The 72,089-nt window shown below is 38.3% G+C and overlaps 1 pseudogene; it reads right to left on the reverse strand.

The window, feature by feature from the left end:
• Positions 1-1,937: 1,937 nt before the first annotated feature.
• LOC128497667 (uncharacterized) lies at positions 1,938-27,508 on the reverse strand (annotated as a pseudogene).
• Positions 27,509-72,089: the final 44,581 nt, after the last annotated feature.

Raw genomic sequence — 72,089 nt, forward strand, 5'->3', positions numbered from 1 at the left:
CATCTGAACCAAAAAGTCAGGAAGCTGAATTAATAAGAACAAAATGAAAATTTGTCCAAATGGATTTTGGACGTCATCCACATGTCTAATATTTATAAATAAAAATTCAGGGGAAAGCTCTAAATGTGGAAAAATCAATGTGAAAACAAGAAGAATGCCCCTGCTGCAGAGCATTTAGCTGTATAGAGTCTTTGAAGATATGTTTCTTGGTTGGTAGCAGACATATACTACTTGGTTGTGTGTGTCCCCGGGCCATAAGGTGCCTTCCCCTGAATGGGCATTACCCAGTTGGGAGACAATATGGAAGCCTGTTACATATATTAGGGGCCTATATTAAGGCAAAAGGCCATCTTCTACTTCTCCTCCCTCTGGAGTGCTCTGGAGCTCATCATCAGGTACAGCTGCGCCTCATTTGCCTTAGTGAAGCCCTGCCTTTATAAGACCTGCCCTGCCCTTCAGTCAGGGCCTTGGCATTGACCTTTTTTTTTTTATTCAGAAATGACATTCCAAAAAGGGAAGGTCCTGGACACTTAGTGGGCTCACCAAGGGCCGGCCCTGCCATGGAGCAGAGTGGCGCAATTGCCCCAGACGGCACTTCTGAAGATGCGGCACTTTGCCCCAAGCGCCTTTTTTTTTTTTTGAAGCGGGGGAGAGAGAGGGGTGCTGAGTGTTTTTCGCTTATCAAGTTTTCAGTACCCGCTCGGCGCCCCTCTCTCTCCTCTGCGAGCCCTCTAGCTCTGTCTCGGTGCCGGCTGTAATGCTGAGCGCCAGATTATGACGTAATTTCCAGCGCTCAGCAGTGCGCACCGCAGCAGAGCAGGGAGACTCTTGCCGCAGGACTGCTGGAAGGTAAGTGAAGTACAAAGGGGGGGGTAGGGTACATAATAGGGAGGGGGTAGATTGTGAGAAGTTAAGAAGGGAGAGGGGTAGATGAGAAGGGAGGGAGAGGGGGTAGATTATATTGAAATGAATAAAGAGTGAGATTGAGTGAGAGAATGCATGAATTAATGTGTGGATGAATTGTCTGAATGAGGAAGAGTATGAATTAATGTGCGGATGGATTGTCTGAATGAGGGAGCTAATTAATGAATTTGTGAGAATGCATTAATGAATATGTGTAAATTATTTGTGTGAGTGAGAGAATAAACGATTATGTGAATGAAAGTGTGAATTAGTGTGACTGTAAAAGCGTATCATAGAATAATAGAGTGTTTCTGTGACAAAGATGGCACAGGCCGGGGTGTTTGGTGACAAAGTTGACTCATGCTGGGTTGTTTGGGGACAAAGATGGCAGGTCCTATGTGTGTTATCTGGGTGCTTGTCAGGTTCTATGTGGGCAGTGTGGACGCCAGGGGTGGCTTTTTGGTGTGCAACCTGTGATCTGTGCCTGTAATTTAGGGGGTTTTACCTTTATTGCTGAGTTTTTATGCATATTCCAATTGATCTATACCTGCAAAGCTGGATTTGTGAGTTTATTTGATCTATACCATCAGTGCTGAGTTTACACGTGATTTCCAGTTGATCTATACCTGCAATGCTATGTTTCCATACATTATTATTGTGTACCTGCAAATACAGGATTTGTTTGTCTGATTCTATGCCTTCAGTGCTGAGTTCACATGTGAATTTCAGTTGAATTTCAGTTGATCTGTATTGGCAGCAAGGTCTAATAGTGTATGTGTATATATATATATATATATATATATATATATATATATATATATATATATATGTTACAGTGAAAGACCGAAATCTGTAGAATGTTGACATTCACCGGTGAATATCAACATTCACATAGTCGCTTGGTGTATGTCCGAAATATTTGCTAAATACCCTTATTTCTTACTTACACCGGCCAATGTCGACATTCACCAAGTACTAATGGTGAATGTCGGAGATTTATATTTTCTTCTCCGTATTTCAGTGGCGATAAAATATCACAAGGGTGACGTAACTTTTTCGCCTCTCTTTCCGAGAGGAGTGACCAAGAACTTAAAACAAACAGCACATTTTCAATAAGAAAAGAAAATATAATATTAATAATAAAAGGATTCAATTATGTGATTAGAAACTTATTTATTGCAACAACTTAAACTATTATGACATTTTGAATTACACAGAAGTCCCTTGCTTTTGCAACTGCATTTATTTGTGGAACACTTCCTTTTGCAATGACAGCGTGTATAGCCTTGCCCGCCGCTTCTCGAATTAGCTGCAGCTGCTTCTCTCAGCGAAATTTCTTGAGCCGAAATCTCATTTATGGAAAGTAACTTTTCTTTACAAATTACGAACTGGTTACGTGTGTAAAGCTGCTTGAGGGTACCATTTTTATTTGCCAGTTTATAGAAGTCGGAGTCTTCTATCCCAACAACAACCGCTAACACATTTCGGCTATCTGTACGACCACGGTCGACATCAGGCACTTGTATTCGTACACTATCGCCAATTTGAGCAGGAGGAAATTGTTTTTGTGAGGTGCGTAACATTTTGTTTGCTTGCAGTAGAAGATTCTCTTTCGCGGCCGCTCTTTTTATTGAAATTAACTCGTGTTTTCCAGTTAGAGCTTGATGTGGAAACGTAGTAGAATGCAGGTCCTCTTCAATATTTTTCCTTGAAATATGGTTTTCCGAATGACCACCGCACAAATTTTTTTCAGAAGTATCAACAGTTTCTTCATGCTGTTTTTCGGTTTCACAAGTATTGGCAATTTCTTCGAGTTGTTCTTCGGTTTCAATATTTGCGATTAGTTCGCTAGGCAAAAAAGACGATGCTATGCCTCTTTTAGCCTTAACGCCAAACATGGCTTCATAAGGACTTTGGCGTATTCCTTCGTGGTATGTAGTGTTCTTGGCAAATTGTACAAAGGGTAAACCATCTGACCATTTATTTGTATCGTTATCGTTCATCCATGCGGATAGCATATTCTGTATATCTTGATTGGCCCTTTCAACTGAGCCTTGTGTTTGACTGTGACGAGGCTTTCCATGGACTATCTTAACATCTTTCCACATAGCGCATAGTTCGGATATGACTTGATTACTGAATTATCTACCATTATCTGATTGCAATATTGCTGGAGCACCAAATGTTAAAAATATTGAAAGAACGTGATGCGCTACTTCTTCAGCTCTCTTAGTTTTCAAAGGTCGTAGCTGGACAAACTTAGTTAAATGATCTTGGTAAACCATTATGAATTTATATTCGCCATCGCTGTTTGACTGTAGATCTATCAGATCAACTTGACATCTTGAGTTTAACTCAGAACTGACCATTGGTTTCACAACAATACCTTTCTTAGGTGCACTGTGTTTCATTTGACACTGTTTGCATAAATTTAAATACAACATGACAACTTCATACGTAATATTTTTGTATTTAACTTGCAATTCTTTAAGCATACGTGTTCTTCCTCCGTGGCCTATTCTGGTGTGAGTTTCATATAGTATACTGAACAATTCCTCATTGGTAACATAATACTGGATATTCGTTTCTCCTTGTTTTAATGGTACAATTAACTTCTCTTCATCATTAATTTTTAAAACATCAAAACGTTTTAATCGTCTGTAATCCAAAGGTGTATTGCACTTAGTTTTAGCAGAAACCACTTCAGAAAGTATTTTAGAGTACTTTTCTTGAGAAAAATAAAAACAATTGTCTTCTCGTTTTCCCGCAATTAATGCATTTAACTTTTCAATAAAAAGATCACGATTCACTGCGGTATCCATTGATTATAAATAAGGGTGTCGTAAAAAATTTAGAAAACGTTACTCGCACCATCAAACGTTGCATACGGACTGACAGCAGAACAAAGGATTTGGCGGGAGACAGCCAGTCGCCTATTTGTCGGTTCCTTTCGAAACCTCGGCTCCTACGTTACTCGCACCATCAAACGTTGCATACGGACTGACAGCAGAACAAAGGATTTGGCGGGAGACAGCCAGTCGCCTATTTGTCGGTTCCTTTCGAAACCTCGGCTCCTCTCGGGGCCTCGGCTCCTCTCTTTTTGACCTCCACCAGAGCATATCTGTGATTGTCGACATACACCGGTGAGGGTCCGAATGTAATATAATGAAATGAAATATTCGATCTTTCACCGACGTATTTGGTATGTGTTGATATTCACCGGTGAAAGTCGACATTCACCAATTTCGGTCTTTGACGGTAACATATATATATATATATATATATATATATATATATATATATATATATATATATATATATATATATATATATATATAACTAACTCAATAAAAAAATATAATAATAAAATATTTTTTTCAAAGAGTGAGAGCACAACTCTTTGAAAAAAATATTTGATTATTATATTTTATTGAGTTGGGTTAATTCCACCTTTCTTTTCACCCAGTGGGACTTTTTGTGACTTTTTTTCCGGGGCAGGGGCAGCATTTCACACTCCGGCCCAGGCAGCACAATGTCATGGGCCGGCCCTGTATCTGTATAGTATAAGAATCAGTTTATATATTGTACTTGCTATTGTGCACATCTTAGAAGCTTATCCATAATATTTTTCCTCTTTCTAGCACATGGATTATAACAAGACATTTGATTGATCTTTCATTTCAAACCTTCGTTATTTCACCTAAAAGGTATTTGGACTATTTTAACATTGTACGTTTAAAAAATCTATGAGACATTTCTGTGAAAAGCAAAACATTGTTGAAACACACTTTTATCTTTAAATGTAAAATTTTCTGGCAGATTTAATCAGCGTATGTGTAAGTCAGTACATAAATTTGTTAATCGCCTACTAACTTATATGGTACTATAAAACTAGATTTTAATAACAAGATACGTTAACAAAACAAGTGGCCATCACCTCAATTTATTTATATTTATGTACATGGGTCCTGCCTCTCTCTTGTTGTCTGGCATGTCATTTCTAACAATTTAAATTTGTTTGTGACTGTGACTGTTTGGATTTCCCCATTTTTCCTTAACTTTGACTTTATTATACATAATACAACTCATAAAGTTGATTTATTAGTATCAGGACTTGATTTTGGAACAAAGGGTCGTCCAACTGGGAATGATAAGGTAGCCCTGGCAATTTTGGAGGATGTAGCCAGGCATATCCTGCTAGTGGCTGCACACTGCAGCACCCAATCTGCCCCTTGCATATATCCAAATAAAATAAAGTTTGGGAACCAATAATAAAAACAAAACATAAAATATGCTGCAGTTCAGTACGCAATGCATTTCACCCGTTCAGGGCTTCCACCTGTCGCGATGTGGATCCGCATTCCGCTTCCTATATACTGAGTTTCCATTTATCTTCCGTAATCGTCATACTATCGTGAGACAAGCTTGTTTCGTATGGTGGTATATGTCCCATCGCTATATACTGTGCCAGATAATTGACGGTGATAGACCCAAATTCCCATCACTATATACTGAGCCAGACACTGATCATGGTACAACATAACTCCCAATATCGCTTCAGATATTAATATCACTTTTTAATAATATGTACTGGGCCATTGGTGCAAGCTTTCCTAGTCTTTACACCAAGTAGAAGGAGGTAAAACATGTTCAAGAATGATACATAATTAAGGGGCAATTTAAATATATAAAAGGACCAGCTAGAACAAACACTCAGCATGAAGGTAGAGGCCTTGCGCTCCCACCACAGCAGCTGTGGCAGCACTGAGGCTACCACTTGGCACCCCTCTCTCTCCTACGCTCCCTGCTGCCAGGGCGCTGTGCACCACGTGCACCTGCGTCAGCGCGGCTCTGATAAAATGCAAATTTTTAGGATCAAGATCAATAAAAGAATAAGGAAATGGAAAAAAATGATGGGTAAGAGAAAATTAATTTTGTAACCCTTGGCTATCAGGCCACAATATACAAATCTTGTAAACGTGGTCCACGGCAATCCATCGACATGCTGTACATTATTTATTTTTTTCAGATTTCTATAATGTTTGGTGGATATGTAGCCATACTGCATATAACAGATCTTGATCATTAATTTATGTTCCAGTGAAGACTGCTCAGGGCCTTGACAACAGTAATATCCAAGGGCACAATGTAATCAGTCTTATAAAAACCTGTTGAGCTATGTGAGCTACTTTCTGTTGATCATTTTTAAGGTGGGAACATTGACGTCACATATGTATGAAAGAATGAAAATCAGGGAGCATAATGGGAACGTGCAGCACCAAAAAGAGATACAGTATATCAGCATACCTGGGAGATATCTAAAACAGCTGAGCCTGAGACTCTTGAATTATTAACCCTTTAATAACCCACCTTGAAGATTCTATATTGTGAATCGCCAGATGTATTAATCAAATGACTCTAATAATGATCCTCGTAGAAACCTTGACTTCTTATTATATAAAGACACACTTAATTAAGTAACCTGCATTCAACAGACTGGTAGCAAAAGCATCAGCTGGGAGTCTTATATATGAGTGCAGGAGTGTGGAATAGGAAGGAGTCAGCTCCAGACTGTGTGACCCTGAAAATTTGCCCAGTCACCCTGAGATTGGGGCAAAAACACTGAGACCAGGTATGCATATCAGTCTGGAAAGTAGGTTAATTTTAATGTCATTGAGCTTGCCAATCCATGAAAAGTATTTGTCACAGATTTCCTGCTTGGTTTCAGAGTATAGGGAAGAGGGGGTAAACAAACAAAACGTTAAAGTTAGAACATTTAATTGTAGGATATGTATGCACATGTATTTTATTTAGACTTGATTAATCCTAAAAGTTAGGTTTAATAAGATTTTGGACAGTTAGCCATTGTAACACTCACTGCCTCACTGAGAGACAAGGGTGAGCCTCTAGGTACTGTGATCAATAATAATCAAGCTCAATACTAAAGCACCTAAGTTCACATATGCTAGCCATGATCAAGATGTAAAAGACAATATAGAAATGTAAGCACATTCAAAGATCAATGAAAGTTAAGAACTGCTCGAAAATTATGTGTGTCATGATGCACAGAAACACATGTTCAGGAATGGACTGGCAAGCCTGGGAAGATCATGGAACTGCTTTACAAGAGAGCCCTGTATTGCCAGCATTCATCAGTAGGTGACCCAGCCCAGAAAGAAATGGAAAAAAATGCAGATTTTTTGGAAAGCTTTTTAATTCCAAATTCAGTAGGGAGATGGGTCTATAGCTACACAGGAGAACAAGATATTTCCATTATTTGGGTGTAATAGCGATGGTAGCTAATTGAAGTGAAACAAGAAATTCTGATTGCAGAATTTTGTAAAAACAATAGCAATTCAGTTTATCATTATAGTTCCCATTACGTTTGACTACATGCACCAAATTATTTTTATGAAAAGCTTTAGCTTATATGAAAATTAGTATTGATAAGTTCCCTTTTACGTAAATTTTTAAGTATTGTTCGTGTTATTTTATGCAGGTAACAGCTCACAGTAGATTTAACAAGTTCATTACCTGGATGCAAAATAAATGAGTATTACATCAATTAGTAAAACCTTTATTATCAGGCTAATAGTCAATTACTGTTGAAAGCACCTGGCAATTTCTTCTACCCCTTACCCTTGTCAAGCATAAAATACTAGATGAATGCAAATCCATTAAAATTGTTTTCTAGTTATTACGTGAAATGTTACTGCAGCACTCATTGGGGGGTATTAATAGACGTGCAAATCAACTACGCCTCCACTCAATGGTTGGTGCGGACCCCTAAACGGCTGGCTTAAATCAATCCAAGCGCACCCCTACATAGTGTTATAAAATCAAAGATTTATTTCTTCCTATTAAAAGGTCAGCAACAGGATTATACGGCACAGTGCATCATACGTCAGCAAACCATGATAACCTAACACCTTTCGTCTCTCCGACTTAAACCTAGGTAACAGACTTACGTCTGTACATATCTATAACTAAGCCATCTACCAACTAGTAGTTACTTAATTTATTATAAACATTGTGTATCACTTGATAAGCATAATCTCTGCATTACAACAAACTTACTCATTAAAAATCGCCCTGTTGGATGCCGACATAAAAACCATCATATAGCCAATCCTTAATTTCTCAAGATCTATAATATCAAGTAAACTCAATTCATAGAATACATAAATATCTCTTAATAGAGTTCCAATTAGTTAAAATATCCAAATTGACCCTGTTTTTCTGAATTCTATTTGAGGTACGGTTCGGATGGATGATTCCCCAAAATGCCAAATTCAACATATCATTTTAATAAATAAGAAACTTCACTTAAAACTTATTTATCAGTAAGTTATACATACACAAATTATGACCATTAATAAATTCTACCAATATCTACCAATGTCCACATTAACTCATACTTTGCTAAAACATATTACAAGTACAATTAGAATGGATTAACCCCCAATATCCCAGACCCAATATATTTTAATATTTTAAGTACCTTAACTTAAAACATATTAAACAGTAAGTTATGCATACAATAAATTCATGATCATTAATATGGTAATTCTACAAAATGCATTTTTTCAGTAACTTCCTATATTTTATTTTTTACATTGGGTCCATTTATTAAAATAAAATTCAAGCTATTTCATCTTAAAAATGGAAATACCTCAAATTGAATGGGTTGTGGTATTAATTAATTACAATAATTTCCTTTTATATAATTAACATGTTGTTTAATAATTCATTTTAACAATTTATTTTGTAGAATTACTTTGTGTTCTTTCCACCATAAGAACCAATGTCCCATCAAAAGAAACATTCCATTATTTGCTATGCTGATTATTTGTCCTAGAATTGTTTGTTATGAATAAACCTCATCAATTTATAAATTAATGTTTTATGTTTAATGTACACTGAGAGTTAATTCACTCACCTGCAGTAAGCTGTCAACTGTGCCATTTTTCCCAGAACAGTCTTGGGATTTGAGAGCTTGTCCCAATACTTTCAGTATCTGGGCATGTCCCGGAAAAGTCACCCTTGCAGGTGCTAGTTGGGGAGATCACAGTTGCTCTGTATCCAGGGCTGGCCAAAGACTTAACGCCGCCTGGGGCGAAGTTTAAAACGACGCCCCCCCCGCCGACGTCGGGGGGGGGGCATTTTAAACTTCGCCGTCGCCATAATCTACGATCCTCCCCCCCCCCGGTACTTACTTTTAAACAGTCCTGCGGCGAGTCTCCCTGCTCTGCCACGGTGCCGGCTTGTAATGCTGAGCGCCGGAAATTGACGTCACTTCCGGCGCTCTGCATTACAAGCCGGCACCGGGACCGAACAGGGAGACTCGCCGCAGAGGAGAGAGAGAGGGGCGCCGAGCGGGTAAGCGAAAACCACTCGGTGCCCCTCTCTCTCTCTCCTCCGCTTCAAAAAACAAAAAACAAAAAAAGCGCTTGGGGCGGCAAAGTGCCACCCCTTCTAAAGTGCCGCCTGGGGCAATTGCCCCAGTCTGCCCCATTATAGGGCCGGCCCTGTCTGTATCCCACTCTGTACAGCTTCTTCACTGCTCTGCTCTTTGCATGTCATTCTGCGCACCACCACCCTGTCTCATGCACTCAAACACTATCCTCAAACACACACACACTCAGTCTAACACCATACGCTAACACACATTCATGGTAGTGTTGGTGGGAACTAGCTGATTAAATCTGCACCACTATATCTAGGCGGAGCTAAATGAAGCTAATTATCTGGGTTGGGAAGAGTGGGTGGAGCTTTGGGGCAGTGGGTGTGGTAAATTTTCAAGTAATTGATAGCTGTGCTGCAAAGTATCCCTGGATTTTTTTTCTCCAAATATTGGCAATTATACAGCAAGGCTATTATTATTATTTCTTACACAGAGCACCAGCTGATCCCTTAGTGCTTTTACAATAAAGGGAAAATAGTACATTTAGGATAAATGTAAAATATGCACAATTAACAATAACATCAATGTAAGACATACTGGTTCACAAGAAAACAATGTTTAGGGGTAATGAGACAGAAGGTATATGTATGCTAAATAAGTGGGAAATGTTATTATGAATTGGTGTATTACATGGATAAGAAGCACTTGACTATTTTTGATGTTTTCATATTACTTAGCCAATGTTTTAAATTACTTTGGATTGCATCGCCACAGGATCTCTCCTGGTGTGTTAATTGACTAATTATCTCCAGATGTAGTTACATCTGCAGCCTCTGCAGGCCTTGGTTTCATATGATGTATTAATTCAAGCTTATATATATGATGAGGTCTTACATCATTTGTGCTCTGATTTTCAATCATTTTATTAGGTCAGTGATTCTTAGTTTAGCCATTAGGCTACCCCAAGTCGTTAAGTTTGATAAAAGATATTACGTTGTCAGAATATCAAGAACGTATTTAGGTTTTAGAAAAGTAGCATTTATTTCCGAAGGCCTAAATTATTATTTTTTTTTTACAAGGGTTTGTGATTTAGACAGTACAACATCGAGAAAGTAAATATATCCAAAATATGTGATTGTAGATTGCATGTAGATTTGCAGATAAAAACAAATTATAGATAAAGACATAAAGATTAAAAAAAAGCATAGGCCAGATATATTTTAAACTCCATATAAAATTCAGGGGATTTCAAGAGTAGGAGGCAATTAGTAACAGAAATTGACACATAATTTATACCCAGGCATGATTAGTTTGTTTTTTTATGGGTTTGCCACAAGACTATATGATGTATTTACTCTGAACTTTTTACTCTGTGTATCATTTAATCCGTTGGTTTTATTATAGATAGGTCCTCTGATTTTTCCGCATAAAATGTAACTGACATGTAACTGAGTTTAGTTAGATACTGCCTAAAGATGAGGTCGCCGACATTAACCCCTTCAGGACCAGCGTTTGAGTACTGCGTCTCCCCTTGAAGACCGCAGTTTATTTTTTTAATATTTTAATTCCGTGCTCGTGATTCGCTGCAAAGCGATCACGTGGACGGAATTGAGTGGGAGTGGCTGCTACGGATCGCTGGGGACACCCAGCGGTCAGTAGCAGCCGCCCTTCGCAATCCCAGCGTTCATAGCAACATCATCGATGGCGTACCTGGTACGTCCCGGTCTGACGGTGACTATGACCCGGAAGTACCAGGTCCGTCCCGGTCTTGAAGGGGTTAAATATGTATAGCCTTTGAACTCTAGAAACAACTTACTATTCATATATGTGTTAAGTAATTGAGATGTTTTACCATATGGTATGTTCTAAGAGTCTATAGTACAGTGTGGTTTTCTGTCTTATAATCTTTTTTATTTTTAGAGCATTAACAGACACCGCAGCACTTAGGGGTTATAGATAATAATTGCATACTTTAAAAAAAAAAAAAAAAAAAAAAAACTCGAGACAGACAACGTGGACAGCCCTGCATGCTAGAGTTTCTAATCCATCATAGACAGTAGTGTGCAGCTAGTATCTGGACTAATCTGTGTATTAATATGCATGAAGATAAGGATCGACTGCATAATCCTTATCCAGTTTATCTGAGTTCAACTTGAAAGTTTTGTATAGCTTTGGGAAGCCGGTGTATATTTTCATACAAATACGTAGAATCCTTCACATATGAACAGATTCACTAAGACATAAAATGTATCACTGTTTTCGGTATACCTATCCCCCCCCCCCAATCTATCCAAGCATTGCTGTTAAATTAAGTTTGATAGATTAACTCTATCTGCTGTATTCAATGCTTCCCCCAAAAAATTGGGTGCTCAAGTTGTAGATGAATTGTGGCAGATATGAACAAGTCACCATATTAACTTGAAATAATGAAAAACTAACTTGGCCATTCTCACTGGAGAAAATTGCCAGGGTTGAACTTAAGTAATGCGTAGTTAATTAGGTAACATGGGATTTTTCATCTGTCTACAACTTATTGTTTCATGGACAAATCCATCTAATTAGTGAATAAACTTAAAGAACCCGTATTATCGTATATTAGGCACCTATCTCTAATAGAGCATGGTGTCAATTATTGCAGTTTGATGATTCATTTTCAATTCAGATGCATTTGCTCAAGCTGTGATGTTCAAAAATAGTAGTCTGTTTGCCACCCTGGAGGCCTGTAGTTGTGCACCCCTACTGTTGACAGATCTAGATATAGATTGATAGAAAAAGTATGTATCAAACCTTCATTGACTAGATTGTAAGCTCGCAAGAGCAGGGCCCTCTTCTCCTCTTGTACCAGTTTGTTATTGTTTGTGACCTTAAATTTATCGTACTGAATCTGATTGTAAACCGCCACAGAATTTGCTGGTGCTATATAAATAAATGTAATGTATTAGGATTCCAAAATTGTAATGTTACAGATATGACTTCTTGAATCGCACACTCTTGTGTGTGGATTTTCATAAACCACTTGAATTTTTATTTCAAAGTATCCAAAAGAAAATTCTATCTTCACAACACGCATTTCAGTTTGCCTCCTTTGTTGTCTCATTCTTTATAAATAGAAGAGCAGTGACAGTATCTCATTAGAACGGCAACAAGAAATCATTGGAAATTGTGTTGTGATTGTCATCTCAATGATCCAGGAGAGGTTACATAATTTAGTATATATATTGTATACTGACAAATCTATTCCTCATTCTAACGTAGGTAGCCTTTGGGCATCACAAAGTAGAACTAGTAAAATAATGATTCAAAGACACTTCGCACAAAACATGCATAAGCTTCAACAAAAGTCCTATTTATAGTCCTTTTGTTTCTATACCTACTTCTTTCAGGATACTACATCACATCATGAAAAAATTGTGCATATGGATAGCCAAGTACAATATAAAAATGCATTGGGTTCAGTTAGCAGGAAAGTTGCAGGCCTCAGCTCACTGGCCATACTTTGCATGGTCACAGTTCAACCCAAGTGAGCTTGTCCTGTGAGAGAAGAGCTTTGGTGGTCCTGTAGGTTCCCTAAATACACTACACTTTATCACTCCCTTTGGTCATTGGCACACACCAGCTTTCATTTACTGCTGAAAACTTTACTGTGATGAATACTGGGGCAGCACCTTTAGCCCCCTCTTCCCTGGTCGGCATTCTCATGGCATTAAAAGGTGCTCTGTGTCTTAAAGATTAAAATGAGGAGAATTACCTAGAAAATAGTATCTTCTACTTACTTTTTCAAAATACTGTGTAACATTTTATACTCACAGACATTTTGTCAACTCTAAGTGAAATTTGTGAAATCTAAGCATCATCACAAAAGTAACATATTTCATTTCCAGGAATAGATATTTCTTCCAGAAATAGAATAATAAGCCGGGGCAGCATATGAGTAAATTAGTGTCTTCCTCGGTTCCAATATTGAAACTCTAATAGCCATGTTTGGGGCTTAAGGTGAACAAGCTCTTCATAACAAAAATCCTCTATCATCCAGACTTCAATAACTGATTTTGTTGAGCTGGAACAGACCTGTCAACCTTTTAACAAACAATTGCAACACACAAAGCAAAGCGTGAGGTATTTTTGCAGAAGTCTACATGTCGCCTTGTAGTTATTTTTGTAATAAGAGTTTATTTTAATATTTGTATAATGTAAAACACCTAAGTTTTTCTACTCTTTTGAAGTGTACTTAAAACACTTATAAAAATAGGCATATTATATTAGATAGTACCATTGTTTACCCCATAGAGATTTTTCTGGAGGACAAATGCAAATAAATAATTGTGGCCATTTGAATGCTCAGTGTAGGATATCCAACATAAATTGGCATGACTTCAGAACAAGAGGTGCCCACTCAGGGTTATTTTTTGTCAAAAAAGCTAGAAGCAAGATTGGAAGGAAAAAACTATTTTGTATTTAGAACATTATCTGTGTTAGTTTTGAGGATTAGTAAAAAGTTATGAACAAAGTTAATTATGTGACCATTGTTGGAAGCCAACCCATCAACCCCACTGTTGTGTTGATTATTCATACGATATAGGCAATTGATACATAATAGGTATGTGTTAAAATGTTTGGACCACAATTCCCAGAGGTTATATTTATTCAAAGAAAAATATTAATTTTTTCTTCAGTGTAATATATAACATTTGCCCACTTCTTTGATAGGTATTTTGTTAAGTTTAAAATAAAAACATCAGACCTAGATAAAAATGAAGAATTTTAGGATTCAGAACGTCACTTTGAAAGCAAAGCAACCAGGATATATTTCATCCAGATTTATCCGTAATTCTAACTGAACATGGCAGTGTACCATTTACCATAAAATAACACAGACTTTCATTTTGTCAATGTTCAGAAAACAACATATACTGGCTAAACAACTCATAGGAGAACTGACATTTAATCAGTTTGCAAGAGAAACAAGGCTCCAAAGTTATATTTTCAGTAAAACTATTAGGTCAGTTTTGACAACTGGGCCATGTTCGCAGAGCCAGGCATGTCAGTTTTATAGTGTAATATTTATGAATTAAGATACAGGCATGTGCAGGCATTTAATCTATCTGCAATCTTCCAGTGGTATATTCTCAAAGGACCACGTCCCCAGGGAAAGTGTAATTGTTTCTCGGTATTAAAGACAAAATATAGTTAAGGGCCAACTTAGGGGGAAACTCCCTGAACTACACTGGAACAATTTCATTACAAAGTGCTTTGTAAAGACAGTCGAGCAAATTTTGAAGTCCTGATGAGAGCCTTTTTTTTGAGGCACTGAAATTAAGTACCCAAAGACCAAAGATACTATCTATCTTAAACACACACGGCAGAAGGATAGCTTACCGGGCACAGACTCACCTTAGATACCCACAGCAGTTGTCCCTTGAGCTCTCTCAATGTCGACGCTATAACTTATCGGCCAGCAGATAAGAAGCGCTGAGTACATTGTTGGTGCTATATAAATAATAAAATAATAATAATAATAATAATAATAATAATAATAATAACAGTGCGTAGTGGGTAAGCATGCTCTTTTCTCTCCTGCTGTGAGCTTGGCACGTGGGGAAGTAGTTTATAGGGGAGGCTTCTCATTAAAGATAGCCCTGTTGACGATCTTTCCTTTTATCATTATTATGTGTTGCTCTAACAAAACACCTACATCTACATTTTGTGTATAGAGTGATTTGAGGTGTTGACCATAGGAAATAGGTGTTTCTTTTGTTGTCATCTATACAGAGACGTATTCTGGACTAGGAATAGGGCGGCAGACCTCCACCACACCACCTAGGGCAGATCGCCCTCTGGACCATTTACACTTTGGAGACCTGTGTCATGCCAATGCAGACCTCTATAGACTGTATACAGAGCACTTGTATATGATGTCACATCACTGAGCTCCATAGTGAGTATGGTGTCTGAGGATGGGGGTGGCCTGGGGAACTGTGCTTGGTCAGGCCTAGTGCAGCATTAGAGGTAAATATGTCTCCGCATATATAATGTCATCATGCCTGTTAAATGAAAGCTGCATTGCACATTGTACTTCAAAGAAATGTAAAGGTATACAGCATCCTCAAGTGGTGCTAATGAACACCGAAACTCCTGTGTTTGGTTATGATTGCAATGTGAAATATTTGAAGCCTTGGGTGTGATATCTCCCTTACTATATTCAGTTCTTACATATCCCTAGATGCTCAAAAATAATTGATGGGCCTGAGGCTGTCCCCTTAACTTGTTTAAAAACTTTATAGCGCTTCCTCCTGGTGGAATTAATTAATTGACCAATTTATGAATCCTTTTGATAATTGTCACGGACTGGGTCCAAGCTGGTGACTGGAAGGACCCAGCGCGCCCGATGGTTGATTGCAGGAGTCTCGATGCAGTAGCGGAGTCTGGGGCAGGGCCAGATGCAGGGTGACCACACTCGCCCAGGCGTTGAGCACCTAGGTTAGTGCAGCCAAACACCAGCGCCCTGATATGGCAGCAGATGAAGTCCAGAACAAAACGAATCCTGCAGGCACCCTGGAGCAGGCATGAAGCATATCACATGAGTAACGTGCAGGAAGCTGCAGGCTGGGAGAATGGAAGCTAAGCAAAGGGTTAATGTAGCAGACACATAACACAGCAAAGGAAAGGGAGACCAGGCAAGAAACATGATATGAGATATACACGAGAAGTGGCTAGAAACATGACGTGAATAGCGTAAAGTATAAACAGGCACAAGACAAGGAATAAACATAACCTGACAAGACATACATGGTACAGGGCACAACAAAGGACAGGGAAGAAGGCAAGGAACACAGGGGAAGGAGTGAGGAGCCGGAACCCTCGGACGCTTCTCCTATAAGCAAGGATAGGACATATTAACAGGGACATGGGGAGAGGAGAGAGGAACCGGAATCCTCAGATGTTTCAAGGAAGAAGGGCAAAGGTACATAAAAGACAGACAAACATGAATACAGCAACTAGCCTAGGACTACAAGATAACTATTGGAGATTTCGTCACATGATATGGCCATAGTATGCTTAGCCCACCACTACGCCAAAGTACTCCAATGACGGTGGGTCCTAACGCTAATCCCTGCAGACAAGATACAAAACAAACCACACATGAAAACCAAACACAGCACAGAGACATACCTTAGACTGCAGACTGCAGACTGAGACAAACAGAACACACAGGTGGGGCACACCTAATAAAGGAAGCAGAGCTAAAGCAAAGAGCCGGAGCAGAAGCAAGGAATGGAAAATAGAACAAAGCAAAAGGAAATCCAGGAATGGATCAAAGCAAAGCAGAGAAACTACAGCAGGACAGATATGCAGCTCCGCAGCCTGGGCAGACCGTGACAGTATCCCCCTCCGAAAAGAGCGGCCTCCGGACGCGAACAGAAACATCAATAGAAGGAGGGCCCGCCCTCAGACGGGAGAACGGAGGAAACAAGTCAACCCAGGAACCAGTATACAGAGTCCGAAAAACGTAGGAGTCCTTCGATGACCAGCACTGCCGCTAGTAGACAAATCTCCTCCAAAAACAGGAATCAGAATGACTGTACAGGATTGAGGAAGTAGTCTCTAGCTGACATTTAGGGCCAGACGAAGGCAAGGTAGATAAGCCACTTGACAAGGCAGACACGGCAGGTAACCCATTTGCTGGGCCGACACGACTGGTACAGGTTCAGGGTCAGGCACAGGCACGGGTTCAGGTTCAGACAACAGGTTGCCCACTTGCAGGGCACACGACAGGTTGCCCACTTGGAGAATACTCGACCAAGGTAGCCTGGATGCAGGCACTCATGCTGGGAGTCCATAGTGGGTCGCTGGCCGCAACTCAGGAAACCCTCTTTCAGGGTACACGGCGGGTTGCCCACTTGGAGAATACTCGACCAGGGTAGCCCGGATGCAGGCACTCATACTGGGAGTCCATAGTGGGTCGTTGGCCGCAACTCCGGAAACCCTCTTTCAGGGTACACGGCAGGTTGCCCACTTGGAGAATACTCGACCAAGGTAGCCCGGATGCAGGCACTCATACTGGGAGTCCATAGTGGGTCGCTGGCCGCAACTCCGGAACATGACAGGAAGCCCACCGGAAGGGGCAAGCTTGGCAGGAAGCCCTCTGGAAAGGGCACGCTCGGTAGGAAGCCCTCTGGAAAGGGCAAGCTTGGCAGGAAACCCTCTGGAAAGGGCACGCTCGGTAGGAAGCCCTCTGGAAAGGGCAAGCTTGGCAGGAAACCCTCTGGAAAGGGCACGCTCGGTAGGAAGCCCTACGGAAAGGGCTTACACATCAGGAAACCCTACGGAAAGGGCACGCTCGGTAGGAAGCCCTATGGAAAGGGCTCACACATCAGGAAACCCTACGGAAAGGGCACGCTCGGTAGGAAGCCCTACGGAAAGGGCTCACACATCAGGAAACCCTACGGAAAGGGCACGCTCGGTAGGAAGCCCTACGGAAAGGGCTCACACATCAGGAAACCCTACGGAAAGGGCACGCTCGGTAGGAAGCCGTACGGAAAGGGCTCACAAGTCAGGAAGCCCACCGGAAGGGGCGAGCTTAGGAGAAAACCCACCGGAAGGGGCGAGTTTAGTAGGGAACCCCTTTTGATGGGGTGTACACAACAGAAAACCCCGTTTGGTGGGGTGCATGATAGGAAACCCCTTTTGCTGGGGTGCACGACAGGAAACCCCTTTTGATGGGGTGCATGATAGATAGCCCTCTGGCCGGGCTGGAATGCTGCAGACAGGTACGGAGGCCCACTGGAAGGGCAGACGGATACGGAGGCCCACTGGAAGGGCTGACGCTGCATACTCCACTCCGCGAACTCCTGGCCTTTTACCTGCGGCCATGTGTCACGGACTGGGTCCAAGCTGGTGACTGGAAGGACCCAGCGCGCCCGATGGTTGATTGCAGGAGTCTCGATGCAGTAGCGGAGTCTGGGGCAGGGCCAGATGCAGGGTGACCACACTCGCCCAGGCGTTGAGCACCTAGGTTAGTGCAGCCAAACACCAGCGCCCTGATATGGCAGCAGATGAAGTCCAGAACAAAACGAATCCTGCAGGCACCCTGGAGCAGGCATGAAGCATATCACATGAGTAACGTGCAGGAAGCTGCAGGCTGGGAGAATGGAAGCTAAGCAAAGGGTTAATGTAGCAGACACATAACACAGCAAAGGAAAGGGAGACCAGGCAAGAAACATGATATGAGATATACACGAGAAGTGGCTAGAAACATGACGTGAATAGCGTAAAGTATAAACAGGCACAAGACAAGGAATAAACATAACCTGACAAGACATACATGGTACAGGGCACAACAAAGGACAGGGAAGAAGGCAAGGAACACAGGGGAAGGAGTGAGGAGCCGGAACCCTCGGACGCTTCTCCTATAAGCAAGGATAGGACATATTAACAGGGACATGGGGAGAGGAGAGAGGAACCGGAATCCTCAGATGTTTCAAGGAAGAAGGGCAAAGGTACATAAAAGACAGACAAACATGAATACAGCAACTAGCCTAGGACTACAAGATAACTATTGGAGATTTCGTCACATGATATGGCCATAGTATGCTTAGCCCACCACTACGCCAAAGTACTCCAATGACGGTGGGTCCTAACGCTAATCCCTGCAGACAAGATACAAAACAAACCACACATGAAAACCAAACACAGCACAGAGACATACCTTAGACTGCAGACTGCAGACTGAGACAAACAGAACACACAGGTGGGGCACACCTAATAAAGGAAGCAGAGCTAAAGCAAAGAGCCGGAGCAGAAGCAAGGAATGGAAAATAGAACAAAGCAAAAGGAAATCCAGGAATGGATCAAAGCAAAGCAGAGAAACTACAGCAGGACAGATATGCAGCTCCGCAGCCTGGGCAGACCGTGACAATAATTTTACTTAATTTGGTTTTAGGTTGTGCTTTATGCAGACAGAAGGAGCACATTCATATGTTGTATGTTCAATATTAGCATTACAGTTATTTTACATAATGTTATTCATTATTGTTTGTAGGTTTTTATTAAAACATTAATTATATCTATTTTATTTAAGACATACTAGTTAAGTGATGCTTTAAAAAGGGATCATCAGACTGGAGATACACATCATGCAGAACTCCTAATATTAGAAATACCAATGACTTCAGAACAGCGTAATACACACAAATTCAACAAACATAATGAGCTCCTAGATAAGTTAGTTGGGTCCAAAAGACAGATTATAAAACATTTAGTACTGGGTACTCATTTACCTCTGATAATGCATTGTGATGCTTACTGAACTTTCCAGCCACCATGCACAGGAACTGGATATTTAGCAACGAATCTCACAAAAGGAAGTGGTTCACCTTCTGACAAAAAGAGCATTGGCATTAAAGGCTCAACTCCATTTTGTCACCAAAGAAAGTACCGTATTTGCTCGATTATAAGACGAGGTTTTTTCCAGAGCAAATGCTCTGAAAAATACCCCTCGTCTTATAATCGGGGTCGTCTTCTAATCAGACCCCAAAAAAATGGCTGGGGCCATGCTGCTTACCGGTCGCGAGCAGCGTCTCTTCCGTTAGAAGCAGGAGGACAGGAAGCTTGTAGCTTCCTCACAGAACTCTATCTCCCCCTCCCTCCTCTGGGGGCGGGGCCAGAGAAGTTGCTGGTACAGCCGGTCCCCTGCAGAAGTCTTCGAGTGAGAGATCTGCAGTTCAGGTAAGGGGGTGGGGGAGGGTTTTTGGGTAAGTATGTGTGATTAATGTGTGAAGTATGTGTGATTAATGGAATGAATGAGTATTTAAATGTTTGTGAATGTGTGTTTGTGTGTGATAGCATGGATGTGTAAGGGGGGTGGGGGTTGTAGCATGGCATAGGGAGGCTGTAATCCCACTACTATCATCCCCAGGTTCCAGCATGTACTGGCTGCCTTGGCTTGATAGGAGTGTGATTGCTGTTAGCAGCAATCACACTCCTATCAAGCCAAGGCAGCCAGTACATGCTGGGTTAAAAGGCATATCATGGGGCTGAGTGGCATATAGGGGGTTAAAATGCATTTCTGGACCTCCAGAAATGCATTTTAACCCCCTATATGCCACTCAGCCCCATGATATGCATATATACCTCCAGAAATGCATTTTAACCCCCTATATGCCACTCAGCCCCATGATATGCCTTTTAACCCCCTATATGCCAGAGTGGCATATAGGGGTATAAGGCATATCATGGGGCAGAGTGGCAAATAGGGGGGGTATAAAGCATTTCTGGGGGCAGAGTGGCATAACTGGGGGGGCAGGTTGGCAAATAAAAGGAAATTTAAAAAATATATTTACATGAATTAATATTTACTGGTAAAACTTTTTTTCCTATAGGGTCGTCTTATATTCAGGCTTTTTGTTTTTTTTCCTAAATTAATATTTTGATTTTGGGGGGTCGTCTTATAATCGGGGTCGTCTTATAATCGAGCAAATACGGTATATAGTATATACAGTACAGTAGTGTTTTATGAATCTGCCGTATCTTCTTTCATGTTGCTTACAAGGTTTTCTGAAGGAGGACTGTAGGAGAAGGGAAAGCAGTTTATTCAACTGTTTGTGAACTGTTATTAACAGATTGGCACTTTGTGGGAGCCTTTTTGTATATTTTTGACATGCAAGCAAATGAGTTTACTATGAGTTTGTGAGGAATGTACAAAAAAAAATGTGAAAAGCTTATTTTTCCTCTCCATCTTCCATGCCTTCCAAGTTCCATTTTTAGGATGGTGAGTCGTGTTTTGGGACCCTTAAGTCTTTCCTTGATATCCCGGATTCGAGGAGTATGAGAGTATCACAGTGTTTTTTCCATAGACATAAACATTACAACAAAAAAAAGGTACAATCTCGCTCAGAAACACACCTCTAACCACAGTCCCAGTTTTAAAATACCATTACCAAGCCTGGCACTCTCTATTACCTTTTAAACCAGATCTGTATGTGGTCTTCTGTTGAAATTAAAACAAAGGTGATTCCCACGCCCTTTATTGCATCATTTAAACAAAATGCAGTATTTTGTGCAGCTGTGTTGATTCTAAAGAGGTAAAAAGCTTTTTGTATAAAATGGTAAATGAAGATTTTCTAAATCCTATTTATTATATGTGGCATTTGGACACCCTTTCCTTGCTTCATAGCTAGAAACAGGACAATAATTCGAATTCTATTCATATTATGTCTGTGCGTGGCCTTAAGAAGATGCTGTATTTATGTTTCCTAAGAGTTCATAGATCAGCAGTTGCCTGGGGATTCAGAGATCATACCATAATGAAACATATAGATCATTTGAGATAGGAAGTAGAATCACTAAGTTCAAAAGCACAAATTACCTTCTCCTAGAAGCTTTTGTTGGCAAGCAATGAGCATTGTAACCTTTCCCTTATTACAACAATGGAGAAAACAAATATATCCCACTGACAATATTCTACAAACTCTAATTCTACCTCCGAAAAAGCAGAACTGCTTTTACTTTTAAATATATTTATTTGTTGTAGAATTAAAGGGCACCTGTCACTATTTTAACACTATTTTATGTCTATATGTGATACCTACACATAAAGGGCCGCTCAGCCTTTGGTTGGATCTGATGAAACTGAACAAAGGGAAATACAGAATGCTAACCCTCTTCCTTCAAATGTTTAATACAGGTCTTATTTTACATAGGCTTTAAAAAGGGACTTACTGCAGTCCCTCTTCTTCAAGAACGGCCCCACAGGTAAAAACATTGGATGCACAGACACCTGAACAAGGTGACCCCAGGCAGCCCTTCTTGTCTCTGGGGAGATTATACTAATGGGACAGGAAAGAATCCAATTGTGGTTACCCAGGGAACTGCCCCAGAGTGTTGTTTTCTGTACTGGACAACACTTCACCCTCCCACCCCTCTTTAGACTGTGTTTATATGTTTGGTGGCAGGTTATGCTAGCATGGTGCAAGGGTGAACCATGCCTAGAGGTGGTTTGACTCGTGGTGCACAAGCCTTGGCCTTAAGTGCAGGACGTTCCTGGGGTTGGTTCCTGCTTGATTCCGGTTGTTGGGCAGCTGTGCATGGGATGCTGGTAGCCACCACAAGGATATAATTGTTAAATGCAATGGGTTGACTCGGTTGCCAACTCATGCTAATGAAGTTTACTAAATGTTAAAATGTTTACAGTTTTTCCCATATTTATATATTCATATTGCAGTTGTTTATTTGATGAAGTGACATGTTGAGTGTTACGGTGCTGAGATACAAGTTGAAAGCACCGTGGACAAAATGTATCCATTGGCTGACTTGAATTAAAATATTTAAGGTTCGAAGGGGGGGGGGTCGACTTGGTTTCTACCTCATTCATGGGTCTGTAGAATGAAAACATGACAGTTTTTAAACCATTCAATGTCTATAAGAAATTAAATGTTAAACAGTGCCCGTTTACCATTTATGTTAATATGTTTTACACATGGAAAAAGAGAAAAAAACATGGTAAGAAAGTTCTAAACAATATGTAAAGAAAACACTTTTTTTTTTATAATTGTGTACACAAGCATCAGTCAGTGATTCAAGTGTTATTTGCAAAATAAATACTATTTTACAAATACATATATTTGTAAGTTAAGGTACCACTTGATTTTAAATTAATAAAATTTCCTGAACAATGTAAGTGTTTGATATTTTTAGATATCAATGTCGCAATATACCGTATTGGCTCGGATATAGGCCGCCCCCGTATATAGGCCGCACCCTAAAAGTTTGGTGCTTTTTTAAAGAAAAAGTTTTTTTCTTTAAAGAAGCACCAAAAAAACATGCTGCCACTCTGTCTCCCCCCGAGATATGCTGCCACTGTCCCCCCCCCGAGATATGCTGCCACTGTCCTCCCTCCCCGAGATATGCTGCCACTGTCCTACCTCCCCGAGATATGGTGCCACTGTCCTCCCTCCCCGAGATATGCTGCCACTGTCCTCCCTCCCCGAGATCCGCTACCACTGTCCTCCCTCCCTGAGATATGCTACCACTGTCCTCCTCTGCCACCCCCCGACTTACCGGAGCAGACTCCCGGGTGTCTTGCGGGGCTGGCGGGGGACATCTACAGCACCGGAAGTTGTATACGCATATTGCGTAGATGACCCCCGCCGGCCCCGCAAGACACCCGGGAGTCTGCTCCAGTATGTCCTGGGGGGCAGAGGTAAAACGCACGATGCGCTTAGACAACCTCCCTTGCCGGCAATTCCCCCCCCCTGTGGGAAATGCTGGCAGGGGAGGCTGTCTGAGCGTATCGGGGAGTAGGATGCAGGTCCCCTGCACCGCTGCGGGGGATCTGTATCCTAACCCCGCTGCCTGCCCGGCGCCTATATTCGAGCCAATACGGTACATCAAAATTGAATATAAATTGTGCAGGGGAAATGCATTTAGATGCTTAATACACATTGCTTAATATAATTCTATCATCTGTATTTATGTGAATGTAAAGAAATATATTAAATGCATTAATATTCATGTATCCACCAAATCTCAACCATTTTATCAGTCTCTAACATATGAATCTGTCTCTTTAATAACTATCTATGATTTCTGCAGCCAATGAGACGACTAACTGCTATTAATGGTTGTTATTATAAAACTGTGAAAAAATGTGAAAAAAATATGTACCTGAATGGTATTACCCATATATTTAAGCACATGCTCTTAATTAGTCAAAGCATCCATGTGCTCTCTGGTAGGGGCGTAACTATAAACCAGAGGAACCAACTTCACCCAGCAACATGTCCATCAGTACCAGCAAAACGGCTTGTGAGTGCCTCCTTTGCCCCAAACAGCTTGTGAGTGCCACTTTTGTCCCCAAGCAGCTTATCAGTGCCCCCAAACAGCCTGTCTGTGCCATCTTCGCAAATTCCACTTGGGGGCACTCATATGGGCTGATAAACTCAAAAGGGAGTCTCCTAGGTGTCTGCATACAAATTACATAAGGAGAAAGCACAAAGGGAAACAAAAACACATGGGATGATATCTTTTTGAAGCAGGTAATCTAGGAAGGGTAATTGCACTTACACTTAGGCAGACATACTATGAACGTATGTGGCTCCGGTCTGTCTCCAGCAGTGAACTCCGTCTGATGTTTGTCAGGAGCTTTTCTTCTACGGATACCCTCCATTTCCTGGTCTGACTTCTCAGGGTACCCAGGTGACTTCTCCGATGATTTTGAAGGAGTTACTTCCCGTTGAATGGAAAGGTTGCGGTGGTGTTCTTCTGGTATCAGTGCAAGAATTTCTGGGTTAATGAGTGGTTTTCTTATAAATAAATCTGTGTCTCTCTAAAGTTTAAAAATGGAATTTAGTGTGGGACATAGCCCTATACTAAATAAAAAATATATTGTTCTTTTTAAATCAGGGATAATTCATACTCAGCATAAATACATAAATATATAAATATTATGTCATTAATAAATAATAAAAAAAATCACAAAATAGTATCTAAAAATAATCTGGATGAAGGTCTATGGTTGTAGACAGTAAACAAAAACTCCTCAACGCGTTTCGCCAACGTGGCTTCCTCAGGAGGGTGATCACATATGCATCTTTCGTCATCCGCTCCTGCCTCTTCTCGACGGGATGTGTTGCGGTCTCTTCTACGTGTCCCTCGTCATGCGCGTTTTCTCTTGTGTGGAAGTCCGAGTGAAGACCTACTAAGGAACATGTGAATCGGCGTGGAAACAACGTACTTATTAAACTCATGTGTGGACCCCTCGGTATTACTATGTTATTATGTGTTAGAATGGACTCGAAGTATTTGATATGTAAATAAAGTGGTAAAAATGGAGAAACTAATGTTATATAATATCTAATATATGGACACATATATGATAGGGACAGGTAAAAAAAACCCAGTGATAAATAATATATAGTAATAAGTGAATAGATATGTTGAGAACACCCCTGTACCAATCTGCCCTTAAATAGTATTTTTATATATATATGCAAAGGGAGAGTATATGAACATAAATGCTAATGGAGGAAGGGGATAAAATGACTCCAATTTTTAGCTGTAGATATCTGTGGCCCTCTCTGCCCCAAACAGCTTGTCTGTGCCATCATTGCCCCTTGCCCCCCTCCAACATAGACAGCCACGCTCAGATACACTTATCCATAGACATTCAAGCTCACATTCATACAAACATTCATAGAAATGCAATATTAAAACATACACATATATTACCTAAAGTCCCACAAGCCTACATGTGACCTAGTGATTAATATATGATGCAGCGGAGCTGGTTTGCCCTTCCTTTTTCTGCAATCTAGAACCCTCCATTTATTTGAATTCAAAACTAGAGCATGAACACACGCTCTTAATTTCTATACCTAGGTGTGCAGGTCTCATTAGGTACTGTACCAATAGAAAGCCAATTGGGTCTTTAATTTACATATAGGAACAAATGTTTGGTCAGTGGGACAAGATGACATGATCGTGAAGGTCAGGCAAATAAAGGTTGTATTTCATTCTAATCTAGACAAATTGGGCGGCAACCATTGTTTTACATATAAACCAAATATGTAGTGGAGTGACGAGCTACAAAATAAATATATCAAAGGAAGAAATACATAGAAAAGCAGCTCAACAAGTATAGCAACTCTTTTCTTTTACCTTACAAATAAAAAAGCATGAAAAAGAAACAAAGAGCCCCAATGTGAATAATATTGGTAAGAACAAAATGTATAAAACAACAATAGATAAATTCAAGTACCGGGAATACTTAGTAGTCCGTTTCTTCTGTGTGGTTGATACTTCAAGGGTTAACAGAGGCTTCCGTGGATTGCTGATATCAGTGATTTTCTTACTGATATCATTGACATTGGGGCGCTCCAAGTTTCTGTTTCATTGTTTTAGATATGTTGCATATAATACATTACTCAAATAACTGCTAAATTATGTGTTAATTAATCAAGTCTTACACATCTGGCAATTATGACCTTGGGGACTAAACTTAATAAGAATATGAAAATGTTCATATTATACATGTGTGACATGATAATAAAAACAGTGAAGATTAAATATTGCCAACACTTACCATCTAAACCTATAAATATAAATATTAAGTGAACCTGAGGTTTAATACTGCATTTTGGCAAAAGAATATAAACCATGACAGGACAACCTATGGGTAGAGCTGTCCCATCAGCCATTTTTTTTATAGACACATCTAATTTGTATACATTGGTGACCACTGTCTATAGTGCTACACTGCAGTATGTGGGATGCAGAATGAAATAAGTTACTTAATTAAGCTAATGCATTGCCTATAATTCAGGAAAGCATGTAATAGGCAGTGGTCAGCGACATATGTGTCCAGGAAAAAATGGCTAACATGGCAACCCAATTGCATCTGTTAGGAAAGTAGGCCTATAAAATTAAAATCAAGGAAGCATGAGATTTGCTTAACTTGTTTACTTAGCAGTCAAAAAAGTGTATAAAAGTAATCTTTACAGAATCATAGAAGTAAAAAACCTTTAATTTACTTGCCTGACGGCTGCGTCCAAAATGTGAGATGTGAAGTCTATAAGCAAGGCAGGCAGAAGTAAGTATGGGAGGTTAGTAGTATACTGTCTTTTTAGCTCTAAATTCTTAAAACAATTTGGCAAACATTTTAATATAAGTAAGGCTTGTGTAATTATCAAAGATAGACAAATACATGGATGATGGTGGACATGTTCACAGTTTCTGGACTCAGCCCCTGGGTTAAATATGTTGTCTTTCTGCCTTGCTCCCTTTTCTCATTGTCTGTTCTATTTCTATTTATCTCTCCCGCTTACCTTTCTCCCTCTCCTTCTTTCTCCCTCTTGTCTTCCTAATTATTGTGGCAGGCCCTGGATGTCTGTTCCTACAGACCTCTGTTCCAGTGCTCCCTTGCGGTGTGTATGGCTTCAGTGTTGAGCACTGGGATACGACAATATCACATTGCGAGGGGGCATCGAAAGAGAGGTCTGTAGGAAAAGACCTTGTATTTTGGGCTAGTAAAAGGGAGATCCCTGAGTTTCCCAACCTTGCCTGCTCCTCCAGTCGTGTACCTTGCTCCCGTATCCTGTTCCTGCTGTGCCCTTCAGAAGGGGTGGTGTGGGTATGCGGTGATGTGTATTTCCTGTATGTGATGTCATCTGTTGCCCTCTCTGGCGCCCAGGTCTTCACTCCCTGCATCCTTACGGAGAGCTGGAAAGTTCCATAATCGATCAGTTTTTCGATTAATCAATTAATCGGATAGAAAAATAATGTACATTTTTTGTTTATTTAAAATAATTTAATGAACAAACTGGATGTTAAAAACAAACAGCAGAATAAAAAAACTTTGAGAAAATGCATTTCTAGTTTTTATCTCCCAACCTGCCCCCCCCAGTTATGCACATCTGAGCCCAGGCTTGCCACACTGCCTCCCAGATATGCCTTATACCCCCTGTATGCCTTATACCTCCAGATATGCCACTCCGCCCTCCCCAGATATGGCATATATCCCCTATATGCCTTATACCCCTCTGATATGCCTTATATCCCTCTAATATGCCTTATACCCCTTGATATGCCTTATACCCCAGATATGTCACTCTTCCCCCAGATATGCCTTATACCCTCTGATATGCCACTGTGCCCTCTGATATGCCTTGTACCCTGAGATATGCCACTCTGCTCTCCGCCAGACTTACCCCACGTGTTCCAGACTCCATGGTGTCTAGTGGGGGCAGCCGGTGAACATCTGAGCGATGCGCGTAGACAACCTCTGCTGCTGGCTGGCACTTTCGCTGGAGCTTCTATGACTTCTATGACTGGAAGGTCATGTGACGCCGGTGCTTCATCATAGAAGCCCCAGTGAAAGTGCCGGTGGTAGAGGATGTCTATGCGCATCGCTCAGATGTTCACCGGCTGCCAAAGAGAAGGATCCAGGTCTTCTCCAGGGATCTGGATCTTAGTGTTATTATCCGACCTCTAATTGAGGTCTGATTATAAGATGAGGGGTATTTTTCAGGGCATTTGCTCTGAAAAAACCCTCATCTTATATTCGATAAAATCGATTCAACTAATCGATTATTATCGATTAGTTGTTGCAGCCCTAGTGGCAGCGTGAGGCACTAACAGTTGCAGAAGGGGCGGGGCTTCGGTCAGTGATTGCTTCAGTCTTTTATTGCTATTGGTGGTAGAGTGCATAGAAGAAGGGCCTACAATTTCATGGATGGCATCATGCCCCAGAGTCATATAAAACCCCTGGAAACCCTAATTCCAGTGCTTAGGTATTCAGTGCCTAGCAAGTGTTTGTCAGAGTGAACCTACATCTCCCGTTTTGACCTCTTGGTTCTTGAACTCTACTGTCTGTTCTTTTAACCTCTGGACTGTGTACTCAAATAAAACTTTGTCTGCTGCCTGCCTTTTGACCTTAGATTGTTACCAGTCAACCCTTAGGCTGGTGCCTGCCTCTTCACCTCGGATTTTTACAGGTCTTTTTGATCCCTGGACTGTGTATTACTCCTGCATTTTCCTGAATGAAAATTAATTTACAGTTTAACAATAACTATCTACTTGAAAGAAGACGTTATAAGAGAAAGGTCCTTGGTAAAAAAAAAACACGCTGGATCGAGTTAGTTGTTCATTTGAATTATATTGAAGAATAAATTGATTAGCACAGTGGACATCTTGCTTATTTCACCTATGAAAATAAGAACAAAATGAACATCTCAGATTGTTGCTACTCCTAAATCATGCATTCCTGATCTGGGTAGCCCTTATGGATAGGAATATTCTGATATATTGTTGGAGATGTTTCCACTGTAATTGCAAATATGTTTGAAAAATTGAGACCACCAACAGTGGGAGCCTAGAACAAGGCTAGCCATGTTTCAGCTCATTTGTTCATTTTCCAAATATTAGGGATAGCTGGCTACAAGAATGTATACCACCACCAATAGGGATGAAAAAATATGCTGAAGCCTCTGATTCCATCAAGAAATACTCACCTCCATAGAATTATGAAGATGTTTGACAGTGTGGAAGAGAAAGTGTTTGTGAGCTTGGACCAAACTATATTATTATTGAGATTGATTGACTAGTTTCAGTTTAAACATCACTTACACTTGTAGAACATAATGTGTTACCATGCTGGCATACCTGGGAGCATTACCTCTTCTAGGGATGTGGCAAGATGAACAGTAAATTATACTTAAAGGGACAGTCTAATGTTCCTTACCACATTAAAGAAGATCACACATCAATGTACTCTCTTAGTACTTTAATATGCTTGACTGAAGTACCCCTGATCTCCGGGCCAGGCCCTCACCCAATTTACTTTAACCCAATAACGACAGACACAAGAAACTTGGGTTGAAAAGTCCACAGACAATTTTATTTATTAACCAAGTCATTGCCACCCAACCTTAGGCCTGACACCTCATTGCGTTAACAGGGCAAAGACTACCAAACTGAACACTTAAATGTAATAAATAACATCAATAAACATAAATAATTAACAAAGCCCACAAAGCTTTCCAGGCAAACTAGGAACCACCACACAGGGACAGAAATACAAAGATGCCCAAACCCAAATCTGAGGCTCCCAGTACCACCTACCGGGAACCTCCCATCGAATGCTCTCCCCCAGAGCATTCACACCCCCTAGATGCCTGGTAAGCTACCCACCCAGCTGTGACAACAGAAATACCCCAACATAACACAATAAACAGGGAGGGAGGGAGGGTGGGACAAACAACACCGGGTAAGGTGACTACACAATGTCCCAAAGCCTCGTGTCACAACCCCTTGCATAACTACCCCCTAAACCCCACCTCCAACTGGCGCCAAAGCCTGGCCCTACTCGGGAACCCAGTCAGTTACCACTCTGGCCATGCTGCCCCCCGCAGGCATCATTCTTCCCCCCCCCAAAAAAAAAACATTTACCGTACCTAGAAATTACAGCCTTGCTGCAGCAGCTGCCATCAGGGCCGTCCCGACAATGGAGCCGAGTGGGGCAACCGGTCCAGGCGGCACTTTTGAAGGGGCGGCACTTTGCCGCCCCAAGCCCTTTGCCGCCCCAAGCCCTTTTTTTTTTATTTTAAAGCGAAAGAGAGAGAAAGGGGCGCCGAGTGGTTTTTTGCTTACCAAGCTGTCAGTACCCGCTCGGCGCCCCTCTCTCCTCTGCAGCGAGTCTCCCTGTTCGGTCTCGGTGCCGGCTTGTAATGCTGAGTGCCGGAAAATTACCTCATTTCCGGCGCTCAGAATTACAAGCCGGCACCGAGACCGAACAGGGAGACTCGCCACAGGACTGCTGAAAGGTAAGTACCGGGGGGGGGGTAAGGGTAGATAATGGGGGGGCAGGGACGGAGGGAGAGAAAGGGTAGATGGGGGGGTGGCATTTTGCCTTGGGCCGGCCCTGGCTGCCATTCTCCTCTATGGTCAGACATTTGTTACCACTGACTGCTTGAAATCAATTCTGCATATGAGCATTAGGTTCCTGCGGTGTTCCCCGAGCAAATACTCGTGCTAACAGTCAAACACATCTCCTGCACTGCAAATAGCTGAGGAAGTTGCGGTGTGAACTTGGCATATGCATATTGGAGGATTCTGTAGGATTCCCCCATATATTCACAAAATGAACACAGTTAAATTGCTTGTGATGGATGGAGTGTCCCTTTAAAAACTACTAGCAGAGGTAGAAAAAGTATTATACATATGGAATGCTATACTCTTTTAAACCACTTTCATTATATTTGGCATATACATTTCCCTCTTGAGTAGATAATATAAAAAGCATTCAGCCAATGCAGTGCACTTTGGAATTAATAGAGCAGTAATTTTACTTCCAAAATCGTTACTAAATCCTACACGTTATGTTTGTAACTGCTGAATTATCTTGCCTGACATTTTTGGATTTGATAACGACTTTCTTTCCTCATTCCCAAATTCAAGTCAAAATTGTCAAAGGCATCAATTATATCTTTCACCATCTGTGACTCAAGAGAATGGAGAAATAATAAAGGTTACAATTTTGATGAATTTATGTGTTTTTTTTCCAGCTCCCTCAGCTATCTAATTATATGAATTAACAATACAGGAAGAAAATCTAATAAAATACATCACAAAGAGCTTCCAATTTATTGAATAAAAGCCAACTGCAGCTGTCTTTCCGAAGGTGTCGAAACCTCAAGTGTTTTGTATGGCGGGATACATGCTGGTATTTCATTTTTTTGCATGCGTTTACAATGAACATATACTATTGTATGGAATTAGAGTCATCTTTCATGTTAACAAATAAACCTGATTGTAGGCAGCGAATATCTACCAAGCTATTATTTTTAGAATTCCTTCTCACTAACGCATGAGGGAATTGTTTCTTCTTCACGCAAGATGCAGGTCTTATTTAAAAAGGGTAATTAGGGAATGTAGAGGTAAGAGACATTTCTGTTAAGGTCATGTAACTGCTACTTATATTTTGTAAATTATACTTCAAATAAGCAACGTGGGACTTGGATATGTAACAGCCCATTTATAATCCATCCTGTCATGCAATTTTTTTTAGATGTTATATATTTATATAAATGAAGTAGATAACTTATCTTGCCAGCCACAGATTTTCTTCCTATTCTTTCTTCCGTTTGTTCACTTGCTGATACTTTGGTTAGATCCAACTTCTGTTATGGCCTCCACCTAGCTTGATAAAACAGTAGTTTACGGTATAATCCATGCATTTGTGTTGTCTGGCACCCCAACAATTGTGTGCGGATGGAATACAGCCCTTCACAATATATACATTGGGCAACACTCCAGAATATCTAAGTCTTCTTCAGAAACTTAAGTACATATGTGGGGACTTCCCAGGGTAGGCTACCCTGAGTACTCACTCTTCTGAAGAGATGATTGTGTGGGTTGGAGCTAGCCTCAGATAATCCTTTAGAGATGAGTGAGAGTGTGTGTGGCCAACTGTTGCTCCCTAGCGACCGCGGAAAGTGACTCGAAGTCCTCTGGTATGTTAATGTACAGTTCCTTGATTTGAAGCTCATAAACTTGGACTGAACACATTGTTGGGTCAAGGTTGTCAGAGCACCTCCATTTTTGCATCTTCTACATTATTATACAAGACTGAACTGTTCATATCTTGGAGTAAATACAATTCTGTAATGGACATAATATATATAAAAAAAAATCAGTAGTATCACTAATGTAAATACATTTTTTAACATTCCCTGTCGAAAGTATCTAGGGATATTTCAGTAGTCTGAAGATTTATACCACGAGCTTCCTTGCTAGATTGTTGGTTGACTGAGATATATGTGAAACCTACAAACTTCGTAACCTGTACTGTCAAATTAATTTTCCTGCTGTCATTCTATATATAAAATATAAGGCATAATGACTGTACTTTCCATGAGGATGTTGTTTTATACAGTATTCCTTTTTTAGTTTGGATTTGTCACTTTGTTGCTTGATGTTCTGAAAAATTAACCTTTTTATTCTGTATTTCATCCTGACCCATGCAATCTATATTGTCTTATTACTGTCACTATCTTTCCACATTTCATTTATGAGGTGCATGTGAATATAACAACTTTATATAATTTTGATATGTTCCATTTTGTGCAATACTAGTTAATTACCATGGTTAGGTTACCATGGAGAAAGCATTACTTGCTAGTTAAAGGGTGCTTTGAAATATATAAATTGTTATCAATGAATCAACTGTTAAAAAATAGACCTGCTGCATACATATAACTGCTGTATAAACCAGTTAGTACATTTAATCTGCATAATGCCACCAAAAGGGAGCATCCAAGCACCTTGTGCCAAGAATCATCACACAGCAGTTCCAGCGGATTGAGCACCGGTCTTTTTCCTTGTCCTTGTGATAGGACCACAGTGGAAACCAGAACTCCAATCTTCCTTTTATGGGGCTTCACTTCCCATATGCTGATACCCTGGCCCTTCCTTCCCTCCCTGGCCTACAGGAGGGTGATATCTTCTAGGTCCACCTCCTACAGAAACCACTGTGGCATTTGCAGTGCAAAAAAATCAAGCATGCACAATATCAAAATCAAAAATCATACTTGCCCATAAATAACACATTTTTATGCCATACATATGTGTCATACCAAGCCCCAATCTATGAAAACTAAAAGCATACCAATGTTCTGTAGATGCTGCTTGGTGCACCCGGGCAGTGAATTATACAACCCCCCACAAAGACACACTTACATGTTGAGCACCTCAGTGGACCTAAGCCAAGTGAGTCTCAAGGCCAGGGAACCAAGTGTTCACACTTTCCATAGGGATGTGTAACTTTATTTTGTCCCTGTTAAAACCAAGGGAAGACTGGATCTTCTTGGTTCCCAAAGAGGGGACCACTGAAGTCTTCAAGATGATGTGGGAGCCAGAAGGCTAAGCTACATCCCCCACCAAAAACAAAACATGCAGCATACAAAAACCACACAATGTGTGAAAATAAAAAGGGCAGGGAAAGGGTCAATGCATATATGATGCTCTTACCAGCCCAAGTACAGTTTGTTCTAAAGTGTACCCTCAAGACAAGACTAGGGGTGAACATGCAGGTGGACCTATCCTTAGGGCTCCATAGGGAGGCCTCAGGCATCTCTGTCCTCAGCCAGAGGATAAAGCCACCTTTTCTCAACAGTCACTAATTTGTAATCAAAAGGCCAAAATACCAAGAATGGGAATCGTTTATGAGCATTATCAGTTACGTACAATAAACAAATCTAAGCACAAGTAAACAAGAAGTTGATGCTTGAACTCACTTTTATGTTTGGGAAAAACCCCAAAAGGGAGAAAATGTGTATAAAGGGGTATGAGACTAGCTCAATTAAGAATGGAAAGCTTTTTTATAGGATCCCTTCTAGGGAGTGTCTAAAATTTTGGAGTTGGTTTCCTTGTCCAGATGAAATTTGACATGCATCTTAACTCTGGGCTACCCTTGTGGTCAGGATTAGAACATGCAGAGCTAATAGTATAAGCCTTTACTTGATAATACAAGAGTTTTTAAATTTCAGTTTAAAAAGATGTATGGATGAAAGATGGCAATCCTATTATGATTTTGAACAAGATGTTAGCAGACCATACTAAAAAGTACTCTCAAGCATTCTGGTCCTACTTTTGTGAGTTTACAACCTATTGGACTGGTGGGGAACAAAATGCTTGGCCAAGGATGCTTTTTATTGTAGAAAGGGTCAAGTACATAAGCCAGTAGCCAGTTTTGATCTCTAAGATGGGGCCCTAAGATAGGCTTTCTGTCAGAATACAGGTTGTGAGGTATTGAGAAGATAGACTTATTGCTTCTCTGAACAGGCAGGGTTTTAGTGAGTGTTTAAAACTAGAAGCTAAAGTAGGTCTGTTCTGAGAAAGTATTATAGAGCATTCCAGGGAATAGGTGCAGTACTGATAAAATCCTAAAGAAGCGAGAAAGAACATGCAATAACATAATAACTTAGGTTAAAAATCCCCTGAGGAGCTTCAATATTTAATTAAAGGGAACAGGCATATCAAAGAAATGTTCTCAAAGTAATCTGGTATATTAATAACATACAGAAAAAATCATGCCACATCTCTTGTCTTTAATGATGCAAAGGATGAAGATTTAAGCTAAGAGAAGGGGCATTTTGTATGAAAAGGTAATAACGCCTTAATAAACTGTTGAATAGATCTGTGTGGAATGCATTATTTTTATAATACATTACATTGTCTAATGGGCATGAATGTATTATATTCAATACAAAATATAATCTTAACACCAGCTGAGATGTGGATAATGCAAAAAAGGACACAAGGTGTTTGTTTTGACATGGCTATTAATATCCCTTCTGCTTACCTATGTCATAAAGGGGGTCCTGTTTGAACTCTGTTGTTTGCTTATCAGTTGTAGGTTTTTTTTCCTTCTTTCACTTTCTCTCTCACCATACACACTCTAACAGTATGCACTTATAAACAAACACACTAACACCATACACTAACACACACATATTCCCACTAACACCATATACTCATACCAGCTAACAATGTACACACTCATGCTAATGCCTTATAACACATACATTCATGCTAACACCATATGTTAACACACACAAAGGCATTCTAGCATGATACATGTACACACTCTACAACCATGCTTTTACACAAACTTTACCTGTGATACTGTAAACCTCAGGGAGATGATTAGTCTGGCATTTGGGCACAGGTGCTATGCAGATTATACGTAGGGGTCCCTGGGGTGGAGCAATTGGAGAGCAGGGTGGGCCAATGTTCCGTTTCCCCATTCTGTGAAAAATCCATTCTGGCTTTTCCAAGAAGTCTGTATGATTTGCCCCGTGATTCCTATGGTGCCTGCATCAAGCACAGGTGCTGGGCATTAAAAACCCCTGGAGCCTGATGATCAGATAGACTGTTGGGGGAATTGGAAGCTCTTCTGTGCTCCCAGAGCAAGGAGAGGCCCTGAAGAAGACCATCCCTGAGCCAAGTGAGGCATTATCTACCTGGACCTTTGTGTGCTGTCTAGGGAGGTTTTCCAGAGCCTGGCTTAGCTGGGTCTGACTGGAAGGTCAAGTTAGTGGGTGTTTAGGCTGGCCAGTCTGGACCAGCATAGTATAGTTAGAGAGGGCTCCAATAAGTTGCTTCTTTTTATGATTTTGTTTTGGGGTGTTTTGTTTGAACAGTTAAAAATAAAGCACTGTTTTGCTGCAAGTTAGTGTTCCTGAGCCTGATTGCCCTAGAGGACTGTGCTTATGACCCCTAACTGTGACATTTTATGGCCCTCATGCTACAGGGTTTGTCATACACCATACACTTACATGTACACTCTAATACACACAAACTAATCATTCTATGTCCATATCATGTAAACTATCTCATGTTTAGTTTTAAATAATGCAGGAAAATCTCCCAAAACACAAAATGATTCCAGAATCAGGCTTCATAGTTCACGTTGTGCAGCTTTATTTCTAAACTTACCTTTAGAAAAAAATCCATTGTTTGGTACATTCTCACTAGCTTATTATTTACTGGTACCAGCTGTTACCATGACATATTCTCTTAGCTTTCCAAGAGTGAATGGTCATTTTAACCTCCTACGGATGTAAATTTCGAGCAACTTTTATCTTTCTGGATAGAACTTCTGAAATAGAATGCTCTTCCAAACACAAGAGTATGATGCTTTTAGAATAAAACTGAGAACATCAGAAGTTATTCCTATTTATCCTTTATGACAATCAGAAAACTTTATCTACATCCTATTCTATTTTAAAACTTTTAAATAATAGGCAGATTATAGCCCATTTCACTGAAGTGACCAGAATTGAGAAAGCGTTGTCACTCTTTAGGATGCATCATTGATTCTATTGATTTCTCTTTCTGCGTTTACTGTACAATGAGTTCACCGATTCCAAGCAAAAAGTTTGTTTTATAAAGAAAATAATATAAAGAGTACAAATAGTCTGTTGGATTCATTATGGGGAAAAATTATTAAGCTCTTTAATGGGTAAAGCCTAATTGTGATTCCTAATGAATTGATAATTTCAACATTTTAAATAAGGAAAACTAAAATAATTTAATTTACAACATTAAATAAAGATTGTATTCAATACCTTATACTCCCAGCAAATTGCACTCAAAGACAAACATGCCTTGTATAATAGATTCATTCTTGGGTTAATTTAAAACAAATGTAAATATGAATGTTCTGGGATCTAAGTAGATCCCAGAACATTCATATTATTAGATGAATTTTAAAAATATATCATATAGACACACCCAGCACTATCCATGTCAGTTCTAAAGGACAAGCCAAGCATATACAAAGTGTCTTTGCAAGGACACTAGTGTCCATGGCAAGGTTTGCGAGGTCCATAGAACATCATAAAATTGTAAATGTCCACCATGACCACTGTTGGTGCCAACCCTTGGTGCAAGCCCTATTTCTTACACATAAATAGTATGGGCATTTATTGAATGAAAGATGGATAGCACTTGACCATGAGACTCTTTAGCAATGTGTCAAAAAAGTTAATGATCTGCAACATGACGAGGAATAGATTTTCATAGATGTCAGTGTATATTACCTACACATACCCACGGTGGTGTTCAGGGGTGGTTAGAGGCAGGGCTGGCATTTTATTGAATGTGACATAAGAACATCTTCCTGCCACGTCCTTGTGATCAGTGAAAGCAGAATGTCCAATATGGTGTCACATCTCAGTGTTCCTCAAGAGGAAGCATAGTAGCCTTGTTAGTGCTGTGATTGAGGTATCAGATTTTTATGCCTTCTAGGTTTATCCACTTACCTTCCCAACCCGCCCACAATTATTATTGCCTGCAATACAGTTGCAGTACACAAAAACCAGGACTGTTCCTACTTTTAGAAGGCATTTGGAATGTGTTCATGTTCAAAGAAGGTGTTCAAGGAAGAGGGGTACAGTCACAGAAACTTCCTTTCAGAAGCTCCAGAAAAGTTAATGCTATTAAGAGCATGATGTCGTGTGTTCTTGATGTTATACAAACCAACATTATACAGACGGTGAAGATGACCACGAAAATGTATACATTTCACCAAAGAGGAACAGCTTTTTGTGGGTATAAGGTGTGCGGGGAGCATTTTCGCATGTATGCTCAATATGGAGATAAAGAGCTCTCTCGTAGATTCGTCTATGAGTGGATAGAAAAGTTCAAAAATGGCTATACTACTGTGATGGATGCACAGCTCTCCGGACGTCCAGCCACAACCACGAGGAATGAAGAAAGAATCCTGGAACTGATTCGCGAAAACAGAAGAATAAAAGTTGAAGGGGTTGCAGGAAAGCTGAATGTGAGTCTTGGATCTGCCTATGCACTGATTCATGACAGCTTTAAGTTCGGTAAAGTAGCATAAGCGCAAACGCTTAGACATTTGTTCCCGACACATGGCCTGTTATCCTGAAGAAGGTGATGATTTTCTGCAGAAGATTGTTACTGGTGATGAAAGTGGGTTCACCATTACGAGCCCAAAAGCAATCGGCAGAATATGCGGTGGAAGCATCCATCATCTCCTGTAGCAAAGAAATTGAAGACACAACTGTCGGTTGACTGTCTTCTGGGAAAAAGTTGGTACAACCTTGTAGAAAAGTGATGTCATTTGTTTTTCTTAAAAAAAAGTATGGAAAGTTTTTAAATGTTCCCTGTAGTATGTCACGTTGTCCCATAAAAAAAACAGCTAGGCACATGTTAAATATTGTTTATTGTGTTTAACAGCCTCAATACAGTGCCTACAATGCATTTTCTGATTTTGGACAGATTAAACATTTTTCTCCATATTTCCTCAGCAGGTTTATGGATAGACAGCTCCCACAAATGAACCTATAGCAACACATTTATAATAAGGGATGGATAACACCTGGTATAATTTATTTCTAAAGTTGTGTTAGACTTTAACTTACAAGCTAGAGAGGAAATCGTAGTAGAAGTTTCAGTCAAGCTACAATCAATATGCTTTACTTGTTCTGGAATTGTTGGACTTTAATGAAACCTATCCATAATAGAATTTTTACTTTTGTATAGAAATGGTTTTAAATTAGACAATAAATTATAAATGAGATTTAAATTAAATTTAAATTATTTGCTGTGTCGCTTAAATTATGACCTTGCAAATCTGTAAATACTTTTGCCTTCAGCAAAACTGACTTGCATTTAGGTTCTCTACTTAAAAAGATTGAACATAACATATGAAATCTACAGTAAGATAAAACAATGCAATATATTTGATTAAAAAAGTATTTCTTTTAAAACCATGGTCTACAAAGTTATTGTCTGAGCGTGCGTAGGCATTATTATCACAAACATATTCTTCCAGATCATGTCGAACTATATATGTGTGTGTGTATATATATATATATATATATATATATATATATATATATATATATATATATATATATATATGTGTGTGTGTGTGTGTGTATATATAGATATATGTGTGTGTACATCCCATCCATCTACTATACCTACTCCTAGCATAAGGCTTAGAATATAATGTTCTAAAAAGCCCTGTCTCATGCCATTCACTGGGGCCCGTGAAACCTGACAAGGCAACACAAGACTTCTGCCTTGACATCAGGCGGCACTCCAGCCAAGCATAAAGAAAGAGTTTAAGATACTTTTTCTTCCTCTGCAATCATTTGGCAAACAAAACTGGTTTATGGCTACCATTAAACCTGTGCAACATTTTCTTTTTTGGTCCATTGACTTTCAGACATCAAATTTTGTGTCCCACCCTTTTGGCTCTGACAAAAGTTGGAAGGTTTTTTCAATTCAAAAACCAAAATTCATTGTCACTCACCATAATTTACACTCTCTCTCACACTATCTCACTGTATCTCACTGTATCTCACTGTCTCTATCAATGCCTCCTTATCTTTTTATTTCCATGTCCCTGTCGCCTTTTCTGAGGCTCCACTTCTTGTCTTCTTCTGTCTTCTTTCTTGGTCTGCTTCTCCCCTCCCATTAACCTGGCCTACTGGAGTGATTTTGCAAAGGGGCTTTTGCAGAAGAACTCCAAGAGAGGATCTGTCTGCATTATTCTAACCTGATGCAGTACTTATGCATCAGGGGAAGCCTCTGCCCCATTCCTTCAATCTGTTGGAGAAGTACTACACCAGGCTACAATAATGCAGACGGATTGGTGTAGAAAGACAGGCGTTTCTGCAAACTCTGTGGACCTGTCTGCATTATTCTGGTCTCTTGAGTACTTCCGGAAAAGGTGGAACCACGGTGTATGTTTCCATAAGCAGCTACCTTTGATATTCATCTTCAGATCACAGTCTAGTCCGCCAGTTATTTAACATATAATGAAATCTATCTTATGGTAATCAGGACATGTAAACGAAAAGCTTACTTAAGTAAACTTCCTGCACATGCTCTGTAACACTCTTATTGAATTAAATGGTAGTAGAGGCAGTAATACATGTGATTATTTGCAAGTACTCCCACTAGTTTCAATAGAAGTTGACTATAATTCGAGTAATTTTTGCCTTTACACAAGCTCCCTTAGTCCTAGCAAATGATCATACTTGAACTGAATTAACAGTTAACAAAAATACATGGTTCAGATATAGCTCTGTCTGTATTTTGAGTCTGGAATAGCTGGTAAAGTATGGGAACAGACTAATGGAAGTTACTCGGCTTCACAGTGACACCAACTACAATTAAAAAGAAGCTAATTAAAACAAGCATATTGAAAAGGCAATTAATTATGCATGTACATTGTTCTCTGGCGCAAGACCACCTTATACTTCCCTTTCATTGCTTCTTTCAAGCATGATGGAATCATTCATTTTAATTATCCAGTAATGCCCATCAAGGAAGAACATATGCGAAGTAGATGATGAGAATGCCAATGAAAACTGTAACATCAGTAGGATGTCTAAAAAATTATGTTCCACCTACTCTTTTTTTTATACAACAATTTCATGTCTAAATTACCTAAGTTCATAATTCCCAGTACATACAGTTTTCCTCATTCATTATTTTTCATGATGTGCTCAATTGACATGTGACAAAAGCAGGCACTTATAGGTTGCCATGAAATGGTCTCTCTCCCACTCTACCTGTGTGTTCCACACACAAAAAAAAACATTTAAAGAATCTTGCTTTTTTGGAAATTGTATGAATTTAAAAAAACAACTTGTATTAAAGAGGATGCCAAGAAAACCAAATTGAGCAAAAATGAAGGGTACTTTACTTTAAGAGCTGGTAAAATAATCTTCTTGCAATCACCATCGTGGGCGACAAAGATCTTTGAACGGAAGGACAGAGGTTTATTGATTTAAAGCAAAATCTCCCAGTGTCACTAAGGATTCTCAGATGTAAACTTATTTAAACATGTATGCTTTTATTGTATAATAATGTCTGTTATTGGAATATGTCAACTTTAATGGTGATTTTCTAACCTGATACGCCCACTTAAAACCCACCTGTTCAGAGAAGCATAAAATCTATCTTCTTAATACCCTACAACCCGATTCTGAAATAAGCCATTTATTCTCCCTACTTTGCAGTCTCAATGTCACTGTCTTCTCTTACAGAAGAAGTCCCCTAATTTCTGGCTCATTGACGTTCAACATCTTTAGACCATAAACTCACACAGATATAACATTTGTTAACATTATTGTACATTGTGTGTGTTGTCATCTTTAATGTAACTGTTAATTTCCACTTCTCAGTCTCCATGTATGGGAATCTCTACTTACACTGGTTTGCTGTATTTAGTTAATTATTAGATGTTCACTTAAGGATGATACTAAGACACAACTAAATTGATTGATGATGATGATGATGCCAGTAATAGTTGCTGTCAAGTCTGATGATTCTTATATTTGAAACAACTTATGAATGTCAACTGGTGGGAGGAGATGGACCCACACATTTTGTCTATATTTTTGTCTATATTTGTGGTGTAGTAGCTAAGGGTAAGATGCTGAGGCCTAATAGAGATATTATGTATGTAGATTGCTTACATGTACACAGTGGGGTCCCGAAAGAGGCTAGCTGTGCATCATGCTAGTTGTGCGAATAATTATGGCTGGAGCCTGCACATTTCCCATGAGGTTTTTCGCAGAGCAAATAATACTAATTTGAACCACTTTTTAAATATGGGCAGAAGTTTTTGCCTATTTTTAGAAATCCAAGCTGTTATCTTCAGTGAAAGAAAACCTTGTCTGCTATGCATGAGAAGTAGAATACAAGCAGGTATGTGGCAAGTTAGCAGAATTTAGACGTTAGAGTAGAATTTTAGACATAATCACAGTAAGCCAAGATACTTATCTTATTATTCCAAGATTTCTTAAAATGAAATAAGGCTCTATCGTTTCATTTCCACAGCTTAAGACAGCATAGTCACATAATATTTGAAGGGGAAGTGATGACATGTAATTTTGATGTATGCTTTAAACAGGCAGAGCTGCCTCTGTTTCCGAGTAAGAAGAACAGTGTTAGAAGTAAAGACTTCTAGGCACACAGATAGAGGTAGAGATAAAACAGAGACCTGATCAGAGAATAAGAACATGCACAGAATGACAAACCACATAACAAAGAGACAAGCAGGGACAGCTTCAAGCACTGGCATGTACTTTAGACAATGCTTTAACTTCCAGTGACAGTGTGCCTTCTAATACATTGACATTTTAACAAACAGTTCAGTTTTAGGCAACAGTGGGAATGTAAATAAATTGGATTAAAATACTGTTTTTTTATTTTTAGTCATAAAAAGCAAGGCTTTCTTAAATAGGTATTTTTGTTTGATATGGATAATTTGTATATATATATATATATATATATATATATATATATATATATCATATTCTAATTATTATGTTTGGTATATATGGCACCATATGTCTTACCTAGATCAGTAAAAAACAAAAGTCTGCCCAATTGGAAATTCTTCTGTAAACAGAATATTTGGGTTCCAATGGATATTTACTATGTAACATTTCAAAATAACATAAAACATTATTTTTGCAACAGAGTTAAATTTATGGAGTAATTTATAATATGAAACATGTCCTGTGACTCTTAAACTATTATTAAATTAGATTAGATTATTCAATAACAAATATTTTTTTGTTCAAAATAGCTACCGGATCTGAAGCTAAAGAGTGTATTTTAATAAACAATGAAGATAAAGTGTACTGCAGGGACTTGGCATTGCAAGATCTATAAAATCAATGCATGCTGTGGAGCATGCTTTTAAATAAAAAAAAGTTCCCAGAATACCATTATCATGCTTGAAAAAATACAGGCCATTGAAGCAACGCTCATCCAGCCTTAACATGAACTTTTCATGGTTTATATTAGAGTTTCAGTATGTAATGCAATAGTAGAATGCATTGAAGAAGATGGAAGAAAAAAACTTTCAAGGGCATTCTTCAGCCAACAATTCATTAAAGAATATTGTGGAGTGTAAACAACAATATTGGACTAGAAAAGCATCTGTGATTTTGAAAAAAGGGCCTTTGTAGTGTAAGAAGTGAATTTGAGTACTAGAAAATATGAATGGAAATATTTAACCCCTTAAGGACAATGGGCGGTCCCAAAACCCATTGAAAACAATGCACTTTCAGCCCGTACTTTAAGGGGTTAAAGTCCCATTCATATATTGACATATACGTACTTACATTTATATACATAATATTTTATCAGCTGTTGTACACTAATTTTGAGCTATCAAGTGTTATTGCATCTACAAATATATCAAACTATAAAGGAACAATTAAAAATCATTCTAACCTTGGTGTCCAAATAATTAAACTTTTAATAATGACAGGAGGGGATTATTTTGCATATCTTTACTCTCACCAATAACAACAAGGAAAGAGTAAACAGAAAACTATAAACAACCAATATAATAACAAGAGGAGTCATAAAACCCATGACCACCTCTTCCTCTTCCTAATATCTGGGAAACCGAAGTTAACCGACCCAAAGGAACTACTCAAATGGAAACAGCTACCAAATCCAGATCCAGGACAAAGAAAACTACCGCCACACGCCATAAGGATTCGTAATGTGCCGCTGGAGGTCTAGTCATACGAATAACCTGCAAGACGCAACACACCATTGGAGTCTTACTCGCAGGAACACCCAAAAACCCAGCCTGACTGCGAGAAATAGACACTCAAAAAACATTAATCGACCGGTAAGATTTACCTCCTTGAAACAACTCTGCCAGGAAGTTAACCATGTAAGTCACAGGTGCGGAAGAGGGCTCAATCTGTTGTCCCAAACACCAAGAGTGCCATACTCCCCAGGCCGCCCTGTACGATTTACGTTCATCAGTAGGGTCAGCCTGACTCTCTGAGTGATGGAAAAACAGGAAGGGCCAAAGGATCCCGAATTGACATTTCCAAGAGTGCTGGGAACCATGGCTGAGAGTGCCAAAAAGGGGCTATCAGGACTAGGGATTTCCGCGATTGACGAAAGTGATGAATGATTCTCAGATGAGAGCAAACGTCTCACCAGCACTGGAGCAGTCTCCAGGGAAGCTGGAGGCACCCAGGCCTAGAACTCCACTCTTTCCTGAAAGTGGAGCGTTGGTAGTAAGGTCCTTGATAGGAGGTTGTAGCCTGAGCAAAGTCCCTGGTGCCGGCAAAGGAGGAACGGCTGGAGACCTGGCCCCGTGGTCGTCCAGCCCTGGCACTAAACCAGGGAGAGCTCTAAAAGACTTTTCTCATGTAGAAATTAGCCTTGTTCTACGATGTCATCACAGAGAAGTGTGTATTTAGCTCCTTCACAAATGAGTCACCTAATAACAGCCCATTGGTTGCTGGTCTCAAGTCTTTGGATCCTAACTCAGCTAGTCTAGGATCCATCCATAAGAGGGCTGCCTTGCAGCGTTCAGTTGCTATGGCCATATTAACGTTGCCCAAGAGGCAACACCCAAGCATGGACCCCTGAAGAAAGGCCTAATCAGCCAGTGAGAGAATCTGGGTGACAGGGCGGACAATGTCCAGGAGTTTTTCTTGCGCAGATTTGTTGCCCTTGTTTAAGGCCTTTCCTAGGGCCTCCTTTATTTAAGGAAAGGAGAGCAACCACATTGGGATCAAACTCTGGTGTGGTAGCAACCTTGTCTGGGAGGGTAGGAAGGGGGCACTCAGCCCAAAATTTGCTACAAACCTCTTTAAAGAGGGGGCGATGCAGCCACTTATGAAAATATAAACTGATGTGCTCAGGGGAGCCCATTCCCTGGGCCTCAGGTGTTGCATAGTTGTAGGATGAAAAAGTCCCACCCCTGCTGGGTCCAACCCTGGAAGGTCTGCTCCGGTTGCCGCTGAGCTAGGGGAAGCTAACACCGCAGTGGCCTGATGCAACTCCGAATGGTAGGGCTCATCCACCTGGTACTCTCTAATGGCTCAAGAGTTGTAATCGGGAGCAACCCAAAACCCCTGAAACTTAAGATGCACCGTCATAACCAAGATGGCCACCGACAGAACCAAAATGGTGGTGAGCTCTCGCAAAATGAGAGGTCACCACCACAACTAAAATGGCCTATGAAGTGGAATAAAATAAACCAAGATGGCCACCGCAATAGGTAAAGCAAATAAGGGAAAAACACCATAAACAGAATGGATAGCAGAAGAAAGGGTCTGGACCAAGGGAAAAGATGCAGGGAAATCAATAGGTAGGGATATAAAACGAAGTGAAACAAAAACTGGAAAGTTTAATAAGGAAGGATTAATAAGGAGGAGATATCCTAAAAATAAACTAGGGTATGATGCAAGCAAAAAAACCATACTAAAAATGAAAAGAACGAAAGAACAAATTGTCGATAGAGCGAAGAGGTGATCTGACCTGCAGCTTCGGTGAGCACCAAAGAAAGAGGAAGGGGTGGTCTTGTTACTCTATTGGTTGTTTACAGTTTACTGTTCACGCTTTCTTTGCTGCAATTTGTGAGAGTAAAGAGAGATATGCAAAATAGGAGCCTCCTGTCTTGCCTTAAAATTATTTAGAGATGTGATTTAGTCTTATTTAGTGAAGTTTTACATTTTCTTTAAAAGTATCCTCAAACTTAAAATTATTTATTATTATTATTATTATTATTATTATTGTACATTTAAGTATATCTGATGGTATTTTAGTTAACACATTGGTCAAAAGGGAATATATCCAGAAGTGATGCCAGTGTATATCCGCTGACATGTGTCCACAGTGGCAAATTAGGAGTGCAATGATCCTAATTAACTGCAAAATAACCTGTCAGGTTACCTGACACTATTTGATTAATGGTGTAAATGAGTACACACAGTACATTGGTGCTGTTTGCACTGATTTGCTGTTTTAAATGAGTGCAAACAGAACCAACATGCTTTATTAACTACTCAATATTAACCCAGCTACTGTTACCTTATATTGGAAATTTCTATAGCTAGCCATTCATCATTGATGTGTTGATACTTTTTTAAATATTTTTCATGGTTTAAAGCACAGTTTCAGTTTAGTTGTATTGTCCTGTTACTGCTTTCTTGACTGTGTGCCATATTAGGTGCATTTACTAACAATAAAACTGTAAATGGATACACATGCAACTTGTACAGTATATACCAACATTAACAACTTGTCAAGACTTTGTCATCACTTTGTTCCCTGAGGATGTAAGTGACAGGATAAGTATATCAGTAGTAGCTGCAACAAACTCAGGATAAATGATGGACTGGACCCTGGCAAACTACCAAAACTTTGCACCTATTTGGAGCAACCAAACAGTAAAAAAAACTCTATTTTGGGAGTTGCGGGGTTGCAAGTCTAGCTAATAAGGTGGCCTAAGAAATACCTGCCACAAAACAAGCTCAATGTTATATACCCTGTCCTCTCCAAAAACACACTTACAGAAATGGTATACATAGAAGGCCAACAAAATGAGTGCAGAAGGAATCCAGTTAGGCTAACAGGAATTTAAGGCAACATTGAAATCCTAAGAGTCCAGGAGGGTATAAGTGAAATTACATGTAGAACACAAAGAAAATCCAATGGTGGACGAAACATTTTCAGATGTGCAGCCCTGGGTGGTAATTGCCTCCCTTGTCAGTCCTCGTCTGCTCCCTCAAAGGGAATAAACACACACCTGTTCTAATAGAACTGTTTAATCCAGCCAGTTATAGGCCCCTGTGGTTTAGATGCCAAGTCACCTACAGTGGGGCAAAAAAGTATTTAGTCAGCCACCAATTGTGCAAGTTCTCCCACTTAAAAAGATGAGAGAGGCCTGTAATTTTCACCATAGGTACAATTCCACTATGAGAGACAGAATGGGGGGAAAGAATAAGGGAAATCACATTGTAGGATTTCTAATGAATTCATTGGTAAATTCCTCGGTAAAATAAGTATTTGGTCACCTACAAACAAGCAAATCTGGCTCTCACAGACCTGTAACATCTTCTTTAAGAGTCTCCTCTGTCCTCCACTCATTACCTGTATTAACGGCACCTGTTTGAACTTATTATCAGTATAAAAGACACCTGTCCACAACCTCAAACAGTCACACTCCAAACCCCACTATGGTCAAGACCAAAGAGCTGTCGAAGGACACCAGAAACAAAATTGTAGATCTGCACCAGACTGGGAAGACCGAATCTGCAATAGGCAAGCAGCTTGGTGTGAAGAAATCAACTGTGGGAGCAATTATTCGAAAATAGAAGACATACAGGACCACTGATAATCTCCCTCGATCTGGGGCTCCACGTAAGATCTCACCCCATGGTGTCAAAATGATCACAAGAACGGTGAGCAAAAATCCCAGAACCACACGGAGGGACCTAGTGAATTACCTGCAGAGAGCTGGGACCAAAGTAACAAAGGCTACCATCAGTAACACACTACGCCGCCAGGGACTCAAATCATGCAGTGCCAGACGTGTCCCCCTGCTTAAGCCAGTACATGTCCGGGTCCGTCTGAAGTTTGCTAGAGAGCATTTGGATGATCCAGAAGAGGATTGGGCGAATGTCATATGGTCAGATGAAACCAAGGTAGAAAGAATGCTGAGTTGCATCCAAAGAACACCATACCTACGGTGAAGCATGGGGGTAGAAACTTCATGCTTTGGGGCTGTTTTTCTGCAAAGGGACCAGGACGACTGATCCGTGTAAAGGAAAGAATGAATGGAGCCATGTATCGTGAGATTTTGAGTGAAAACCTCCTTCCATCAGCAAGGGCATTGAAGATGAAACGTGGTTGGATCTTTCAGCATGACAATGATCTCAAACACACCATCCGGACAACGAAGGAGTGGCTTCGTAAGAAGCATTTCAAGGCCCTGGAGTGGCCTAGCCAGTCTCCAGATCTCAACCCCATAGAAAACCTTTAGAGGGAGTTGAAAGTCCGTGTTGCCCAGCGATAGCCCCAAAACATCACTGCTCTAGAGGAGATCTGCATGGAGGAATGGTCCAAAATACCAGCAACAGTGTGTGAAAACCTTGTGAAGACTTACAGAAAACGTTTGACGGCATTGCCAACAAAGGGTATATAACAAAGTATTGATATGAACTTTTGTTATTGATCAAATACTTATTTTCCACCATAATTTGAAAATAACTTCTTTAAAAATCAGACAATGTGATTTATGGACTTTGTTGTCTCATTCTGTCTCACATAGTTGAAGTGTACCTATGGTGAAAATTACAGGCCTCTCTCATCTTTGTAAGTGGGAAAACTTGCACAGTTGGTGGCTGACTAAAAACTTTTTTGCCCCACTGTATATTGGGCAAATTCGAACACTTAGAAGATGCAATTCAAAATTACGCTACTCAGAAAGTCCATCAGTTATCCTGGAATGTCCAATAACTGCCAATGGTCTTGTTAAGTCTGTGTGGATAATACCATTCATTATTGAAACCCCAATATGAAATTTACATTTCTATGTAAAATGGTCCAGTAAATGAACCCCACCACCTTTACCCATTTCTGTTTTATTGACTCTCATTTAAGAGATATTAGAGAATCCTCTGTTAATGTTCTACCCACCTGTGAAATCATAATTCAGTTCACGTTTTCTTTAATAATTATGTCTAACATTGTAGAGGTATATCTTTTCCCCATAATTTCTTAGTATGTATGCGTATACACATCCCTAAACATCTCATGATATACAGCTTTATTTTTCAAATGTATTCATGTGAAGCAAATAAGGTTGTCTATGGAAACTACCTTGCAGCATAATAAATGAAGGTTGCGAAGATGGATGGGCTCAAGACCTGATTGGATTGTTCTGCTTGTCTCCTCAAGGAGATAACTGAACAAGTGTGTTCAAAGATATTATGAAAGGTCTTTCCAGTAAGATGTAGTTGAGTGTATTACAAGAAAAAAGAGAGAGGGACAACCTTAGTAACAGCTGCTATGTTGTGAAATAACAAGAACTTGACTCAATAAAATCATGATTTACTTTTTAATTCTTTAACCGGAAAGAAGTCTTTGGGCAAGATTATATATAAAAAGTGTAGCTTCAATAGCAGACACAGCCTTGATATAATATGACACATTTAAGTGCTGCATGATGGATTTCTGTTGATAGATTTTGCATGATGAGTCTGGTCACATCATTTTGGCTTATGTTAAACTAATGTATTTGTCTGAGTGCTTCAACCTGTTACACCTATACACATATGGCACTGTCTAGCCAAATTAAATACCACCCCTACCTCAACCTAGCGTATATTAGAAACAAAACACTGAATGAAAAAAAAGCTACATCTTTTAAGACCCCCTATATACCAAGCAGAAAAAGCTAATTTCTCCCAGCCTGTAAAATAAATATCACGCTGGTTGAAGCCCCTCGTCTCCTTCCTCTATCCTGTGTGCTATCGGTTGGGAGGTATTAAGAGCTATGTTTATCCCTTTAAGTGCCAACCACGTATGACAAAAAAATGATTGTCCAAGTGGACCTAGGAGTAAAGGAATTTCATAATTTGAAAGAACATGTTATCCCTGTATTTTGTTTATTTAATATAATTATTGTGCACAACCCCCATCTTGTGCACATGCCATTCAATATAGTGTGCACTATGTACATGTATGCATGTCATTAATGTAGTTGTTTGGTTTGGCATATTGTGATGTGATGCACAGTGTGCTTTAACCCCTTCAATCCCAGGGGTTTTTGGTACCTCAAAGCCCAGAGCAATTTTGCCATTTTTGGGGTATGTCGGTTTAGCGATGATTTTCTTTTCCTGTGAATAGTGTACCCATGTAAACTATATATTGTTTTTTCAAGGAGAGATAGAGCTTTCGTTTGATACCATAGTTGGATGATTAGCTGAAAATTTAGAATGAGAAATTTAGTAAAAACTAGCGAAGATTAGAAAAATAAACTATTTTTTTTATATTTTTCCCTCTAAATCCTCACAAAATTAGGTAAAGTGATGGAAAATCCCCTCCAAGTTTATCAATTCAGGTGTCCTGATTTCAGAAATACCTAATTTATATAGATTTTCCAGACTTTCCCAGCACCAGGGAGCATACTATTAGGTGTACAATTTTGTATAATTTTTATGCCTATGGCTTAACGGGTTTGGGGGTTGTGAACGGGGGCAGGAGGGTTATACTGGCTAGATGTTATGCTAGGGCAATGGGATGTAAGGTTTTTTTAAGAATTTTTTTATTATCTTTTTTTATATATTTTTTTTAATTTTTTACATTTTTTTTATTTTTTTTTATATTATTTTTACACAGAAATGGTTAGAGGTCCTCCTAGGGACCTCCTGAACATGCCAGTGATGTCACATTAGAATTTTTTTTTTTTATTATTTATATTATTATTTTAATGATTTATTTAATATTATTTTTTAAATGAATTAACTTTTTTTTCTGCTTTTCTCTTTCAGGACGGGAGGGGGAGTGAGAGAGATGGTTTCTCACTCCCCTCCCCGCGATCCCCCTGCACCGATCACACTGTGATCTCTATGCAGGTCCTCACAGACGCAGGGGATATCCTGTCCTCTGATGACCTTCCGGGTTACGTCAGCAGTGACGCAACCCGGAAGGGAATGCCCGATCGCGCGTTTGCAACTGCGCGATCGCGCGATCGGGCAGTTTACAGTGTAACAGCTTACCGGCTTTCATGCCGGAAGCTGTTACAGGCGATTGGACAGCAGAAAGCCGGCAAAGCCAGGTTCTGCTGTCAGTGGGGAGTCCAGGCTGTCAAACGACAGCCTGGTCTCCCGTGCAGCGGCTGGACGTACCGGGACATCCATAGGGGTTTCTTTGTGGGCGTTTTTTGGACGTCCCGGTACGTCTATAGGGAACGAAGGGGTTAAACTTGTCCTGTAAACATTTGTATAACTGTAAAAGTTTATAAGGTTACATCCTAATATAAAAATCTGAAAACTAGCTCTGTTTCCCTTGGCATAAATGTGAAGACCCTAGATAATAATTATGTTGAGGTGTGTAGCTCTATACTTGAATTTATATACCGATATTAAGTCGTTGTTGGGAGACAATAACTCTTAGAGTATCCTGTTATTAATATAATCTATACTTTTAATTTGATTGCTTGGATTAGAATAACAAATGTGTGCTTTCTTACAATTACTAAGCGATATATAAAACTTCTCATTAGCCAATGGAAAGCAGGGGTCCTTAAAAGATGGGAAAAAACAAAGGTTCCCAACAAAGTGGGAAAAAGTCTACTGCAGATTACAAAATGCTCAATTGCTGCAAATGAGTTTACATCTATACCTACATTCATACATCGTTTATATACCCATGCACATAGATCAAAGGAAATGAAAGGTTATTTTTCCAGTCTGATTAGCAGACAAGATCATTACCACTCACTAATGATAATGAGACTAGCTGAACAATTTTCATAAACTGAAGAAATTAACCACATTATTATGATGCTTTTGGTATTAACAAAAATAGAATCTAGTTCTTTTCTTGCTACAAAAATGCAACTAGTTTGGTTAAACTGCTGTGATGTGCCAGGTTTTGTTTAAGTAATGTAACAACAACATCATGAATGAATGAATAATAATTATCTATCTGTCAGTCTGTCTATCTGTATATATAAAGTAGACAAACATAACAAAGCATTCCTAGTACTGCCTTCAGAGAGTTAGAATGATTTGCGTAAGAATGATGTGTGAATGAAATCAATGTAGTACCAACGTAAGCTAAAAGTTTGTATTTTTGTCAGTAACAGATGGCTGATCTACATGCGATTGATTACTTCCTTTAACCTAAATAGCAATGCTTTCAGTACCTGCTTCAGAATTTAGAAAAATACTTGCTGTGAATTCCCAGCAGATGCAGCTGTCCTGAAATGATCTTGAAGAGCAGAAGGAAAGTGCTCTAAGGATTTTGGTATTTGAATGGATGGCTGTTCTGTATAAAGCCATAATTTACAGATGCAAAACTATTTAAAATTTGTGGGTTTTTTTTTTTTGCTTTACTGATGTATATGAATCAGAATTTCTTATACAGTTTTTTTTTTAAGATTTTACCTTTTTTAATCACTGTCATTTTTTCTGGACAATTGCTGTGCTCCTTACATGAAGGAGAGCCGTGGGCATAATTCAATGACCCATCTAGAAAACTGAAAATAAGAACAAGGGATAAATTGTTATTCACAAATCAGTGATTCAACTCCCAGGGCATGTAGTCAAGTAATGAGCGCTAATGGCTTAAACACACATACAGGTTTAACACGCGTCAACTCTGAATTTCCCCAGTCAGTATTGTTCTCAATAAAAAAAAAAATCACTACTAGTGCAAGCACATAAAAGCCAACCCTTATGCAGTCAATATCAAAGAAATAAAACAATTAAGTTTAATTAAGGCAAACTGTCCATAACAATGTGTCGCAAATCCCCTTCATACAAGCTGAAACTGATACCAGACAAATATGGTCTTTACATATAAATACAAAACCCTACAAACCACATTCATATTTGCTACAATGGTTTTCCATACCTATAAGAGAAAAAATTAAATATATGTTAATGATTACTCTTAATGGGACTCTTAGCACAAAATTAAATTAATAAATAATTTAGATAAATATCTTAATTTACAATGCAAATAGTGGTGCAAACAGGGAGAAACTGTTTCAGATTTAGTGTTTTGTGTGGTGGTTGATTTAGTCTAGATTTTATTTATTTAAAAATTTAAATCGGTACCAACATGGCAAGAATTATTTTTAATGTTATAAATAAAAGATTGTTAATTGATTTCTGGGAGTCATGACAGCAATTGCTACATAACATAATTGGACATAAACACCTGAAATGATTTTTATTGTTCAACTTTCTACAATGTAGCAATAAATAGGAGATTGTTTCATCGGTTATGTTGATCAACTTGTGTTGGTTAATCTTTATTAATGAAACAATCCCTTACTTAACAACGCTTCAATTAGTGAATAAATCCTGATATTCTTTTAAAATAGAAAAAAAAAACATTAATTACTGTTTAAAAAAGATAGTTTTAACTGTTGCCAGGAAAAAATATGGGATTTCTTTATTGATACAATGAGCACGAATCTTACCAGGAACAAGATTAATATCCTAAAATAACTGATTTTTGAAAACTCATTACATTCTACAGGAGAATTGCAATAGAATTTCTTCAGATAAGCCCTAGAGCTTTCTAGAAGATATAGAGGACCAATTGAATTATTGCTGCTATGCGTGCGTATTCTACTCACCTTTGTATGTTTTCGGACAAGTAAATATTATTTACAAACTTAGTTTTATGCAGCACAATTTCTCAAGTTTATCAGAGCTTTGGCTTAAAAAAGCATTTCCCTACTGTTTATAAAACCACTGACTAATTTACATCCAACTGCACAATTATATTCCATGCAGAGACATACCTGTGTATTCCTTCGAGATGCTTGTGAAATCAGCCCGTTTTGATGAATTCACATTTTTAAATAAAGACATTTCTCTGGTGGATTCAAACATATTTGCATGGATATTGTAATGCACTGCACATCAGTGGCAATGGGTGCATTTGCTCAAAGCAAAAAAAAACATCTGCCAACTTCACATCATAGGTAAAATGAAAAGTGATATATATCTTTTGAGCCACAGAAAGTATGCAATGTGTATATATTACTGTATACTCAAAAAAGGCACTAAAAAGTATGGAATTGAGCAGACTGTCTGCCTTGTATGTGCCTCAAATGCATTTAGGATATGCTTACGGAATAATGTAAGGACTGTGGAATGGTTATGTATTGCACTGCATTGCACTGTGAATGCTGGCTCCTTTAACTCCAATCTGTTGTATCCCATGTTTAGATGTTTCTGTTTGACAGTGGGTATATGAGGAGGACATTGCACAGTAACTTACACCTTTGCACATATTACAAACACTGCGTCCATAAAGATTATCACATTTTTTTATTTTAACATATTGCACATTTTAACCCCTTAATGACAAAGCACGTACATGTACGGGCTCAAATTGCATTGTTTTCAATGGGTTTAGGGACTGCCCATTGTCCTTAAGGGGTTTATCTTTTATTTGAACACAGTGATTGTTAAATAGAGGTGAAATGTAATGGATGTGCAAATTAGTAGCGTTAATTTTATAATTTTTAGTAAAAGGTTTGAGCACGCTTAGTAATGTGTAAGTAGTTCAGTAGGAGTAGCGGTGTGGTTATGGTACATGAAATGAGAGGTTTAAACACTCTTGCTAATTTACAGACTCATTGCTTGGCTATGCATGTGCTGTTTGTTTAGTTTTTGTATGGTGTGTACATTTAGTTTAGTCAAGTCTAGTGGAGGACAGAGAAAAGATTTGATCATCTGAAATGTGCACCTCATTGAAGACAGGGCTTTCTTTTGTTCCATTGTAGCATTTTCTGCTGTTTTCTCAGGCTGTTGAATTGCTTACTGTTTTTTTCTTCTACACCATTGAGGGCAATTTAGATTTTGTCAGGTCATTGAAATGGGCCCCATAGTCTTGAATTAACTTAAGACTGGCATGTTGCTAGAGACGCACCCTCACACATACTCCTCTTTTTTGCAATCCTTCTATACTAGAAGACTGTACTGTATCTCTGATATGTATTAGGCCCTACTGATCTCTAACTATTCTCATAGTTCCTTCACGTATGGATTTGACAATGAACTTAGCAAATAATGGAAATGGTGGAAACACCAAAAAGATCACATCGGAGAATGTCACAAAAGTACTTCCCAAATTGTACAAGGATTTTTACTATGTGGACCCCTCTGTCGGTGTTGAAGATCTTATGGTTTTGAATGGAGTTATAAGTGCATGTACACTCAGTGTTGAATGCATAATGTTTGATGATGCTGACTTTTGTCAAGTCTTGCCTAGAAGACAACAAATTATTTGACTGGTGAATGACTATTTGATTAATGTACACCACTATAAAAGTTTTGCAGAATCAGCTATTTCTGTTTTTCTGTCTTTTTACAGAACTCAATATTAAAAGTAAGAGTAACATTAAAAGAGTTGAGCTGCACACTAAGGTAACAAATTGTTTCAGTATTTTAACAAACTCTAACAGAACTATGTGGATATATATATTATATATATATTAATTACAATATTATGCCATGCATTATAGTTTTATTTGCCTATTGTGATACTCCTGATGATTCACATATTTTTAATATTTTTATTTTTTTTAATATCTTCTTCTAATGAATCTTACAGAAAAATAATATCCACCCAGACTTGCACACTTAGCAAAATAACCAATTCATTTGAGAAGTGTGTTATATTTAGTTGTGAAGACATTTTGTATCTTTTTTATTATTATTTTATGAAAATCATATGTATTGGAGGGGACTCTTATATACTTTTTTACAAACTTATTAGAGTATGAGGCAGTATTTTCATTTACATATTCTTTTTAGCATTTACATTTTCTTTTGTTTGTTTTTTTCCTTCTGATTGAGGGACTTATCTTCCCCAGAAGAATTTTATTTATAGGTTTTTTTTCGTTTGTATGCATATTTGTTCACACATTATCTCATTTTCCACATTTAGCAAGGCTCCCTTTGGATTTTCTCTTCTACTTTAATAAAGTGTAGTAGCAGGCTCACTGAATGAAATTACTAGATCTCTTCTGAAGAAATCATTGTTTTTCATGATGCTCAAATGCAACACAGAAATCCAGCTTTGTCTGGAAACAAAGAGTAATAAAAACAAATTACCCAAATTTCCTGTCAAAAGACGCAAATCTGAAAAACTTTTTTTCTCTTGTTGGAATTCCCGCAAGATTTTTTCCAGTCTGTGAATATTTTGCTGGTATAAAATAAAAAAAACAAAAATTGCAAAAACCTGTAAACACAAAAGCAAGGCTCTTGGTATTAAACATTCCCCTCCTTAACATAAAAGGGGTCACATACAGTGCACAGCATCTATGTACTCCTTTAAGGATCAGTATAAAATTGCTATGGGAACCAAGTGACATTAGTGGAAAGGCAGGAATGACCTTCACGTCTTTTCAGAAAAATTGAAGCACATTCCTAAGAAGCAAGCAAAAATGGGCTATTAATCTCAGCCTTCACAATAAAGTTATAGACTTAGCAAATGTATACAGCTATATATTGAATTGAATTATAGACTATACTATGGTCTCATTAGATAATTGTATAAAAACATGGAATTTGATGGCAGATAAGAACCATTCGGCCCATCTAGTCTGTCCGCTTTTCTCTGATATAAAAACTCTAATGTAAAGACTTTGTAAAGATCGTGTCTTAGATTCAGCCCTTTCTGCTGGGAGAAGGGGCCTACCTAGAGTATTTGGCACCGTGGACGAATACTTTATTTGGAACCCCCACACTTTAAAATGTAAAAACCCTCACAAAAATGTTACTGCTAGAATATTTATTGAACACATTTGTAAACTACTTTATCCCAGCATTTCTCCTCCCTTTCTGTACCCCTAAGACTTGCTTAATTGTTCCCTAGTAACCTAATGGGGTGTTTTCATGAGGAGACACACTATGACACTTTCCAGAGTATTGCTAGTTAGCAGTGCACTTGACGGGGCTCAGAGCTCCACAGGCGAGGCATACAGGCGGCTTTAATGGAGTATACAAGTGGTAGGCCCCAATCTCAGTTGTGACTCCTCCGACCATAATGGTTCCTGTGAAATAAATATGTCTAATGATTGTTTATTTGGTATTGAGTGGTTGTCTGTGTGGTTGTTGAATTGTTACCTTTGGCAAAATAACTGGGTAATATTTTGAATATGAAAAATCTGATATACTCAAATGGTCAAATGGTATACATATATGCTACAGACATAAGGTTTCAACATTTCTGGAATAGGAAACATACAAATATGCCAGTATATATATATATATATATATATTTTTTTTTACTTTGATATCGCAGTCTTTAGGTGAAATTGTTTGCCATTGCCTATTAATGATGAAAGACCATGTGTACTTGCAACATTTCCCCAAGCAAGCCTTTTTTCCCACTTTATTTTGTCGAGTTTACAGCTTTTGAGAATGTGTAATCAGATAGAAAATCTCTGCAAACCAACATAATTTCCAAAAAAATGCTCTGGGACCAATATCATCTGTCAGCACAAGTAAATCAGAATTCATTTAACACCAGCTTGATAAGCTTCTTCTCCTTCTGGACCCCGAATGAAGTATTCTCCACCGGAATGAAAAGGTTTCTTGTGCGCCTGCCAATAAAAGTATACATAATCACGGGTAAATTATACAAATCCACTGACAAACACATAATTGTACATAGCTTATTCCTGGCATGATGAACAAATTTGTATTGACAGAGTCACTTACCATTTAACATAAGGCGTCAATACATGTAAAATATTAAAGATAAAGTACTGCTGCTAGTACAAATCAAGAGAAAATATCTGCACACTTTCTAGAGATTATAGTTATTATTATTAATTAATACCAATTATCCCAACACACACACGTTATATCAACCCGCATCATACATTTTTAATGAAAAATATAAATACATAATGGTATTGTTTTTATTAATTTGCTAAGGAAAATGCATTACCTTTTCACTGAAAATGCACACCTCGTAACATTTGAAATCGCTATAGAGGCACACATTGGTATTTTATTTGTATATATATATAGTATATATATATATATATATATATATATATATATATATATATATATATATATATATATATATATATATATGTATATATAATGTTATTTTTATGTGCAGAATTTAAAATACATTATTTATACACTGTTTATATAGACAATGGTGTGACATATAGGGCTGCAGAACACTGATACACTTATCAAGCTAAAATTCACGAAAAGGAGGACACCAAGGGAAAAGAGGACAAGGAGATTTGGGTCCAGATCAAGGAGAGTACCGTAGGCATGACACTACCCGCAAGGGAATGCCTAAGGTATGAGATTGGACAGCAGAAAGCCAGCCGATGCTGGCTTCTGCTGTCGGGGGGGGGGGAGTTCAGTCTGGTCTCCCGTGTAGCACACATCCCTGCCGCTGCAAGAAGGACAGGACGTACTGGTACGTCCATAGGGGATTCTTGGGATGCGTTTTTTGGACGTACTGGGAACTGAAGGGGTTAAACTCGGTTATCTTATTGTTGCCCTTCTTTGCAGTTCTGCAGGCCAAACAAAGTCCACATTTGAAAAAACCATTAGTGCTAGTTAAAAATGATCTTTATTAACTATTTGTTTTTTCTCCTTCAAGTTGCTCTTCACCAATTTATCCTTATTTGCACCAGTTTTAATCTTTATTTTAGGCGCTCCCCTAAATACTATCTTAGGGTATTCCTCTAATGTATCTCGTAAATCATGATCTTTTTGTAGCAGATTCCAATGTCATTTGATGATTTTCTTTAATTCCCCCCCTGCTTCGTTATAATCCAAAATAAGAGGCACCTTATTTGACATTTGTTTTCTTTTCCTTTTATATGTGGGGTATAGGATGCCTTTTTGTTCTCTTAGGGTCACTTCATTCATTACATGATTCAGATGTTGTGGATCATATTTCTTCTCCATAAAAGAATCCCTAACTATTGTGGCTTCTGTAATGTATTGTTCTTGATACAGTATGTATTGTTCTGTACAGTTTCTTCTTATTCTTGTGAATTGACTTTTAGAGATATTCTTAAACCAAGGAGTGTAGTGACAGCTATCTGGAAAAATGTAGCTATTAACATCTACTTGCTTAAAAAAGTTCTAGTTTTCAATCTAAAATTCTCTACATAAATACTCAAATCTAAAAAGTCCACCCTCTCTTCAATATATGTAGGGGACAATTGAATCCCATATTGATTTGTCATTAACTTTAACCAAAAAACTATTTAATCTGTCAATCGTCCCATTCCAAATAAAAAACAGGTCATCAATATAATGCTTACAGGTCACCAGATTTGCCCCGAGCTCATGACACGCATACATATAGGTCTCTTCCCAAGCTGTCATAAATTGGCATAGCTCGGGGCAAATTTGATAACCATAGCCATCCCTCTAGTTTGGAGATAAAAACCATCCTGAAGCCAAAAATAATTATGTTCCCGGTCTGCAGTGGTCAGAAGTACTCCAAGAAAGGAAAAGTGGTGAACCTACGACAAGGTCATGGGCAGCCAAGGCTTATTGATGCATGTGGTGGGGTGAAGGCTGGCCTGTGTGACCTACTGTAGGTGAAAATCCAGAACAAACCTGATCACATCAATGATAAAATCTATTTGTTCTTGTTGAAATGGAGACTCCTTCTCCAAAATCTTTCAGACTGCTTCAAATCCTTTAGTGTGATCTATAATTGTATATAAGCTAGTTACGTCACACATGAATGTAGTTGGATTTCCATTCTATTTCATTCAAAATCCGTAAGATTTCCCCTGTATCTTTAAGGTAAGATTTCTGCAAAACTACTGTTGGTTGTAATAAGTGGTCTATATATTCTGATAGTCTTGAGGTTAAAGATCCTATACCTGATATTATTTTTTAAATATTTTACTAATCACATTAGAAATCTGGGCTCCATTGACTTGCATGGCTGAATGCAGGAGACCTGGATCTTCCTCTCTGGTAGCCGTGTACGTCTGCGCGATGTGCGTAGACAACTTCCAATGCCGGCACCAGTGTAATACTTTTGTCCATATAGTGTATGTTACCCTAGGATTTCAGGTTAAGAACTTTATCCATCATTTAACCTCTTTTTTAAAACAACTTTAGCATCATTTTTCCAGTTTCTGATTCAATATTCTAGGGATTTAATTTCCCATTTGCACCCTGTTTCTGTAAACATTCTGTGAGTGTTGTACTCTTCTCCAACCATGGTCAACAACATTTATTTTTTAAATTCTTTTCTTTTTAAGGTTTCTTGAGGATTACATTTAAAAATCCCCCAGCAGGAGGTGATTACATGTGAAATATAGTAATACAGTTACTTCTATAAATGTTTAAAATCTCTTTAGTCTCTATTTATAGCCCTTGGATATTTGATACCCAAGCCCAAGGGTGTCATGTTTGTCTATTTAGCCTGCACATTTACTTATAAGATTTACCGATCCACTGCTTAGGGAGAGAGTGGAAAATTTGTTTCTAACATTACCTACTCCTGTATTTCCACAGACAGTTTTATATTGCAGGAAGACAGAAATCTTGCTGTTGTTGCAAAGTTCAGCTCTGTGTGTCTGCACATTGTTTCTCATAAATTGCAATTTTCTGCTGAGTTTAATTCTGTGGGAAAGCTGTCTTCATAATGTATCCTTTTTTTTTTTAAAGCTTTAAGTTAACAAAACCCACTCTGCTATCCTTTGGTTTATACTACAGTTAGCCTTTACTAACATTTTCACACGCAGACCATTGGCATTTCATTTCTTCTTACTGACTTGCCTGCTATTGTAAAGCCGAAAACATCCAAACATATAGATGAGATTGCACATTTGCTTTTGTTGTTGGTACAAAAAACGGAATACAACGTTAATATGTATATACACCGATCAGCCATAACAATATGTCCACTGACAGGTGAATGGAATAACACTGATAATCTTGTTATCATGGCACCAAGTCTAGGTGCCCTGAACCTTTGGGATGCATCTGGTAATGTAGTGAAGATCTGGGCAACAGAGGAACCTGTTGACTGTCGTTGGTTAATACTATCACCATTACTTACTGATTCACTTCTGCAATACGGATCCAGTCAATAACAGTAACCCAATTAATGGAATATTAACGAACATATTGTCAAATATTACCGATTTCCTAAAAGTATACATTTTTGCTTTTAAAAATATATTAACATTTTCTTAATAGAAGACAGAATGTTGCCTTTAATCTATGAATACATGTAATTATAATGAGATTCCCACTTCATACACTCACATTATACAAGGAATCAAGTTCTTGGTGCCTCTTATTAAAGAAAAGCAGAACAAGTGGTTTGGTGCCATTACTTTCCATTGTGAAATTTCCTTTCTTACAGCACAGTGAAATTAAGATGCTTTTTGACTTCTTGGTGTATGTTTACATCTCAGTATTAGTGTTAATTCTTTCATTTGAATGACAATATTGTTATAGTAATGGAAGTGTTGTAACCTTTATCTGCATAGTGGTGCACTCTATATAATGACACCGTTTAAATACAATCATATTGAACCATTATAGGAATAATCTAATTACATAAAATGGTTATTGTTACCCACACTTTACCTCAAATTTACTTTTGACATCTTATGCATCTCTTTATATAAAAGCTATTGTATTGTTTGAATTGTATGTATTTACCAATATAAATACATGGACATTGCTCTTGTTTTCATGCAGGTCTTGGTTTTATGATTTTATAACTTTGAATTATTTTTTGGCAGTAATAAAAAGCCTTTACATTATCTTAAATTGTCATGCCATATGTATGTATTTCTACATTCAATTGTTATTGTCAGGGTACCAGTGAATCAGGACGGAGGCAAAAAGGTACTGGTCAAAATGTTTATTAAAATAAAATAATAACAAGAATCCGAAACATAAGACAAGCGGGTGGTCGTAGAACAAGCCAAGGTCAGGAGCCAGAACGGGTAGTCATACGAGCCAAGGTCAGGAGTCCAGAAATCCACGTAGTCCAAAAGCAGGCAGGAGTCAGCACCAGAATGGGAGTCATACAGGCCGGGTCATACACAAGAATCAAACACTGGAAGGAAGCGCACACTCACAGGTCCGGAACCACGAAAGGGCAACCAGCAACTGAACTAGCTGGTTAATATAGTCACAGCCTGCAGGAAGAGGAGGGGTTAACTTGGACATAAAGTTGGAAGAGGAAGGGGGCGCTGCCTAACAAACAGAGAGTCATGAGGAGGAAAGCCAGTGCAGGTAGGCCGAAACCCTGACAGTTATATTAAATATTGATTTTATTTAACATGATTGCAGAAATACTTTTTAAGGTTTGTAGTTTGCTGATGTAAAAAGATATTTATAAATATACGAGAAGATGTTCTTCTAGTATATTTGCTGAAGACTAATTGTCTGTGTTAAGTATACAATCCAGTATTGGAGGCTTATAATTTGGTTGTTAAAATGCCTAATATTTTGATTTAAAAAGTGGTATGAATGAATAATGTGCAAATGCATTTGAGTATAATTTTTATTGTATTATGCTTATATGGATATAATAGATAGATAGGTTCTATCTATCTATCTATCATCTATCTATCTATCTATCTATCTATCTATCTATCTATCTATCTATCTATCACTTCCAGAGTAGCTAAATTTAGCCCCATACAGATGTACTGTCAAGGGGCAGGCTGGTCTGAGGGGCAATTGCCAAATGGTTTGGTCCAAAACTCTTCAAACAGGGCTGGTCCAACTTGGACCAGGCAACTCGCAGAGTTTGAATCTTATGAGCTCTCCAAGGAAGGTCATTTACAGAAAATTTAACAAAGGGGAGCATGATTGATAGTTTTAGGTTTAAAGCTGCTCAGAGAAGTGTCTACATACAAATATTATACTTGTAAACCATTAAACCCTACCAGAGGTGCAAGCCTGTCTCCCAGCTTTTCCAAATAACTGAATTTTCAGTAGTGGAAAGTCTCTAAGAACTTTTGGTGACAAATTCCACAGAAAAGTAAATTATTCAACTTAAGAAACAAATCTCATCTAGCATAGCATGGTAAAATTCACAGCAAATTAGGTAATAGTAAAACATAGAAATTTAGCTGCAAAAGTCCTAATTTTTTGTTCGTATTACCGGTACTGTGCATTTGGGTATATTCTGCTCATTGAATTGTACTACAGTAAAATATATGTTGGCTATTACACAAAGTCTGCTTTCACAAGACCAAACTGATTTTACTGATAGTCTTATTAAGCTTTTCTGGCACAAGTCAAAGTGGAAATTGCATTCTAATATTAAAATGCTATATTATCTCGAATAACATTTGCAGGTAGCCAATTACCCTTAGTCCGTTACATAAGGACATGAAATATTACTAGTGCAATGTTTCAATTATACCATGAGACGTATTCTAAAAATCGTTTTCAGATTTTAACTAAATTGACACATTGATACATATGTATAATAATATTTAATACATAATTTCCTTTTATCTGTTGTGCACTATGTAATTATAATAGAATTGTCATAAAATTGTACATAAATTACATGTTTTTGTTCTGTGTAATGAGTAAATACGTAGTTACAGTCACCCCTACCCATTAAATGTGCACACGTTTAATGCCTGAGTTATAGCAATTTATACATAAACCAAATCCTGCCAGTAATGAGTTTTTTGGACCCAGCAAGTCCTTACCTAGATCCGAGTATGCGCCCCTATAGGCCACTGGCCCCCCTGGGCATTTGTCAGTCCGGGACTAATTTCCTTTACTTTTATGGTTTTGATGTGGCAAAAATCGTATACTTCTTGTTATAAAGAGATCTTCTGCTTAGTTTAACATGATCACAGAAACTCAATTTGGTGAAACGGACACAATTTCATTTCAGAACACATCAGCTTATCCTCATTACAAACTATTATTTGTTAACATGCTCTCCTTTTATAAAAACAGCACGATTAAGTTTTTAAATTTACTAAAACTTGTACAATGGTGGGAATTATTCTGCAATATATGACATATCGCATCATATGGTGCAATAGCTTGAACTACATATTGCTGGGTATGTATTTAGAATGTAAAGTCCCCGTTGGTGTAATGGTCAGGTGTCCCAATACTTTTGTCCACATAGTGTAAATATATATCTTATTCGGTTATATAGCGTCAACAAATTCCACAGTGCTGTACACAGGGCATAACAAATAATGCACAACAGAACAATTAACACTTATAAAAACAAATGGTCAAACAGGGTGCTGCTGAAATAAGCTAGAAGGACTTAGGGTATATTGTACAAGAGGAAAAATGGCACTATTTGTTATGGACCAGCCGCATAAGTGTAATTTACATTGTGTTGCTAGTGTGGACTAGCTGTTTTACCCATTTGTAATCCAGACATCCATTTACTTTGCTTTAGTTTCATCTTTTTTATGATCTCCTTTGCCCTAAAACTGAAAGAGAAAAGAAAAAAGAAGCTAAGATTAGGACAATATTACGTGTGATATAAGTTTGAAGTCACTAGAGATCAGTGAAGGAATTGAGCATTATTATTAGAATCTCTTAGAGTCTCCAATATTGCCCTACCTAAAAGCAAAAACACATATAACTGAATTAAATATTTCTTTATTTTGAAAAAAAAATCCATGGAGAACATTCCATACAAAAAAATAGCGCTAAAAATCTGCAAAATTATTTGCTTAGCAATCTGCGAATTGTTCTTTAGAGGTAAACATGTGCATTAACCAATAATTAATTGCATATTAATTATAATGTATTAATTTTCATGAATTTTAAAACAGACCTGATAACCCAATAATGTTCAAAATATTGTTTTCTAAGCTGTATTGCAATTGTTTCGAAAACATGTATAGGTCAAAATATGCATATATCTTTGCCATGTCACATATACAGTGCACTTACACGCATGCCCCTATACACAAATATACCCTGCCCATACCCATGTATGCCCGTACACACACGTATGTACTGCCCATGTACACACTCCTGCCCATACACACAAATATACTCTGCCCTCACACACTCTTGCCCATACACACAAACAACTAGATCACACTTGCCCATACAGCAAGATAGTTATATTGAATAGTTTTGCTTTAAATAATTACTTTGTCAGCCAATTGTCAGCCAATTCTATGAAAGTTTATTTACAGTCATTTAACCCTGGATAACCAGAGCCCTGTATAATTAAATGCAAAACCAAGCTATAAAGCAGTAGACTAGAACATTTCATTAAGATTCATGATTAGATCAAGAGCATTTCTTGAGCTGTAAAGGTTGCATAAATTTAGCACACGCTTAAGATAAATGTTATGGAAACAATGTAATTGAGAATTAAGAAAAAACAAACAAACAAACAAACAAACACTGATTCTCCCCATTTATACTACCATTAACTTCACATTTTACAATATCCAATACCTTGGAACTAAGACTCTTTTAAGAATGTATAACAAACTCATCGGATAGCGTTTCATTTTAAATCAGATAATATTTAACAATAAATACAGATAAAAATACACAGGACATGTTTAAATAAATCATTATATTTGACATGGTGGTTGTAGAAATAGATATTAGCACTGTATCTACAGATTTATATATTCTAAGAATTTGACAATGGCTTTATCTAATGCATTACATTGGTGGTAGATTAAATGTTACCTTCATATGTCCTTTTTTCAGTCCGGTTTACTTAACTAATCTATGTTATTATTATTGTAATATTTTATGTATACATTCTTGCTCTAAGAGTTTACATGATCCTTTATACTCCAGTTACTCCCCCCACTTTGCTTGAATCTTGTTGACTTGGCCTTGTAATGATGTCGTGTATCATTCCATTAATAAAGAAATGCATCTTTTGTGAATGGTGCCAAATTTCCTTTTCTATTAAGGCCACTTAAAGAAATATTTTGTTGAACTCTGACATTTTTATAACCACACAAATGCCAGCTGATTTAGCCTTTTAATGGGCCATACGAAGACACGATTTTTAAATGTCTTTACATAAATATAGACTTTTATCAATTTCTTTAAGTGCCGCTTAACTTCAGATAAAGAAAGAGTTTAAATGCATCCTTAATAACAAGCAAAAAACACTTAGACTCCCTTTATTGAAACATTATTATTTCCATGAGACACTACTGTTATTTAAAAGGCTAGACTTAAGTGATAGAGCAGCAAAAAATAGAAATTTTACAAAGTGAAATTTTAAGACAGGAGGTGCACTAAGTCTCTATGGACTAACATTTATCCCTCTGAAAGAGCATACCACCAAGTATTTTAAATCCCCCAAAAGGGACCCTTTTGATTGTGGGATGTGGAGAGACTTGGGAATACATCTGGATCATGCTCCCGTTTGTACACTTGAAAACTGTTTATTTTCATTTTATTATATTGAATGGTGGCGATTTATATAATTATACTGATGGAGACATATATACATTTAATGTCATTTGAAGAACAAAAAAAAAAAAAAAAAGCCTGGGACGAATGTTTCAAACGAATGTCTAGATGGTTATCCTACGGCACACGTGCCACAACTGGAACACCAAGGCCTCTGTTATGGCATACAGCCAGGCTGGATAGCTACATAAGTAGCTATCAATAAATGAAAATGTCATGGAAGGGTCTTGATCTGGCTCCTGGTTATACCTTCTACTGCACCCCTAAAACAAGAGTGTCCCCTTTTGAAATATTTGGAGGTATATTATGGTTTATGGGTTATCCTGGAGTAAGAAGTTGAAGTTTTTTTCAAGCACCCACACTACTGCTAAGTGAATTATAATTTGGATCCATTTGTGGTGATTTCTACCCAATTTGATTTTGTGTTGATCCATGAAACGCAGCCAGTTTCTGGTCCTGGCTGCATTGTTCAGCATGTCCTGGAATAACCTACAGTATAAAAATTGACTTGCGTTTATTGCACTGCTTTGCAAGTGTTCCCCTGAAATGATGGTCAGAACATATTTGTGGTTTGTCAGATATCTGTATTTCATTTCTCTTTTTTTAGACAACCACTTGGGAAGGGGACTTAAAGTACATCAATAAAACCAGTTAAAGCATACTGAGAACACCATTAGACGCACAATAAACCCATGCTAAACTTTTATTTTTTTATTGCTTGGACATAAATTACCACCTCAGAGTTTGTTCAATATTTTTACATTGATCTTCCTATGTTGTGAAATAGTCTTGGAAAATCAATACAGGTCTACAAACCCTTTATGAACACAATTCCTGTGTTTGTATTTAATTGTCATTCCTTATCTCTTTTTGACAATAGGGGACAGGGAAATAAATTTAACCATGGTACTAATCTGTGGCCATATAACCCAATATAATATTCTAATTATTGTTGAAACATGTAGTCATTGAGTTAAATTGAAACTGTCATGAAAAATATGTATTATTCTTATTATTTAAAGTCAAGCTCTACAGTTAGAGTGGCGGTTATGTACAGCTTACAGGCAGAGTAACTGGCTGTCTTGTGGCGGCTAAGCTGACGGGCAGACTTCCCTCTCCTGAGTCTTTTTTTAAATGTTTACTCAAGACCTATGTTCTAGACAGATGCCTGTTTTGGGTGAGGGAGAATGTTGTTGGTCTGTGACCAACTGGCAGTTTCCCTGAGCATAAAAATGTTAAAAGGTTCATGGATCAGGCAGCCTAATATGACAGTTTCTCTTGGTAAATTGTAAACCATTTTAAAAGTATTCTCCTAAATCCAAGTATAAAAAAACTATCCTGGCCTTGCAGGGAAAAAAATTAGATGACCATAAGGGCTGATGGAGCTGATGGTCCAGGCTCATGTCTTTTTAACAGGACCATCAGCTCAACGGCAGCCAAACCTTATTGCAGAAATCAAATTTAACAAAAGTTCATAGTATTAAAATTGCTTCTTCTGGCCATAGTGTGCACGTGAAATTTTGAGCTCCAGAGCCACAAATCCCTTAACAATCACTGGGAAAATGTATTTTGACCCCACAGAGTTGATAAATATGTTACCCAAAGAACTTTTCAAAATACTTTTGATGAAACTATGATGTAGCACAGACAATATCATTGAATGTGACTTTTCGAATGCCTACTGTGTCAAAGTTTATGTACATTTTTACAGACTAGAGCAAACTAAACATGCCCTCATTTTTATCAACCCACAAACTAATCAGACATGTTAGCATTACTTACCCCAGCTCCCAAATTGTTGTTCATTCCTTAAAGGGAGAATATACCCTATACATTATAAAGTGCATATCCACTGCGATTCTGCTGCAGAAAGCGCTTCACTGCCCCTGCATAATGCAATTAAAGCAGCATGATTTTTCCCCAAAGTGTCCTATAAACTTTGATTTATGCATTCAGCAGGGCCAGCTTAAACTTTACACAGTTACACAGTTCATAATATGAGCAAGTTAAAACCAAAACCTCTCCTACCAACTCTTTAGTGAATAAACCAGATAAATGGCAAAATAGTACATTATTTAAAACAAAATAGATTGCAATTAATAAGTAATTAGTAATTAATAATTACAGTTATCAGGAGTGGGCCTAAAGTCACTGAAGCCTGAGTGTGGCATTCTGGAGAGACTAACCACAGCCTTCCTGCAATATTTTGCCTAAAGTAGAAGCTCTGCCATTTATGAAGCAAATCATTTATTGCACATAACGTCAATTATGTCCATTATAAAAAAAAATGTACATTGATACAGTGAAAACTCTACCTTTGGGACTGTCCTAGGCCTTACCTTGGACAGCAACCCCTGCTGCCTCCTCCTCTGTGGTCGGCATGTATTATTTATTGTTTTATATAGCGTCATCGTATTCCACAGCAAGGTACAATGGGTAACCAGGACATAACAAGCAAATAGGTGCTTTACATTTTTGTTTTAATATTATTAATTATTGTCAAGAAGTCTTATTATATATGATAACTTGGAGCTTGTGAATCGACTTGAGGTCTGTCACATAAAGCTCAGTGGAGTATCACCGCAAGTTAAACAGTGATACATTCTGTCAGTGAGAAAGGAGTATTTATTGGAAGGGTAAATGTATCAAATTCACTCCTCTGTCTATAAATTATGGTGAGGAGGAATGAATAAACCCTTCCACTAGACAACGGGGAACTTATCAGCAAACTGCAGAATAATTCTGGCGCATTGGCTTTGTTCCAGCATCCAGGGACACTGGATGCATAGATGGAATTCAGAAAGCTTGCAAAGCATTGTGATTCTTTTTGAGTTTATGAATATTATACATAACTAAAGCACATCGTTACTTTTGTTCATGACAGTAATATCAACGTGAACTATACAGGGCATGTCACGCTACAAAGATGGCTCAAATGGGGATGCACTATAATAGACAAATTTTAAGGTACCAAGCAGACATCCTCATAAAGATATTGTTGTTATTATTAAGCTATATATATATATATATATATATATATATATATATATATATATATATATATATACATATATATATATATATATATATATATATATAGCAGAGTAAATGTTGACCATGCTAAGCGCATTTATTTAAGTGAAATGTTAACCTGCCTGTGATCGAAGGGAAAAAAAGCTAGTAACAGCAGATATGCAAATTTTAGAGCTCACAGACCAAACCTGGTCCTCACCAGATTACTCTAGTAGAAAACCCACCAATAGGCTATATACACCTATGTATATATATATATTAACCTATACCTGGGAACCCCTGGGATTTTATGGAAACGGCTGTGGAAATCAAATTTGTTTACCAGACCTCTGGGGCAGGGTTTAATCTAAGTGCGGTGCTTGGCCTTGCCTACGATCAACCTATTAGAAATAGCGCCACCTTCTTTAAGCAGACATACAGCATTACTGCCTCATATAAGGAGCATGTTGGAGGGTAGTCTTAACTCGCATTAAGTCCCTGGGTATGTACATACTGCACTAAAGATTGTGGAGTAAATTTCATTCCACCCAAAATTGTTGAGGTTTTACACTACTGATTCTTGCAGAATCACATACTCCTGTTGGTAAGATATTGCAAACAATTTAGTGACATCTGCCTAATCAACTTGATAAGCAAGATAGGCAACCTACCCAAAGCACAGATATTACCTTAAATGCAAGAGAAGCTGTGTGCTCAATAGATACTTTCATTGAATGGGTTTATTATTTTACATATTTTTGTCTGTGCTGCTACCTAAATTTCTTTAAACTGCTGTTGTTTGAGTAACAAGTTGAATGTCTCAATTTTACAAATTAAAAATCTACAGTATAGTTTTGTATCTTACACAACATTGTATAATATAGTATTCTTTAAAAGTGTTAAATTAAAACATTTCTGAGTGATAATTTATCTCAGCATGTATAATTATATGCCTCAGTTTGCATTGCTGCAGGGCTTCAACACTCATCTAAACATTGAATGACTCAGATTGTATCTCTGCAAAAAATATTGAGTTCATTGTGCATATCATTATTTTTTATCAAACTTCCTTTGTATATTTGTAACGTCTTGCAACATGTTAACACCAGAGAGCACAAAGGCTTTATTAAATTTTAAAGATCCATACGTGCAACTCTATTGGTCGCTGGCAGGGGCCTCCTCTGCCATCAACCAAGGAAGGGCAGCTGCTCTTCATTGGTTGATGTCAGACAAGCCCCCTGCCGCAACCAATAGAGTCGCTCATACGGACCTGGGGAGGTTCCATGAATTAAAGGTTGTGCGAGCGACTCTATTGGTCATACAGACCTTTAACTCCTGATCCCAAAACTGCAACTAATGTGATACCTAACTGATCTTAATAAATAGGCTTAATAATCCGCCATGAGAGATTTAGTTCTACAGCAGTTGTATAGCTCAACACTGCTATAAAGAGTACTTACAGTACTACCACTATGTGTGGAGTCATTCTAGCCATACATCAAAAAAACATTATGTTGGTCATATAAATGTACATGAAAAGGTAAATGAAACTAAATGGACAATACAATTAACAGATTACTTTCACAAGTAAATTACCCAGTGTTTTTTTCTAACAAGACTAAAACAATGTTAGACCTTCTCAAAAGCAAAGAAATGTTACATCAACGGTGATTAATAAGGTACCAACAGAAAACTTTTCTTGTCATGCTAGTCTTTGGTTTAGTCTTGTTCTAAAATATCTACCCTTTACTGCTGATTACTTCACATTAAACCCACAGAAATGGGCAGTACATTTAGTCTTTGATGCGGCCATCATAAAAAAGGAGTTTATTTGTTGACCTTGAGAGTTGACATTAATTGAAGGTGGGACAATATAGATTGTTCATTTATAAAGCTCCATGGTAAAATGTTTACATTAGGTACATAATGCTTTGTCTTCCAGGGCTCCAAAATGTTTTGATTAAAAAATAAAAATGAAAAATGATTTAGGGTATCAATTACAGTTAACAAAAGCATGTATGTACCACAAAAAGGCACCTAAAAGTGTCACAATATAAATGATAATAAAAGCAATCTAAAAATTAGATTTATGCATAAGCCAACAATAGTTTGTGTCTGGATACACGAAAAATGGCATGTGCCCATTCTTTTTTAAAACATTGTAACAAGAACTATTGATTGATTTCAGTGGTTCAGGTTATAAGAACTATTCAATTACAGTTAACAAAAGCATTGAGTATGGCATAGTATGGCTGAAAGTACCACAAAAAGGCACCTAAAAGTGTCACAATATAAATGATAATAAAGAAGAAAAAGCAATAATCCCCCTGTTTATTACACAGATTAACTATAAATACTTACGTGTTGAAAATGAGTTTAGATGGATTTAGCCTTGCCTGGTGAAAATAAATTTAATTTGCTGTATTAAAGAAAAAAAATATTGCATTTGTATGTGTTGCTATTGCTAGTTAATAATATATATGGTAAACAATTATATTAGAGAATGGAACAAAGCAGATGTCAAACAAACATTAAAAACATTTTTAGCAACCTTTAAAGATAATTACCTGATTATTGTTGTGCTGTCTTTGTTGCCAAAATATTCTAGGTTGTAAGAAAACTGGATGCACATTTATTTTCATCAAACGACTTTATTTGGAGTGATAAGCACTGGTGTAACAACAGGGGTCGCAGCAACCGGGTCCGTGCCTCTAGGGCCCTTTCTGAACTATTTTGAACCAGCACGGGGAGACAGGAACTTATCAGGG

Source organism: Spea bombifrons, chromosome 5 (assembly GCF_027358695.1).
Source record: "Spea bombifrons isolate aSpeBom1 chromosome 5, aSpeBom1.2.pri, whole genome shotgun sequence".
Lineage (NCBI taxonomy): Eukaryota > Metazoa > Chordata > Amphibia > Anura > Pelobatidae > Spea > Spea bombifrons.